The sequence below is a fragment of the Pinus tabuliformis genome, chromosome 3_2 (assembly GCF_031772625.1).
Source record: "Pinus tabuliformis cultivar Carrire ecotype Pingquan chromosome 3_2, CPIR1, whole genome shotgun sequence".
NCBI classification, from domain to species: Eukaryota; Viridiplantae; Streptophyta; class Pinopsida; order Pinales; family Pinaceae; genus Pinus; species Pinus tabuliformis.
Genome location: NC_142302.1, coordinates 337,547,935 through 337,620,023, shown reverse-complemented (window position 1 = coordinate 337,620,023; position 72,089 = coordinate 337,547,935).

Here is a 72,089-nt window from a genome sequence, read left to right as displayed (position 1 = left end):
TATACTTACTCAAAAGGTATGGTAAATAAATAAAAATATAAATAAACTAGACGCATGGTAAATAAATAAAACCTCTTTTTATATTTAGTCCATAACCCTCGTTCTATTTATGAAGGCTCAAGAAGGAGGTTTTATTTAAGTGAATCCTATGGGCAAAATACCATATTTGTAAAAGAGGTATGGTAAATTAATAAAAATATAAATAAACCAGAGGTATGGTAAACAAATAAAACATTTTTTTTATATTTACTCCATAAGTCACCTTCTATTTATGAAGGCTCAAGAAGGAGGTTTTATTTAAGTGAATCCTATGGGCAAAATACCATATTTGTAAAAGAGGTATGGTAAATTAATAAAAATATAAATAAACTAGAGGTATGGTAAACAAATAAAACATTTTTTTTTTATATTTATTCCATAAGTCACCTTATATTTACGAACACTCAAAAAATGCATTATATTTAGGTGAAACCTATGGGCAAAATACTATGGGACAAATAGCATGGACTAGATTGTTATTAATACCTTGCAAAAAAACATTATTAACCCTAATGTTAGTATTAATAAAAATAAAAATGGCACATGGTATTGACCCATGGTATTCACCAAAATGGCACATGGTATTGACCCATGGTATTCACCTGGAATGTAGCCTATTTAAAAGGGGGAATTAAACCAGCATAGATCCATCTTTACTCTGGATCTACTAACCCCCAAGAGGTATCAAATATCGTGATATGCGAACTAGCATAGAGTGAAAAAATATTTTATCCGATCAAGAGTAAAAATGGATGTTGTAATTTAATGTATGTTAAACATTTTAGCTTGGTTAAAAAAAATAAAAAATAAAAATCAACTATTAATTTTATTAATTTTTATAAATTACTAATAGTAATTTTTAAGCTCCAGGTTTATGATAACCCATGGTATTGACCCATGGTAATACCATGGTATTCATGTGAGCATAAACTATTTAAAGGGGAAATTCTATCATCTTAGATCCATCTTAATTCTGGGTCTACCAAGTGCTTAGAGGGATAAATAGATTTCATCCCCCTAAGAGTGGTAGATGTGGAGTTAAGATGGATATAGGTTGGTTTTTATGATAATGAAGATATTAAATAGACTTAGGAAATTATATTGTAAAAACATCTTAAGGTGAATGGTTAAAGCATAGACATTGGACAAGTATATTTGTATACTTCTGTTTTAAACTGAAACAAATCCAAAGCTAAAAGGAATGGATTGATTGCACTAGTCATCCTTCTATAACTTTCCAACATATGCTGGAGTAATAATTTGGGTAATTTTTCTAATTGAAAATAGGAACATACTTATGTATTGGGAGGGTGGTTACGAGGTCCCCAAAAGTGATGAATTTGAATTTTTCTTGGTTTTATATATAGTATTAGGTTTTTTCTCATGCTTTCTATGAATGGCACAGGTGAATTTTATCCTACACCCACTAGGTTATCGATATGTAATTTTGGTAATTTTGATTTCAAAAGATATTTTAAAGAAATGCAATGATTTCATTTGTGTATTCAATAAACACAAGATTTTATAATTGAGTAAAATATTTGCCATTCTTGGTGAGAGATTCGCCAAAAAATTATATATACATATCATATTATTGATAAAATCGCCTTCCATTTTTCCTATATACCATGGAGATTCGCCTATTTATTATACATGTAAATTTGGGGGGGGGGGGGTTCTTAAAATTTTCACTGATTCCAAGTATCATGGAATTATCAGGTGACCATCACTATCACGCAAAGCATAGTCAATGATAGTTCTTAATTTACTTATCATCCATTATTCATGTGTTCATATCATTTCAAAGAGGGGAATTCTTACCTAATTCCTTTTCAATATTTCTAGCACATCAAAAACATACATGTATGGATGTTAGGAACAATTGGATGCTACATGATCAATTGGTATTTCATGAAGGATTCTTTCATCTCTCTTACAAACCTCTTGATAAATGCTTTGTTTTCCATAGCCTTGTCCCCACAAGACTCTTTGCAACATCCTCATTGACTTATCTAGCCATATAATGAACATATTCCTAGTTGCATGTTAGCCATCACAAACTTATTATGATTGCAAACTACTTTGATTTCACACTTATTTTTTATGATAAAAAGGCCTCTAAGTCTCATTGTAACTTAATTCATAGGGCATGTAGTTGTCACATCTCTTATCAAAGATAAGCTACCTTCTCCTGAGCTAGTTTGTTAATTTCTGCTTCTAAAATAGTTTTCAGTCCATGTTATTAATTAACTAAAGTTTTGTTCTTTTTTGTGTATCTCTATGTTTTGTTTAAATATATATTTCTTTTCGTTCCTTCATAAATCTAGATCATATTTATTGATCCATTTAACCCAAATGTTGAACCTTTAAGTTTGATACCATCTATAACGTACCTAGCCACCCTAATTCCTTATTAGGGTTGTGGGTCGATGTCCAAACTCGACCTCGAAGGTTGATTATGGACATGCGGTTAGAAAAAATTATTCTTTCTGCATCCAACTTAAAAATTGATATTGATATTGCCACCATATTCTATTTTTCATCATCTTTCCAATGATATAAATTTCATCTTGAATTGATATCTAGGAACAAATTTATTCTCACTTAAATGTTCGACCACTCCATGTTCCACATTAGAATCTGTACAATACAACATGGCTAACACATAACATCCCACATCCATGTTCCAACACTACACTATACCATGTCCTATACTAGACAACATCATTATACCACGTTGATGTTGAATTTCATATCGAGCCTAGTCTTTATCAAAAGGAAATCATGATAATGGTTACCCTACCTCCTAATACCAGACCACCAATCTCCTCATTTTCATCACCCAGTACTCAGTGGTAGTTGATGGATACCCATCTTTGGTAGTTGACGAGATTTAGTTTTTTTATTACTAGGTGGAAATCGGAATAGCTCATTAGGATTATCCTAAAAGCTTAACGTTTGACCACTAACCTCTAGACACACCAAGACGAAACTATGTTTCTTAATTTTCTCCTACTCTAATAATGGAAGATATATCCAATTATGTTACTATCATATCTCTACACCAGTAGTGACTCCATTTATCTCCTAATATCTAACATCCATTCCACCACCATCGTAGATGCCACCTGTTGTGCACTCTAATCCAAGTTGTGCCATGTCACCCTACCATATGAACCACCATGTCATTTCCACGTTAGTATGCAATGTCATTAAGGACTACGACTCATGCCACATCACATTGACACATAATCTACCATGTGGATTTTCCACATCATTCTATGTCATCACCAAATCAAGCAAACTATCGTGCCATGTCATATCCTTCCAACCATGTATCTGGTCCAACATATGGGAAGGTAGCCAAAATTTTTCCTTTGAATCTCTTGATAGTCGAATCCCAATAGCCAAACACACTCTTATGACCGAACAAAGAAATTTCCTAACCATTTAAATGGATCAACTTCCATCATTGCTAAGGGAGTAAATCCAACCACCACCTCTGCATTTCTTGACTCCCATCTCTCACTAGACCGATACAACTTTGATGGTCCAAACTAGATAGTAACCAACAAAAACAAAAATGTCAATTGGTGGATAATTATTGGGGTTGTTTGTATTGGGATATTTTATGGGTCCTATCATTCAAAACTCCTTATACTTAGATCTTTCTATCCTTACACTTTGGTATCTCTATGGTGACAACCCAATATACTAATAAATGATCAGAAAAATCTTGTCTATCAACAAATTAGTTAGGAATGTCCATATAAGGTTCCTGTGTGTGTATTTCGATCAAGTTTTTGATACCCATGGTTCAACAGCTCAATAGCACCTTCTTCCACTTGGATCTTCATCATGGCTTTTGATGGCTATGTGACTAGGGGTGGGGGCTAAGTACTCCCATCCCCAATGTTCCAAACTATTTCCATACTATATCAAAATCCATAAAGATATCAATCCCTAAAATTTTAGGAGTGCATCCTGAAATTTTCAAAAGTCTTAATAGATCTTCCAAAATTGTTCTAAAAGTATGAGATTGAATCCAACAAGGTAGAAATTTAGCCATAAGGTTTTTGGTGATACAAAAGTCTTTGCCATCTTCTAAAAGTAATCTGAAGGTGCTTCAATTTTTTCCACTTGCCAGGCCTTTCCTGTAATACCCCTGACATGATTCGTCATCAAATTCTAGGCATCTTCCATCATTGCACCATAATTACCCATTTATTCCACCCTCCTTTTTCAGTTTCGCATCATCAGACTTAGGTTTGCCTCAGCTTCCTTTACTACTTCCATGGTTGAGACCAAGTGGGGCTGTATTAATTAGTTAAGTGATCTAATCAAAAACATCATGTCGAGTATTTCTATTTAGATTGCATGGCAACAATAAATTTCTCAAAACCAAAAGTTGAGGTGGTCAAATTTCCAAGTTTGGATTCTATATCTCACTCTATCGATTTCAAACCCAAATTCAAGGCCCCTGTGTTCTTTATTTACCAACATCACTCTACAAAAATTACGAAGACCATAATTTATGTTTGAAAAATTGAACAAGATTCCAAAGTTACAAAGAAAGAGCATCTATATGGAAAATATGATAAATTTATGCTTGTTGATAATGACCTCTCAGACTCATTCCAGTTTCTAGCAATAAAGCGAGAGGTCTACACAATCCCTATTATCAAATTCGATGGGAGTCAGTCCATGAAACTTATTGAAGATTTCATGGGAATTCAATGGTCAATGTTGTTAAATTTAATAATTCTTCCAGTCTTCAGTGCACAAGGAGAAGCAGTGAAATGCATAAAAATCTCATCATCTCGGTGCACGAAGGATTGTTATGGATAGATAAGGAATACCCCATCCATGTTGTCGATTTTCATAGTCTCATAGGGTTGTCTATTGTCGAAGCTATTGTATCAACTACTTTCTAAACTGCATCCAAGAGAGGAAAGAAAATAGGTGATGATAATTACTATAATAGGTATGGTACCCAACGAGGAGGCAAGGGTGCTCTGATAGAGCCTATTAATAAGTCTAATGTCCAGTTTTCTTGTTACACAATCACTGGGAAGCTTATGCGACACTTTTCACCAGGTGAATGCGCATTAGATACCATCTCAGTTTAGGAGGCTTATGTGTAGGGCACACAGCTGAATTGGTGTAGCTTTCTCCTACAAGAACTTTTTTATGCCTACAAGGATGTGTATAAAAGGGCTACCCACTTTATTTGTGGATATATCATCGTGACATTAGCCATGTGGAAATGGTGCCCACCCAAGGGCTGAGAGATGGAAATGGTTGCTCAAGACCAACCACTTTCTCTCTAGTATGTACCATAGAGGAATTCTGAGGACCCCAAAAACAAAGAAATTAATGAGGTCTCCTTTGTCAAATGTTACAAGAAGACGTTGGAAGTCATTAAGGCCACATAAAGGATCTCGAATTCACTACTTGATGAATACTCACATGATATTTGGTTCGACATCAACCATGGAGCCACCTAGATACAGCCGAAGTGTGTCCATCCAGACACCTTTCAGATGTAGGCACAACCGTTTGTTTTAACTGAAGAATCCTTCCTTATTGAAGTTTCTTCCTGGCTGAGATTTGTTGGAGAAATTAGGGAGGGGAGGGATATTGATTTTTTTGAAGGAATGGTGCCCCACCACTATTGGGAGAAACTCTTGCAACATCAAGGAATCAGATGGTCGAAGATACGTTGAACCCGGTCATCAAGAAGCTCAATATGAAAATGTGGTCCCTATATGAAACGATGGTGAATCTTGGCACCTCAGTAAGTCCATTCGCAAAATTTTTAGAATCTCATAGTTCAAGACTACCTATTTCTTTGATTTGTAGCCCTTTGGTTACTTCAATTCCTAAAGTTAGGTCCCACTCTCGGTCAGAACCTGCAATTCCCAATCCTTGCCCCATTTTCACTAAGCCAATAACTGGGCCCAAGAAAAATATTGGCGACACCTCCACCCAAATTTTTGATCTTGCTAATGAAGAGACCCACTCTCATGCTACCATGCCCATCACAGAAGAAAATCTACCTTCCACTTTTGTTGTCTCACCATAGTCATAGAATCCATCACATCACATAGCTTTCACTTTTTCCACCATCTCTGACATCCTACTATATGGCACTATGATCAGTACAGAAATAGAAATGGAGGTTGACTCCATTATCCAATCTAATGCTGAAAATACAAATGGGCCGCTTACAGCTCGAATTTCTACCACAAAAACCATTCAAATGTCCGTGTTGTCTTTATTGTTCGAATTTGGTCCAGTGATAGTCACTAGGTTGTTTATTGACCCACCACCCCCAACCCCACCACAATCTTGACAGTACCCTTTCCCATCAATCCCATCATCTCATCGCAACCACGCCCCCCACGGTTCACATTGATCGACAGTTGAACCCTCACAGAGAGAAACATCTCCACAGGGGCACTCTAAGAAATTAGTTGCCAATGGACAATCATTGAAGAGTCGGTTCCCTATACCTTTCTCAATGAATCTCGATGACGTCCAAGGCTAGTCCTTATCCAAAATATTTAATTTCATTCAATTGGTTGCACACCAAAAAGAGGCGTTGCACAATTTCTTAGCTACCAAGCATGAGCAACAGCAGCAGATCCTAGACCTTGCAGCAGAACATGACCATCTCCTCCATGAGAAGTATAACCTCTAGGGTCAGCTTGACCATATTACTAAAAAATTCCAGGTAATATGGCCTTCCGTAGCCAATATCGAGACAGATGCACCAGACTATTTCTCTGCTTGTACCCTTATTGAATGTTGTAATCACATCAAAGCAACTTGCACAAACCTTGTCTTGGTTAATCGATAGTTTAAAATAAGTATTGATGTCGCTGAAAGTGCACTACCAGATACTACCACCCATTATGCAAGAGAAATTGAGAAGAAACTAGCAAAAGTGACTAACCTGAAGGCCTTGATCATAAAGGTTGTGGAAGAAGCTCAAGGAATTTTGCAATAAGTTCATGACTGGTCTGGTTTTCTAACTAGAAAGAATCAACTTGTTTACCCTCTACACAGTCACGCTAATCATTTGTTTAATCAATCCATGGGTACCTGAGACAAAACCCAGTGGAAGGAACTTCTAGTAGCAATAGACAACCTCAAGACCCAAATCTAGCACATCAAAGATGAATCAGCCAAGACCAAGAAAATACTTTGGGACCTTCAACCACCCGCAAAGGCTCATGTAAAAACACTGTAGCAGATCATTAAAGAAACATACAGATAGTGGAATTATCTATTGATGACTCACTCAACCCAGCTTACTGCTAAACTTAGGAAACAATTCCTTCTCAGGAGAGCACCCTCACAGGTACATGGAAGGTGGCTTTTGATGTGTACACACAGTTCTGAAACGCAGCCATCAAATCCGTCCTTGATTTGGATTCTTCATTTGAAGGAATTAGTCAAGGGGAAGAAGCAAGCCAAGGAGAAGTAGAGAAGGGAGGAGCACCAATAACATCAACAACATCGATGTAGCACTGTCAAAAGATTGACTTGTCCCAGGACAAGTCAACTGACTATGGTTGAGGCCTATTGGGTCCTTCGTTTTGGGAAACAAGGTGACACGATAGAAGGATGACCACATTTTTCCAAAGATAAACATTGGGAAGTTGTATAGGAGATAGCTAGAGAAGAGGAAGGAATCTACTGAACACCAGTAGTTGCGGAAAATTGGCCAGATGAGTCAGGACTTAGGCAACCAAAACTGAGCGGAAAGGGATATTGAAAGCCAAGAAGAGAAGAAACTGAAAGAGGAAAAAGGTGGGGCATCCAAGGGAGAAGTGGAATTCTAGGTGAGCATAAAAAATATAAAAGAAGTCTAAAGGGAAAAAGCCATGAAGAGATAGAAGAGATATCGAAATGTTGTTGCGGAGCCATTCGAGCTCACTCTGATTCTCATGATCTTGATTATGTGTTGCTCTTTCATCTTAATTTACTATTATGTCTATGAGGCTTTAGATACAGTTGTTCTATTGTAATGTTGATGGGGTTAGTAGAAGAATAAATTATAGGGATACACTAGTACTGTGCATGCAGGTCTATGTGGCTTTTAAAAATTTTAATATGGTTGCACCTGTATTATGTTATTTCTCCTCATGTGTTTGATCTATTATGATTGAGTCCCTAAGGGACATAGTTATGGATTTACTAGCATTGACATATTTCATATGATTCTTTCTGATACTAGATTCCAACCCTTAACTAACTAAGGTCGCAGCATGCCTCGGGTGAAATGCCTTATCCATCCTCGATAAGGTGAAAATTTCAACGTTGTGCTAGACTATAGCAGAGATTTTGTTTTCCCCTGCGCCTAAATTCATGGTCTCAACCCTTTCATTATTTTTCCGCCAACACAAATATTTCAATATTCTATTACAGGTTATATCTACAAGTGCGAAGAAGCTTAAGAACGTTATATTGGTTGTAGTTTGGTTCTCCTCAAGGGTTCTTTGATACAATGACTTGGATTGCTTATATATCTATTTGTGTTGATACTCCAGCCAAGAATTGAAGAGAGATTCACTCTCCCTTTTGTGATCACTTATGAAGTTGAACAAGTACATTTTTTGGATAGTTAGTTGGTTATTACAGTGGTGACTTAAACCCTTCTATACAGTGACTTCAGGAATTCAATTCGACCCCCTTATTCAGACTATTCTTGGTGGAAAAAAGTGACATCTTGGCCAACAAATATGAAGTCGGCCAACAAATATGAAGTCATACTAGAGAGGCCTAGTCAAGACCTTGGAAGACTATATAAAGAGGAAGATTTAGACCTCCTAGAAGAACCTACCATAGAGAGTGTAATTTCCTTGGATCCACGAGGCACATCATTGGGCTGAGGAAGACCCATGGAGATATTGTCACAGCTTCTCCAGGCCCAATGAACCGATTGGCATCGTTGTGGAATGGTTAGCGAAGCAGCGTGAAGTAGCATCTAGGAGAGCACCACCACCACCACCAGTAGATGGTAACATACATGCACGTGAAAAAGGCAAGAGAAATATTGTCGATAGCGTAGAGGCAGAAAAAAGCTGCAAGTTCAGAGACCCACTTGAGGATAAAGAAGCTTTGGAAATAGAGGCAAAGAGGAGACAACATGACAAAAGGAACATGTAAATGGAGAGAGATAAACAGAGGATGGAGGAAACAGTGGAGTTGCAAGAGTTGAAGGAGTATCTCCGGAAAGAACAGGAGTTGTGCATACAAGAGAAGGAATCGCAATAAGGACAGACACAGTAGGGGGCGCAACATGCACAAATTGATGAAACTACGCCCATACAAGTAGTAGACTCATCCGAGAAGCTGGAAGGAAGACAGGGTGAGTAGTCACAGAATAAGGACTTCGCTAAAGAGATTGAACGAGTACTTGAGCATATGGATACAGAGATGAATCAGCCAGAGTTATAAAAAGACATCAACCTCATGCCTTACCACCAAGAGGTCTACCCACCGACTTCACCAGATTTGGAAGCAAAGAAAGTCCTGAGTGACCCAGGGGATACTAAGGTCCTTGGAGACAATCCAGAAGAAGAGATGCACAACATATCATTCAACTTGTTACAACATAGAGTTGTGCAATCATGCAAAGTGTTCAGATGTCCACACATTTCCTACACATTTTGAGGAATGAGTGATCATATTTGATGTGCGTAAGCATCCAGTAGCATTAGCCGATGCTACCAGAGAATATTCCAAAGCCACTAGCTTGAGTGTTCGCTTCGTGATAGCAGAGAATGAGTGAATGGCTAAGTATCATCCCTTCAGATGTTCATGCAGACATTGTATTCCAGATTTGGTACCGTTCATAAGGTAGTTTTCCATCTCAACAGTTGGCAACAGCGTTGTGCTAGGAGAGCATGTATCTTGTCAAACTTGCATACTAATGTCAACCGCATGCAAACATGGACAATGAGACACAAGGGAGCCCCATTACACATGCCCAAGATGATGAAGCCCATGGTGATTGAGTTGAAGGCACGCATCTGGAGTCAGATCCAGAACTATGAGGAACTCTCGCAACTCATCACTAGTTTGTAGGATTCTCATGCATGGGTGTTAAAAAGCATGGATGTTGTTGTGCGTGCACATGTGATCCCATCTATTGGGATACTCAGTGAGGCAAAGACAAAGAACCAATTCCGATGGGAGCTGGACTCGTACTTTGACGAGTTGTTGTGCATAGCCACCAGCACAGACTTGGTGATCAGTGTAGAAACTATGCATCAGTATGTCGTTGGTCTGGCCACACTCAAGACAATGATGTGCATTTTATCTTACGATTTGGATAGAGGAGCCAAATCAGTGTACCCAGATGCAACAGAGGCAAGAGTTTGTTTCTAGAATGATGTCACCATAGAGTACACAAACACCATCACAGACTACCAAGCTTGGCATCAACTCGCCACCGTCGACCAGCGTGAGGATGTCAAAGAGTTGGCCTTCCCATAGTTGTTCGAGTCTTAGTGATGTCTTTCATGGCTTGCTCAAGCCTATTTTGTCTCACATGCGTACATGTGCAGATTGTATGTAACATATTGTAAAGTGGAAGTCCAAGTGTCGATAGTTGAATGTAACAATCATAGAGTAGTTGAAGAGTCATGAGGGTATGTGAAGAGTCACAAAGGGGAATGTCAATGTTCACCTCACCCTTTTCTATTTATAGTACCTCATATTTCATTGTAGAGGCTTTTGGTTAGCCAGGCTTCCGATAGGATTATCTTAGAGAAATTTTGGAGAGTATTGTAATGAGCCTTGGCTTCTCCACAGTGCAGAGCTAGTACATCTCTTTGGAGGAGAAGACGAGAGTGACTGTAATGTTCCGTTATAAGGGTTAGTGGTTGGTCATGGTTGTACTATATGATTGGAACTTTCACTTATTAATATAATAGAGCCATCATGTTTCATGTGTATGTTGTTATTGTAGTTCAGCTAACTTGTTTACTCTAATAATATATGTATTTGTTTTCTTACCCATGTATGTCTATACTCTTTCTGTATATGTATGTATGAATCTTACTGAAATGTGTTGTTGGTTTAACCATCAATTTGGATTGTTGGTTCACCTTCCTTCCATTTTGTGATGCATCTTTGCTCGTGTGTTCCCTTCCAAGCTACATGTTTACACAGGTTTCCAAGGGGCACACTCATTCCACCTTCCGTGTGTTATAACCATTCATGCACCTTCCTTAGCTTGTTGCACATGTTGCACCCTTGTTACCAACAGGGACATCTTACTTACCTCTATGCACAACCACGGTCAAGGCGATACCGTACGACCCACTGCTGGGACTCCTACACCAAACATTCTAAGGTCTAGTTGGGGCTTCATACCGGGGAGGTCCCCTGACTTGTTGGTGGGTCCAACACCCTCAACATTTTTGGTTCTAGAAGGAAGGCCAGATGACAAGTTGTGTCCTCTTATCCTGTTTTGAATCTTCGGACATCTATCATGGATACTGTCAAATTCATCCCTCCACAATGTTTTGCGCATGTCGAACCTCTCGACATCACGAGGGAGTTTTCTGACCTCTTGTCCGATTTCACATATGATGGTGAAGGCGAAGTGTCTGGACTATGTACTTATAAGACTTCTATGCATTTCTTGATAATGAAGATGAATTCTCTATGAAGAGGCCAATGTGTTGCTGGAATACACACTTCGTGAATCCCCACAACGGTGGTGTTAAAGTCTGCCACCCAGCATCATGCACTCACTTGAGAAATTCTATGATCTCATTGAATCTACTTTCCATCGTTTTGATTCAAAACCTCTTGACAAAAAACTATTAAAACAATAGAAGATTCCTCAAGAATTGCCTTAGGATTTTTGGGAGCACTTCCATGTATTGCAGTTTCAAGCTCCAAAAAGTTGGATGAAATTCCAGTATCTCATGGAAAAATTTGAATATTGTCTTACCAAATCCGTCAATCCTAAAAATAAGTTCAAGCTCAATCCCCACTCATCATACTTCAGTGATGGAGCTGCGTAATCACAGATGGACATGGTCGCTATCACAAGTGATTGTCTGATGTCCCCTCATCAAAAAACTCCACCACCACAAAGTGATGTGCGGGAACATGCACACACATTTGTTCAACTATCACATCCTCCCAACGTCACTTCTCTCAATTTTCGCATAGACTTGGTTGTGAAGCCCATGGGTTGTCACATGCATGTCTTACCTCAACCTCCATTGTCATGTTCTGTTGATCCTCCGGATTGCATTGTCTTGTGTTCTTCCATTTTAGACTCTACAACTGTTGTGAACGAGGATCAAAATATTGACGAAGTTGGTGTTGCACAACCAACCTGTGTTGTCATTCATGAAGCGTATGACTGGGAACCTAAGCATAAACCCACAGTGAAGGATGATTCCCTTCTGTCCGTGCCTCCTCTGATTTTCCCTAAAATATTTGATGATTCTTCCATCCATGATTTCGCATGTGTATCTTCATCTATGGATGGACCCATTGTTGACCATTCAAAGAACACACTAGATGTCAATCCATCATCTGACAATGGAGAGGAAAAATCAATCTTTGAAAATACACTTGATTTTTCATCTACCTTTTCCAGAAACACAGAGGGTGAATTTTTTCGCTTCTCATCTACCCTTGTGTTTGATTCATCAGATCATGAGAATGCCGATGAAATCATTGATTTTTCTAATATTAGCTATTGTGATATATCTGCCCCTATATTCGATCATGATGATGATTCTATCGCTGTTGATTTTTCAAAACCAGCTGTTTATGATGATCTATCTGTAGGCAAAGTTGAAACCCCACAGACTATTGAGGCACTTCAGCCTAAGTTGATGGTTATGTAAGGCCCTCTTTGTCCTAAGAATGGTTTCACTTCTAATCAGGAAATTTTGAAACACCCGAGGCTCCTCATCACTCATCTGTATTCATTGAAGATCAATCTTACACACATATTATTCTTCCTCCACTCGAACTACACGATCCCATCGCTAATTCATTGGAGGAACTTACATAGCAAGCACAGGTGCATGACACAATTTGACTTTGTTTCTTCATTTTCTTGCATGTCACATTCAATCCATGGACTTACCATGGTGATGTGCGACACTGCGTGCAGCTATTAAACATACACATGCACTTGCGCTCACTTATGTTCCGCTGATGCATTTAAAATCGGAGTGTGTTTGTCTTCATTGTTATATATTTCATGTTTGTTGGTTCACACAGCTATATTTTTCGCAAACCATACCTTCACCAACAAGAGTCGACCAATGTGCCAGTGGCTGCATTGGAAGTATCACTTCACGTGAGCAGACCCATGCATTGTTAGCTTAGGAGTAGGAGTAATGTTTGCTTTTGGTTTATTTGCTTGCATTCATGTTTTCTTCTTACTTTGTTTGTTTGTTTGTTGGCATGCTTGTTTTCTTACTCACTTCACTTATGCATTTACTTTTGCTTTTGCTTTGTCTTGTTGTCTGTTTTCTTGTTTACATTCATAGGATAGTTTTGCATGAAACCGTGTGTGACTCTTGAAACAAGCCAGGTAAGGTACAAGAGGACTTGTGCAGTTATCAATACTTGGTTATCTATTGTACTGCCTCTGCATGAAGAACTTGTTGTCTTCGGTCCATGATACATCAATGGAAAATACATACTGTTCGAAGTAAACCCTGGTGAAAACACAAAGCTTGCATGCTAACTAGTATCACCTACTCTAGTTGGTTGCTTTTTGGTTAACCCATGTCAGTTCAGTCAAGTAGAGTAAGGTGAGGAGGAAAACCTCAACAAGCACATCAGAGGTATATATAAACTACTTCTCTGAAGGAACAAACTCTTCTACTCTCAATAAGTCGAGATCCCTCTTCTGCCTCTAGAATGAATAAGTGCTATGCATAGTTATGAAAATGAAAATGAAAAAATGAAAATGTGAAAATTTAAAAAAAAAATGAAAAATGAATAAGGCGAAAGAAGAGAAAGGCTTCCTGCATAGAGAGATGATGCAAGTAACTCTGTCAGGGTACTAACTAGGCTTGCTGGCAGCGGAGCGATACTTGTGTTCCTGCTTGACTCTGCGGGGGTACTGTCCAGGCCTGCTGGCAGTGGAGAAACACCAGAGATGAAACAAAACTATGACAACCATAAAGCTTGTGCACCAATATACCCCTCATCCCCAATCAAAACAACTGTGCTGGCTTGGCTTGGAATGTGTGCCGACTAACCAAGAGCTTGGAAGATGCTACATCTTACAACAAAGCAAGTGTGGAAACCAAGATGAACAAATAAATGAACAATACTTCTGGAGGTGTTAGAATTGCTTCTCACGAACAGGGTCCATTCAGAGATTTGGAGTTCTACCAATGTCACCAAGTGTTGTAGAGGCTGCAACCACCCTCCAAAATTTTTCCTTAGCTTCATTTTGGATCCTCCCTACCAACCATCCTAGCAGCATGTCTTTCATTGTTAAGTACATAGGCTTCATCGATTTTATAGTGGCTTACCACCCTGTGTATGATATTTTGATTCACTCCTTTCACATGCTTCCATTCCGAACTTAAGCTAGTTGCTGGTTGAGCAGCTCCCTCATAAAATTGTGCAAATATGGAGGGGAACCAACCTTCCCTCCATAAATTGTGAAAATCTATTGGGTAACCTATTGTGATTAGAAATTGCGCAATGCAGTCAGATGGGCTTCCTTGAGAAAACTAGGCAATCTGGCCCAATACTACAACTCAGCCAGGAAATTGCGCAATTCTGGGTAGCAATCACCTGCTGACCCCAGAAATTGCACAATTCCTTTAGGACAGCTAGCCCATCTCCTCCCAAAAATTGTGCAGAACCCTCTCTCAGTATTGGAGGTTGTTGCATATGGCTTCAGGTTGATTGGTTCCCTCCAAGACCCAGCAAACCTAATTTGCATGCATGGGATGCTTTTCCTGAAATAGCAAAAAACAACATGAAAAAAGCATCCCTAGATTTTAGGGATCTATTTTTAGTAGTCGAAGGTTACATGAAAAGATCATTTTAGAAAATTTCCTCCAAGTGTCACTTTTTCCTAGATTTGTGGCATGCACATCATAAGTCTCAAAATTATTTATTAGATGCTTCAGAGGTCATTCTTCACATCGATCTTGGAGCTTTGACATCCCACATCACATCTAGGAGTCTTCGGCACATCCAGTTCAGCTATTTTCGGGTAAGTCCACTTTACTTGTCTTTTGCAGCATTTATGTCACCTTTTGTTTTTTGGCTTGTGTGAGTACTGTCTACTTGATTTCTATGAACACTTGTTGTCATTTTCATGCATGTTATCCTGTACAAGCACCATTTTAGTTTTCGTTTGCATCTCACTATTGTCGCATGCATGGCATTGTTTTGCATGGACGATCACCAATTTAGCGACTCATTTCACAGACATGCATGTTTTCCCATTTTTTGAGTCTTTCGTTCACCGTTGGCATGCATGATCATTCACTGTTACCTACACTCAATTTTTCCATGCATTTAGATATTCATATGTTTTCAGTCGCCAGTTAGTGGGTCTCGGCAACCTTGGTCTAGTCCCTGCCTTTCCCAGACAACATTGCACATTTCTAAGAGGGAAGGCTCTTCCTTCCTCCCAGAAAATGCACAAATCTGATGAGACACTATCCTCCAAAATTTATTTGCACAATTATGAGAGGCAGTGTCTGCTGGCCCAGAAAATTGCGCAATGTAGTCCTTGGGCCTGCATGACTTGCTGACTGAAATTGTGCATTGCATAATCTCAACACCCAGCAGGTCATCTTGGATTGCCATTACATAATACCAGTAGTCAACTAGCCCCCCAATAGCCCAGACTGCCTTTTGCATAGGTTCGATAATCAGTCTCCTGACCTCCCAGTGAAAATTGTGCAATCCTTGCCATCAGTCTCCTGGGTATGTTCCATGTCAGTCCTCAAGTTTACTTTGGTTTCAATTGACAGATTGCTTGCCATGCATGTCGCATGTCTCTAGGTATAGTAGGTGTTCTTCTGTCACTCAATAGTTCAGGTTCAATGGCCTCCAAGAGAGTAGGGTCAAAGGACACCAACAGAAGCACAACTCGAGAAGTTGTTGAGTGAGTGTCTTTGAGTTTGCTAATTTACAAAGACACCAAGCTGATCGTAGACAAAGACATCAAGCTAAAATGGTAGGATATTAGTGATGCATTTACAAGAAAATTTGAGGAAGATCTTGAAGACCGCAGGGTCTATGTGAACATTCACAAGTCCAGCTTGTACCAGATTGCATGCAGGTATCACATGTTCCCATTAGTAGACATGATACATTGGATCATCTCACACATTGATCCTGAGACAATGGTGTTAAGCAGTGTCAGCGGAACAAAGATTGCTACCTTCAGGGCACAGGACTATCAGTAAATGTGCCACTTTCCAAAGTCAATGATCACAATGAATACACCCTTCAGCATACCCAACAGTAATGCAAACTCCTGGGATGTCTTGAAGATTTGGGTGAAGGAGCCATCTAAGCTCAGGATGACACCCAACTAGATTTACAAGACGAAGATATTACGAAAGGGATATTAGTACTTGGTCATCTTTGCATGTTGCTTGTACGAACAAGAGAGCACGAAGACCTTCCTACAGAGTTTGGTGATTGCGTTGGACCAAATGGCCATTGAAGGAAAAGCATGCAACTGGTCCAAAATGTTGGCTCACAGGATGAAGGAACAGGTAACAAGAGCTCAGCAGTTGCCCAAAGGTCAGTAAGCATAAATCTACATGTCTGCATACATATTGGATGCAATCTGTGCCTGTTAGAAGTTCATGGGATTAAAGTGGCATGGACATTAGCGAAAACCTCTCTAAACACTTATTGCATACTGTTTTCTGAATGCAGTTTCTGCGGAGTCTTCACACAGTTGTCATACCATTTTGTCACCCTGGTGTATAAGATGATATTTGAGCAGGATCCACCTTACATGTCAAAGGGAGAAATGGAGGCACTAATTGACATAGTAGATTGGTATGCCTCACCTTTTAACACCTTCATATGGATGTACAACGTGAAGAAGCCTCCACACGTTTTAACGAAGTTTTCCATGGACAAGCTAGTCATGCAAGAAGTGTCGTATCACATGTCGGTAAGATTGTCAGCTAGACTGCATCGAAAGAATAAGGCACCCTAACCCACTTTCCCATTGTCGATCCGGTTGTACGAGATACATAATATCAAGCATGATGATGCCGATACAGAAGAGTTCAAAAGATTTACTTTCAGCACCAGAAGCTTTAATCAGTACGACATGCATTGCTTTGTGAAAGATCACTGTGTGAGAGTGAAATTTCCTTGGATCCATGGGGCATGTCATTGGGTTGAGGAAGACCCGTGGAGATATTGTCACAGCTTCTCCAGAGCCAATGAACCGGTCTTCATCGATGTGGAATGGTTAGTGAAGCAGTGTGAAGCATCATCTAGGGGAGAACCAGCGCCATCAACAGCAGAGGGTAACATACCTATGCGTGACAAAGGAAAGAGAAATATTGTTGACAACGCAGAGGCAGAACAAACCTACAAGTTTAGAGCATACCCACTTGTGGAGAAATTAGCATTGGAAATAGAGGCAAAGAGGTGACAACGTGACAAGAGGAATGCACAAGGTAGAGAGATAAATAGAGGATGGAGGAAAACAATGAAGGAGTTGCAAGAGTTGAAGGAGCAACTCCAGAAAGAACAGGAGATGCATAGATAGGAGAAGGAAGAGCAACAAGGAAAAACACAGTAGGTGGTGCAACATGCATAGATTGATGAAGCTGCACCCATACAGGTAGTAGACTCATCCGAGAAGCTGGCACAAATAAGACAGGGTGAGCAGTTGCAGGAGCTGGACTACGCTCAAGAGATTGAATCAATACTTGAGCAAATGGATACAGAGGTGGAGTAGCCAGAGTTAGAACAAGACATCGACCTCATGCCTTACCACCAAGAGGTCGACCCAACATATTCACTAGATCCAGAAGCAAAGCAAGTCCTGAGCGACCAAGGGGGTACTGAGATCCTTGGAGACAATCCAGAGGAACAGATTCGCAACATATCATTCGACGAGTCACATTATAGATTTGTGCAATCACGTAGAGTGTCTACTCCGGATGTCAACACATCTCCTGTGCAGTTTGAGGAATGAGTAATTGTATCTGATGTGTGCAAGAATCCAATAGCATTAGCCGATGCTACCAGAGCATATGTTGAAGGCACTAGCTTGAGCATTTGCTTCTTGATAGCAGAGAACGAGCAAATGTCTAAGGACTTACAAACAACCAAGCAGGGAGGATAATAGGTTACAACATCCACCAGAGCAGAGCTAAAGAAGGTGATACTAGATTAAGTATCATCCCTTGAGGCAGTCATGCAAACGTTGGATTCCAGATTTGGTACCGTGCATAAGGCAGTTGTCCATCTCAATGGTTGGCAGCAACGTTGTGCTAGGAGAGCATGTATCTTTTAAAACTTGCATACTATTGTTGGCCACATGAAAACATGGAAAATAAGACACAAGGGAGCCCCTTTACACTTGCCCAAGATAATGAAGCCCATGGCAGTTGAGTTGAAGGCAGGCATCTAGAGTCAGATCTCGAACTATGAGGACTCCCACAGCTCATCACTAGCTTGCAGGCTTCCCATGCACGGGTGTCCATAAGCATGGATGTTGTTGTACACGCACATGTGATCCCATCTATTGGGACATTCACAGAGGCAAAGACAAAGAATCAAGTCCGACAGGAGCTGGACTCGTACTTTGACAAGTTGATGCGCATAGCCACTAGTGTAGACTTGGAAATTAGCGTAGACACTATGCATTAATATGTCATTGTTCTGACAGCACTCAAGACAATGATATGCATGTTATCAGACGAGTTGGAGAGAGGAGCCAAATCGTTGTACCTGGATGCAACAGAGGCAAGATTTCGTTTCCAGAAATATGTCACCACAGAGTACACAGACACCATCGTGGACTACCAAGTTTGGCATCAATTCACCATCGTCAACCATCATGAGGATGTCAAAGAGTTGATCTTCCCATAGTTGTTTGAGTCTTAGTGATGTCTTGCATGGATTTCTCAAGCCTATTTTGTCTCACGTGGGTACATGTGCATATTATATATAACATCTTGTAAAGTGAAAGCCCAAGTGTTGATAGTTGAATGTAACAGTCATAGAGTAGTTGAAAAGGGTGAACAGTCACAAAGGGGAATGTCAAGGGTCAACCCACCCTTTGCTATTTATAGTACCTCATAACTCATTGTAGAGTCTTTTGGTTAGCCAAGCTTCTGATAGGAGTATCTTAGAGAAATCTTGGAGAGTATTGTAATGAACCTTGGCTTCTCCACAGTGAAGAGCTAGTACATCTCTTTGGAGGAGCAGGCGGAAGTGACTGTAATGTTTCGTTATCGAGACTAGTGGTTATTCATGGTTGTACTATATGATTGGAGCTTTCACTTCTTAATATACCAGAGCTAACATGTTTCATGCATATGTTGTTATTGTATTTCAATTAACTTGTTTACTCTTGTCAGGCCAGGGTAACTCCACATTAAACAAAAGAGAAAACTGATTGATATTATTCATTAGGTAACTCATGTTTATATATACAAAAAATAAAAACGGATCAGTTCATCTTCTAGATGACTGTCCAGTTCACCCATCCGTTTCGGATTAGGTGTCAACATTCCCCCCCTTAATCTGAAGGGATGTTGGTGAGTCCAAGCATCGTTCTGAATCTTTCAAGCTTTTCTCTTCCAAGCGCTTTGGTGAAGATGTATGCAATTTGCTCGTTTGTGGAACAATGACGGAGATGGATTGTTTTGGCCTCAACATGATGTCGGATCAGATGATATTTAGTATTGATGTGCTTAGTACGATCATGGAACTTTGGATTCTTGGCCAACTTTATTGCAGATGTGTTATCAATCATGAGTGGAGTAGATTGTATTTGTTTTACTTGCAAATCTTCAAGAATTTTCCTGAGCCACACAATTTCTTTCGTTGCTTCAGCTGTTGCCACGTATTCTGCTTCTGTTGTGGAATCTGCTGGTACTGATTGTTTGCGTGATCTCCAGGAGACAGCTCCTGATCCAAGACTCATAGCATATCCTGAAGTAGATACCCCAGTTTCTTTGTCTCCATCGAAGTCTGAATCAGAGTATCCAATCAAGTTGAAGTCGTCCACCTGTGTATACTTGATTCCAAGGTCTTGAGTTCCCTTCAAGTACCTTAGAACTCTTTTTGCAGCAGACCAATGTCCCTCAAAAGGCTTTTGCATAAACCTGGAGAGGATTCCAACAGCAAATGAAATGTCTGGTCTGGTAGTAGTGAGGTAGATGAGACTTCCTACAAGTTGTCTATACTTTGTTGCATCCTCAAACTCCTTTCCTTCAATAGATGTGAGCTTCAAGTTTTGTTCCATTGGAGTAGAAAGGGGATTGCACTCTGTCATGCCAAATCTGTTTAACAAATCTCCAATGTATTTCTTTTGAGAAAGAAATATGGACTTTGGATGTTGGGTTACTTCAATGCCAAGATAGTAATGAACATAGCCCAAATCAGTCATTTCAAAAAATTTTCCTAATTCTTTCTTTATGGATGCAATATAGCTTTCATTGTTCCCTGTCATTAAAAGATCATCTACATATACCACAAGATATACAACTGTTTTGCCAACTTTCTTGACAAATAAAGTTGCATCATCAAGATCAAAATGTTTGAAGTTGAGTTTCAGAAGATGCTCAGTTAGTTTTTCATACCAGGCTCGTGGTGCTTGTTTGAGGCCATACAAGGACTTCACAAGTTTGCATACTTTGTGTTCATGTCCTTTCACAGCAAATACTTCAGGCTGGGACATAAAAACATTCTCTTTTAGATCTCCATTCAAGAATGCAGTTTTTACATCCATTTGATGGACTTTCCAACCGTTCTGAGCAGCTAGTGCAAAGAGTGTCCGGATGGTGGCCCATTTTGCTGTGGGAGCAAAAGTTTCCTCATAATCGACCCCTTCCTTCTGTGCAAAACCTTTTGCCACAAGCCTAGCTTTGTGCTTGTCAAGTGAGCCATCAACTTTGTACTTGTTCTTGTAGACCCACTTGCAGCCAATTGGTTTGGTTCCAAATGGAGGATCAACCAGCTTCCAAGTGCCATTCTTTATGAGGGCATCATACTCCTTCTGCATCGCTTCTTTCCATTCATCATGAGAAGCAACTTCTTTGAAGGAAGTTGGTTCAAAATCTGTAGACAAGTTCAATTCACAATCATAAGTAACATCCATATCAACAGGTGAATTAGAGTTATCTACATCACCTCCATCTTGTCGGTTTGTATTTCTGGTTCGTGTTTTTCCAATTTCATCAGGATGAACACTTTCAAGTGTCTTTGTCAGCCACTTTGGGGGACCTTTCTGAGATGGTCCAGGCTGTTCTGTTGATTGAGTTGGGTCTGAATCAAGATTGAGTCTCCCAATTCTATCAATTACATCACTTAAAGCATCATCCGTTGTTGGAGTGTCATGCAGGGGAGATTGTTCTTCAGAAGAAGATTCCACATGTTGATCTAGTATAGGAATCCCCCCTTCAAGATGTGGAATCTGATTATCAAACTCTTGGAATGATTTCGGTTTTGTGAATCTATCCAAGCGATCAAGTTGCCGCTCAACAACACTGTCAGATTTGGATGATTCAAGAAAAATGACATCTCTAGATAAAACAAACTTTTTATTTACTTCATCATAAAGGCAGTATGCTTTAGATGTGTTTGAATACCCCAGGAAGATACACTTACGACTTCTAGCACCAAGTTTGTTTCTATGTACCTTTGGTATTAAAGCATAACAGGTGGAACCAAATATCCTGAGATGTTTTACCGAAGGAACATGTCCATACCACAATTCATAAGGAGTCTTGTTTCTTATAGCACTAGATGGACATCTATTCTTTATATATGCAGCACATAGAACAGCATCAGCCCAAAACATTGTCTTTACATTTTTGAAGAAAAGCATGGATCGTACCATATTCAAAATTGTTCTGTTCATTCTTTCAGCTACACCATTATGTTGAGGATTATAAGGCACAGTTGTTTGATGTTTAATCCCATGTTGGCGAAGATAGTGTTCAAATTCATTTGATGTATATTCTTTTCCATTATCAGCGCGAATAGACCCAATATGAGATTGTGCATCATTTTCAATCCATTTATGAAAATTCTTGAATGTTTGAAAAGCATCATATTTGTTCTTCAATAAGTAAACCCAACACATTCTGGTGTAATCATCAATAAATGTCATGATATATTTATTTCCATTTGCAGAAGGAACAGGCATTGGACCACATAAATCTGAATGAATAAGTTCAAGCTTCCTATGTGCTCTTGAATGTGAATCATGAAAAGACTGTTTGCTATGCTTTCCTAGAATGCAAGCATCACATTGTTTATGTTTTCTAGGAATTGTAGGCAAACTAGCAACACCATTTTTCTTCAACAAGCGGAGACTATCATAGTTTAAATGTCCAAATCTAGCATGCCATAATAAACTTGATGGAAGTGTACCTTCATCATGATGAGAAATATATGAAAAATGTTGTGCATGAGTAGAGGTTCCTTGCAGTTTAAGAAGTCTTTCTTCTTCTATACCCCTCATGACAAGTGAATGGTCAGATGCCTTTCTTACCTCAAGCTTTCCATCAAACATATGAATGGAGTGACCTTGCTGGCGGATGTGGACCAGGGACAGCAAGTTTCTCTTGAGCTGTGGGAGATATAGAACATGATCCAGAAGAAAGTCTGGAAGACCAGGCAGTTTAAGCCTGACTGTGCCAAGCCCTGATGGCTTGATTTTTGACTGATCTGCAAAGTATACTGCTCCATCAACATTATCAGTGAAATCTTCAAAAAAATCTTTCCTATGAGTCATATGACAGGTTGCTCCTGAATCAAGCAACCAGTCATTTTTCGAAGAAGTAAGTGAAGCATTAAACAGATCTTCATTTACTCCAATGTTACATTGTGCCTCAATATAGTGAGCGGATTCAGGTTCTTTACCTTTGTCTGTGTCATCAGTTTTACCTTTCTGCTGATTTCTTCTTTGCTCAATCTTTTCCCATGGTAGCTTGCATGTAGAAGCATCATGAGATCCATTTCGTTTGCAGCGAATGCAATGTAAGTCTGCCTTTTCTTCTTGAGGGTGTCTGCCCCCCCTGCCTCTGAAATATCTTCTTCTTTCTCTTGAATGCATACTGTAACAAAATATCTCTCCTGATAAAAAACTTTTGTTGATAAAAGACTTCTGCTGGAAAACAAATTCTTATGCCACAGCCTTATGCACTTTATTTTCTTATGGAAACACAACAATGCTTTGAATAATATAAACTGCGTATATCAATTCAACAAACTGCTTTGATTTCAACGAACTGATCAGCCACTATACAAAAAAAAACGCATCTCAAACTGCTTTGAATTCAACAAACTGCTTTGAATTCAACAAAACTGCTCAACCATTATACAGAAAAACGCATCTCCACCTTATAAAAAACGCTATACAAAGTCAAAAAATCAACTGCATAATACTGAAGTCCTAGCAGTCTTCGCGACTTTTAAGGCTCTTGCATTCTGCGAGTCTTTGATTGTCAGTAATGGAAAATGGCTCGAATAGGAGCAGTTCTAAAAACGCAGTCATTCTTACAATAGAAGGAACGCAGTCATTCTTACAATAGAAGGAACGCAGTCATTCTTATACCAAAAATGCAGTCACCATTCGCTGTCATTCTTTACGCATTCTTACAATAAAACGCAGTCACCATACCATTCAAACACAAGCAGTTTAAATGCACCAGGTCATGACCTTAAAAAGACATTCAACGCATAATTCATAACACAACACAATCTCCCGGCAGACGCACCAGATGAGATGGCGACCTTCAATGTAGAATAGGAAAGAGGCAATGCGTTAATCAATCTTTACAGGAACTTCAATGGATATTTGATGGCATATTTGAATGAGATGGCAGCATTAAAATGGTGTAAAATATAAATTTCAATATCGCTTGTCATATCCTCCTTAAAACATTCAAATAGTTTCGTGTTCAACGAATGTATGAAAACGACCCTCGGGATGGCACTTGGGAAAGGGTACCCCCATTTGAAACACAATTTCTAGACTTTTGTGAGCTCGTTTCTGTAAAAAAAGAAACCCGTTCTGTTTGAACAATGTACTGACCAAATGGACGTGAGGCCGAGACCCTTCAAGGCTATCTTCATTTACAATTTGTTGTCCAAAGAATGGCGCCGCGGAGCCGACGTACCCACTAGTCGTATCAGGTTCGCTTGTTCGGTTTCTTCTTCGACTAGACTTATCTACGTTGCTGGTGTCCTAGATGAGCATCAAAACACTCTGGCCATTGCGGAAGCTTACGATGTGGAGGAAGACAGATAGCAAATATGACCTAAAACGGCGAAAACCCTGTGGGTGTTTACCTAGAGCGGAAATTCATGGTAATAAGTGGAAACAATCATAATTTCTTGAAGCGCAGAGGGTTTTAATGAGGAGACGGGCATTTGGAACATGCTGAGAACAACAATTATGATGCACCGGCTCTTTCAAAGGAAACCGACGCTCAGGTGTGGATAGAGGCAATCAGTGCGCAGAGAATCAATGTCAGGCAGAGGCAGAGCAGCGCAGGACAGAGTAGCGCAGTTCTCAGGGCAGAGGCAGGAGTTACAACTAATTTGGGACCTGTGCTCTGATACCATGTCAGGCCAGGGTAACTCCACATTGAACAAGAGAGAAAACTGATTGATATTATTCATTAGGTAACTCATGTTTATATATACAAAAAATAAAAACGGATCAGTTCATCTTCTAGATGACTGTCCAGTTCACCCATCTGTTTCGGATTAGGTGTCAACACTCTAATAATATATGTATATGTTTGCTTACGCATGTATGCATAGACTCTTTTTGTATATGTATGTATGAATCTTATTGAAATGTGATGTTGGTTTAACCATCACTTTGGATTGTTGGTTCACCTTCCTTCTAGTTTGTGATGCATCTTTTCTTGTGTGTTCCCTTCCAAGTTGCGTGTTTACATAGGTTTCCAAAAGGCCCACTCATTCCACCTTCTCTGTGTTAGAACAATTCATGTACCTTCCTTAGCTTGATGCGCATGTCATACCCTTGCTACCAATAGGGACATCTTACTATACGAACTGTTAGTGTCAGTCTTTCCAGCCTTCCTCCAGTGATCAAATATGCTCTTACAAAGTGGTCTCAGAGTGTCAAGGTCAAATTTTGTCATTTCAGTGAGTCTTCAAGCAAAATTTGGTCACTAGGAATTAGGTCTAGGGTTTGCTCTCACTCTTTTCAAAGTTGCCCAAATTTCGATCTATGTCACTATTCAGCTGAGTCTATCATCATTCATAGGGTTTTCATTATCATGTCAAGTTCCATTGGGTCATTTTACACCTTGTTCATGCTTCAGTTGCGCCTAGGTAAGGTCATTTCCCTCTCCTAGGGTTTTGAAGGCAATTTCTCTTGGATGGTAAAATCATTAGCAAAACTTGTATCCAGATGTTCATACACCTTCCCCTATCCTTAAAGTACCTTATTAAATGCTTCCCATCCCTTAGATCCACCAAATTCCTCATTTTCGCACAAACCCTAGTTTCTTGCTACAATCTGGCAATTTTCTAGGTTGGGCCTGTGTTTTTCCCTTTTGGACCCCTTCCCCTCGCTCAATATCTGAGATTCTACTTTACCCTACTTCCTAACATCCCTCCCCACTCCCAAAAATTTCCCCAAGAATTTAGAAGCCCACTATCCCCTTCATTTCGCTCCATTTCGACAAAATTCATTGTTTCACACATCGGGACAAGTCGCACTCAAATGATGTTCCAGAGCAATACAAGATGAATTTTGGAAAACTGAGAGAGGTTTTTGTCCATAACATGCCAAAGAAGAAAAACCTCCTTCACTTTTTGCACAGGTGTCATGGTTTTAGAGAAATGTCAAAATTGCAATCGCCAGATCCAAGGAGGTTGGCCAAGGCACTAAAACGACGGAAAAGGCCCGATCCACTCCAAATTTTGGCCAAAGCCTCTTTGAATGAGCATGGTACTTTATTGGGGACTCCCAGCCCAAATTTCAAGAAATTTGGAGAAAATTTTGTCAATTGTGAATTTTTTGTGCCAAACACAGGTTTTCTCCACCAACGGGTCGCGCGCCGCGCGCGACCTTTTCGTTGGGCAACTCCTTTTTGGGAAAACTCAGCATTTTTGGATTTTTCATGCAAATATACACTTTATCAGCCATTTCCAAGAAATTTCACCAAGTTTTGGGCCTCCAGAAAGTCAAAAACAAGCAAAAAATGACTTTCTGCCACCTTTTTGACACACAGGAAGCAGTCTTGGGAGATTGCAATTTTGTAGGGGCAAATGACCACCAAATTCAGAAATTCCACTTGGGTTAGAAATTAGACATCCAGACCTTTCCAACAAGCCCACGTTTGCCTCATTTGGACACCTGGAAGTACCTCAAAATCAGCTCCAAAGTAGCGCGACCCGTTTAGAAAGAGGGCGCGACCCGTTGGGCAGTTTTCACAGGAATTCATCTACAGCTCAGGAATTCGCCCAGCTTTGACCAGTTTTGACTTGTGATGGGATTTTTCACCCTTTTTGATGTAATTAATGTATTTTCATGATGGCATGACACTTATTTACCTATTCTAGAAGATTCATTCATGTGATAGGTAAAAATTTAATGAATGAATTGGTTTCCTAGTTTGTAGAGGCAAGTTGTCTTGCGAGCCTAGTTTTTAGTACTCAGTTTAGAATTGGTTGAAACAGCTCCTAGGATAGTGATCTCGACCCCTAGAGGCAAGGAAAGATGTTAGATTGCCTATATTATGTACTTTCTTGGTCATTTTCATGGTTGGACTCTTGAAGGATAAGCTCTATTGTATTACTCATTGTATCTCTGCAGTTTTGGCAAAGGAAGAAAGACCAGGGTTTTGCAGTCCTTTTTGGGATTCCTGTGGTTACATGTATTGATGGTGTGTTTCCCTTTGTACTTTTAAGTTTGTTATGTGATTCATCTTCTCACTTTTCCTTCTGCAAATTAGGCAAATGAAGTGTTAAAGTAGAATTCATGATTGCCATGCTCTGCTTTTAAGTTTGCTTAATATTTATGTTTTCATCTGTCTAAAGAGAACTCTAGAAGGTTTCTTGCTCTCTTTAGCTCCTCACCGGTCATTCCCATCCATTCACTTAATTCAAAGGCATCAGTACAGTCTCCTACCTTGCCCCAAAGAACCCCCTGCAAAAACTGTGTCCAATCCCCGCACCCAGAATTGTCTTTCCCCAATTTTCCACCAAAATATTAAAACTTCCCAATTCAAACCTTTTTATCAGTTTACTAGCCTAAAATCAGTGTTTCCTCATTGGTTGTCTCGCCCATTGAAGATATTTACCGAGATAGACCAGAGAGAGCCCTCTCCTTCCCCGTAGGGCTAGCTACGAGGCTAAGTGGTTTGATGTTGCCTTGGAGTTTACCTTTTTCAGCCTGAGGTGAAATTTCAAGCGCTAACACGAACCACTGTTGGGACTCCTACAGCAAATGGTCTGAGGTCTAGTCAGGACTTCTTACCGTGGAGATCCCTTGACATGTTGGCGGGTCCAGCACCGTCAACACCTTCATTACAATCCTAAAAGTCAGGTTCAAGTCAAATTGTTCATGTCGGCACAAATGCACAACAACCAACAAGTGTAAATAGCCTACGATTTCATCATTTGAAGGAGAGAAGTGAAGCATTCTTTCAAGAAGTAAAAGAAACTATTACAGGACTGAGAAATGGAGAGGAAGCCGAGAATCTTAGAAGACTATTATATAGAGGAAGTCAAAAATGTGAATTGCATAAATAATTATAGGGAGGTCGAAGTTCCTTCTGGCAGAGATGATTACAGAAAGGGCTGAGACTATTGTAGAAGGGAGGCCGAGATTTCAGAAGCAGGAAGGCTGAGATTTTTGAAGTAGGAGGACTGAGACTATTGTGGAAGGAAGGTTGAAATTTTTAAGTTGAAATAGAAGGAGCCAAGAACCATGATTGCAAATACAATTGTTTGAGGAACTCGTTTGGTGGTTGGGGTAAGTTTATTTATTTAGTCAAAGTGTCAAGTGTGTCTCAACCTGATTTAGTATATTAGAGAAAGATTTGAATGAGTTTTCTCCTTTATACGGGTTTTGTCTTGGCTCTATGCCCACATATTGTGTACTTGCATTTGTGATCTTAATTTTGGAATTTATTTGATGAAAGGAACACTAACATAATCAACATATAAAATCACAAGTAAATGTCAAGATAAGAGTAATCAAATTGAATAATCCAACTCACATAATTCCCTAGATTTCTTAACAAAGGAGAGGTATTGGACCTCATTTTAGTCACACAAGTAATTTTGTCTCTTCAAGAAGTCTGAGGAAAATTCAGAGTGAGAAAGATATGAAGGATAGCAGGGAAAGAAAAAAGGTTTATTTGTTTGTCTTGTGCATCAATTCTTTGTTTGGAAAGATCGCACGTATGGGAAGAAATGTATCTTTGTTCAGATTCCAAGCTAGAGAAGAGAAGTAGACTGAGTTATAGAGAGAAGCATTGTTTTTTGGGTTGTTGTCCTATCACTTGGTGAGTTGCCTTGATCAAAGGTCTTGGAAGTCTTCCTTAAATTTCTATAAGAAGATAATTTTTTGGGTTTTCGCCTATGGAGGGCTTTTCCCTGGCCTAGAGCCTATTTCTGGTGTTCTTGTTTGCGTTGTGATCTTATTTATTATAATTTTCTTGATGATGAACACAAAATAACAATGATGATGATGAACTAACATTACATCACAAGAATTGTCAATATAACAAGAGAAAACATTATAAAAGAAGCAGGAGTAGCTAGCACCTAAATTAGGAGTGCGGTAGTGTATGGTGGACTGTGATAGGTATGAAAATTAGTAAATTATTGAATAATCATGGGCATGGATTATGTAAGGGCTTAGTTTAACACAAGAATATGATTATAGGCCCTTGGTGTTTGTAATGGAGTTAATTGGCTTATACCATAGACTTATCAAATATTTGGTATTCTACACCCTCCTTATATCACAAAAAATATGTTTACACAATATGAAACAAAATCATTCTAATTTTTTGCAATGGAAAAATCACAACTTTTTATTAAGATATTCTAAAGTTACATGTGCACATGCCATGAGTCATTCAACCTCTTAGTAAAAAATGTGGTACTAAAAAAAGGGCTCTAAATAAACGAGTTTAGTCATTTTTTTATCATCTTTCTTTCTATTTTTTAATATGTAATTAGCCATGATGTCTTTGATCTTGGCCTCCTTCAGTTGTTGTGGTCTCTAGTGTAATATTTCTTACTACTGACCTAGTCCTACAATTATGCTGCTACAAGTGGGGCTGAGCATAAACTGCAATAAGAGAGAATGTTAAATTCATATTTATAGTTATTATAATAAAAAAGTGTTATATTAATAAAAATATTAGTATACTTTTATTTACCTACTTCGGTAGTGGAGGGAAGCATAATATTTTTAGATGTGGCCATATATTCCTCCTCTTCTCTAGCCACATCTTGTACATGCTATGGTGTAGAAACAAGAAAGGTTATAATTAATACACCATTTGAATTTAAATATTTTTAATTGTATTCCATACTATGATTTTTTTATAACACATGAAATACCTCCAGTACTGAGCTGAACATCAGTCTCAAGATCAAGCACTCCACTATCAGTAGGCTCATGTGTTATATCTACATTGCTTGCGTGCTTTTTACAATCAAGCACATTACTTTATGACAAAAAATAATAACCAATAGATTGCAAAAGTGATGTTTTATATATGTTATTGTTTTCTTTTATTTGCATGAGTGTTATGTTGGATGGTGGAAGATTATGAAGACATCAAGCTTGTCCTTCGTTCAACCATGACTTGATAGTTGTACTTGAAATCAAGCTTTAGTTCTTACTCCGTGGGAGCCTCTTTGAATTGTGTCCTGTGCGATTTTTCTATGGAACATGAATTTTTCTTCTTCTGTGATATTAAATTAAAATTATTTACAATTTATAATTTGGATTCAAATTATTTTTTTTTATATACTTACAAGTTTTGTGGCTAGTTTTGACTAACCACCCGGGCCAAGATGATTCTTCCCATGTTTGGCTATTCTATCATGTGTGGCTTTGGAAGTATCTGGGAGTCTATATTTAAAACATTCAAAAATTTAATTAGATGTCAAAATGAAGATAAAGCATCACATTATTAAAAGTGCCCCATACCTTCCTGGTTTGGGTGGAGTCTTCCCAGCTTTTCAAAGTGCCTTCTCATGTACATATGCTATGATAATTCTCCACTCCATCTCTAAAATCAATGGATGGCACTCATGCAACTTGGCCCTTTCCAATTGAGGCCTATATTGGTCCTGCAAATATTTTAAATGTAGTCTTGCCTTTGAGGTAACTCTAGATATATTGAAGGTACCGTCACCGAACAGGAGAACCATTCAGTTAATAAGTTCCCCTTTTAACATGGAACTTTGGGATTTCCAGTTTGTATGAATGATCGTCTAAAATATTTCCAAGATGATGTCATAAAACACCTATAAAATACATCATTTCCTACAAAATGATATTATCATTAGTTTAAAATAATCACATACTATACATTAATTTCATTTAGGTTGTACTTAATATTTAAAACACTTCTAAAATGCCTGGAATTTCTCTATTTTCATAGGGTCATTGGCATCATCTACAAAAAACGTGATCGATAGTGATCTCGTGCTAGTAACATGTGAAGATATAGGAAAGGTCATTTCAAATTGTGCAATTGTATCATGCTCTGCATCCCCAACATCATGTGTAGATCCTAATGTATGTTGTTCAGGGGGTGCAGATCCTATTGTGGATGGTTGAGCAGTTGTACTAGTCTTAATGATTAGTGACTCACTCACAGGTGGAGCATCGACATTGCTACCAACACCCGCCCTATCCATATTCGTAGCATGAGGATCATACTCCACCAGAAACTCCTATAAAACAGAGTTTTTTTATAAAGGATGAGATAAATAAATCATAAACAAATAATTTGGACAATTAAATGAGTTTTTCACTCCATATCGACGAAATTGTTGCAGCAAGGTTCTAATTTTACCTTTTATCTCATCTTCCTGAGGCTCAATAAGAACTAAAGAATTAAGTTTCTTGTTTTCTTTGAATTTAAGCTTCCTTATTGCTTGGATTGGATCACTGGAAATAAAAATTGCATCATCAGTAACCTCTTCCTCATGAACATCTGTTGACTGCTCTGTCGTTGGTGCCTTCCCCTTATCGCCTTGTTTATCAAACAAGTGTAATTAGAAATTCATCAATAATTAATCATCATTGTATTAATAAGAAAACCACTATTGACAGTGTCAAAGTTTATATAGAAACTTTGCGTAGTAAATGACAGTCATAACATACAATAGACATTGCTTACAAGTTGGGTAAAATTGAATATATTTTGTCCCCATAATAGCAATATTTTCATTTATTCTATTTGAATTGAAATCAATGAGAAACTCTTCCCTTGAAATTATTGATTTAATTGCACATACGAATACATGGTTTCCTTCACGTCCCTCGAATATGAAATTGGGTTACTTATTTGTGGTCACAACCCATGTACTATTTATAAACCCTACAATATTCCCTGCTACTTTTGGCCTTCCATCAATATACATATTTGTGCCATTATTTTCATCATTGTCTTTTAGTCGTATATAATTTGCAGCCACTCCATATATTTTCATACTTTTGTTATATTTGACTAGTCGTACCCAATCATTGTAGTTGTAACAGGGTTCGATATACTCCATCAATTAAATTAATCCTCCATTACATACCTTTATGCCATCCATGGAAAATAGCCCCAAACCATGTAATGACGATGGGCTAATGTGGTATATCCTTTCATGGAAAGAAAAATCAGTGTTTATTTGAGGAAGATCCTTGGGTGCCCATTGTTTTAATAGATGTTTGTGCCTCAAGGGAACCTCGATTTCATCTATGCTCTCATTATCATAAGAAAATGACCCCCCTTTAGCGAGAAACATTCCCATGCATCTCTAGAATTTTCTCCTAATATTTTCACCTCTATTTGATCTTCACCTACTAGATGACGTAGCAGATGTTTGGTCAATTTCTTTTATCCTACATGAACTTTTGTCACTCGATGAAAATAGATCTGAAAAATGCTTGTTTGGATGAATGTCCTATAACACTCCATCAAATTAGAGAAATTGTTAGCGAGTGTCATAAGGGATGTTGAGAAACGTCTTGATAAAACCAAAAGAACATTATATTAGTACAAGTGAGTTATAAGGAAGTTATTTGTATTTAAAATATTCAAGTAATATTTAAAAACTTGAGAACTTGAGAACCTATTCATCCTAACCAATTAACTGACTCGCTAACTTGAGAACTCAACATAATCTAATAACATTTAATTTTCCATTACAAAAAATTACCCACATACTTTGATATGTTGAATAATGTAACTAGTTTTGGTCTTCATAATTTTCATTTGACTCATGTCATGATGTAATTCTTATGTATATATCAAAATAAGAAAGAAAATTATTTTTTTAAATCAGCATGGGCTTCATGCTCAAGTCACTTTGTCATTAGGTCAATAATCCATTGAATGCTCCTAGGGTTTTTCATGAGTCAAGGGTCCTTTTCATATTGTAAAATACCCTTTCAAGAATTTGTATCAAGGAAAGAAAAACTGTTTTGAAATTAGAAATGTATAGAAGGTTCCCAAGACCAAGTTGGATAGCCAAGGAAAAGTCGGCCTAGAGAGGGCTAATGGAGCCTCTTGGAAAGGCTACATAAATATGGATCTTCGAACTATTGAGAGACACATCAAGATTTTGAAAGTTTGTGATTTTTTTCTAATGTTCACACATATGAATACCCTAAGGTTTTTATGGTTTCTTCAGGTCCAAAATTGCAAGAAGTGTTGCAGGTTGCTTTGGTGAGCATGAAAGGATAGAAGAGCCATCATCTTGAAGAGATCTTATTTCATTGCATTTGGAGGACATGAAAATCTCATCATGAAACATATATCATGAACCATAGTTCTCTTGATGTCATTGTGTATCAAATCACGATTTATCCCAAACTGAGCAGGAAACTCAAAATGAAAACATAATTGGTGTTTCTCCTATAGCTTAGTTGAATCAACATGCTCCTATTTGTTGGGGAAGGTAACTAGTTTCAGTATTCATAATTGTCATTTTTTATATGTCATGATGTAATTATTATATATTAATCAAAACAAAAATAAAAATGTAAAAAGAAAATTTTATAAAGCATGGGTTTCATGCTTGAGTCTTTGGTTAATATGTCAGGCATCCATTACATGCCTATAGAATTGTCTTGAGTCAAAAGGTCATTGTCATTATGTAAAGAACCATTTTTACACTTTTATCAAAGAAATAAAATCATTTTGTATTGTGGAAAAAAACTTATAGTGCTCCCAAGAACAGGTCTGCTAGCTAGCTAAAGTTGGCCTCTCATAGGGCTTAAAGAGCCCTTGGAAGGCTATATAAAGTAGACATTTGACCTCCTTTGAGAGACATCACACATGCACTTAATTTCATAGCAAGTCTGTAGATAAGAAGAAATGTGAAGTACAAAAGAAGGAGAGATGAGTTTAGTTGAGGAGCAATCTTCCCTAGAAGACATTGAAGGTCTATAACATGTGAAGTTCCTATTGAAATTTGTAACCATATCATAGCATGTAACTTCTACCTCAAACAAAAATGTTTAGATTGAAACTCTAGAATATGAATTGGTCAAAGACATGAAGAGAACTCTAGCAAATATTCCTCTGCATGAACCATAAAAACTTACTTAACAGAAAGGGAAAAAAATAATTTAAAGCCTTAGAAGCTAACACAACTAATATTAATATAGGAAATACTAAAAAAAATTCATCCAAAAAAGTAGGTTACGTTGACGTAGCATTGATAAAATACAAGTTCGCTTCACATACTCCTCCCTTTAACCTCTCCACGTGCTTTATTAAAGAACATTGTTGTCATTCTAAATTGTTTTGTAATTTGGTTGAATTAAAATTTTGAGGATTTTTTCAAGCTTATGGAAAAATAACATTATTAGGGTTTGAAGTAATCTTTGTTGAAGAAGTAACTAGTGTCGGTATTCATAATTATAATGATGTCATGACTATATGTAATTATTATGCTGTCAAAAGAAAGAAAAGAAAATATTTATTTCTAAAAAGAAAATTATTTTATTATGAAATGGATTTCTTTCCCATTGGTTATTTGTCCTAGGTCAAAGCACCCATTGAGTGCTCTAGGATTGTGAAGAAGAGTCAAAGTCAAGGTCATGATGTAAAGTCCCTTGAAGGGATCATGTATCAAAGAAAGGAAATATATTTTATGTAAAAAGATTGGTCTAGAAGCTACCAAAAGGACAAGTCAGCCTAGAAGAGGCCTAATTTAGCCCTCAAGAAGCCTATTTATTTCAATGGCTCTCAAAACACACTGTAACTAACAATTTTTAAACTCCACGCAAATTTTCATCAGCTGGAACTTTATTTCAATGGCTCTCAAAACACATTGTAACTAACAATTTCTAAACTCCACATAAATTTTCATTATAAAGAGAAACAAGTCTCTCAGGACAAACAAATAAGTAGTGAGCAAGTTAAAAATCAAGAACCAATTCTTAGCATTTGTGCTGATCAAAATTATCATATTTACATGAACTGAATTATGTCAAAATTCAATCTAATGTGGAACCAAATTTAGCATCATACCATGATTAAAAACATAATATTGTTAGATCAAGATGTTTCCTTCATGAAATCCTCTATAAAGGCTTAAAATATCCCTTTCACTACAAATAAATCCCTAGACCAATGTAGTACTAACACTCGTAATAGTGTACACTATAACTATCAATATCCATTAGAAGTGTGATGTGTTTTCTCGCTGAATGTTACAGAACTCTACAAATATACAATAGAAACTACCAAATTTCCCCCCCTGCCTTATGATACAAGTGATTCCTATGTATAATCAGTTGTTCAAGTAAGCATGACATGATAGTCCTAGTACAAACCCCTACCAAGTTCTGTGAGGGTTTCAAATGACAGTGGTACAACACATACGAGGGTTTCAAATGACATCGATATAGTACATACCTACATTAGGGAAGTTGTACCACTAGAAGCATCCACGACAAGCGAATCTTCAACGTTTCAAAGACCTTGGAACAAAATACAATGTCTGACAAGAGTTGGCATCTATGGGTGGGACTCTACCACACTTTTTTTCCAGAAAACACTGGGCCTCTTCGTGGTATAATCTATTATAGAATAGTATAGATCGAAGTTATTTTGCCGAGGTGAAAGAGGTTTTTTCCATAGGTTTTAGTTATGGTTAGGTAAGGGAAAAGGATGATGTTATATGATATATCATATTATAACTTGAGTGCAAACATATGAAATAGCTCACAGGTGGGGTCAGAGTATGTTATGAAACCAGCTCGCAAAAAGATATAAAAGATAGTTGAACACCTTGGAATTTAGCCTCTTCGAGGGGGCAACCTCCTTTACATTACATAAATGAATAATTCTTCAATGATACAAATGAGAAGACCTCCTTTCTATATATAGGAGTCTAAGGAGTCATAATATAATCAGAGCCGACATAACAATAATAATGCAAGGGCACAATAATAACAATAGTGGGCTTCTATGGGGCACAATAGTAACAATATGGGGACTACATGGACACAACAATATAATAAGGGGGTTGTACTAATAAAAATATGGGGTTACACTAGTAGTATAGGGGCCTAACATGCCCCTCTGCTTCAAAAAGTGTTGTCCTCAATGCTTGAGTAGTTATTGATGCTTCTGTAGAATATTCTTGTCCTCCCATGTGGAATCTTCAGCGGGTAAGTTCTTCCACTTGATGAGATACTCTGAAATTGATCGATTTTGTAGCTATCAAGTTCTTGTTTCTGTGACTACTCCAAGTTCCAACATGATTTTTCCTTCCTCTTCAAGTTCTGGCAATATTGTTTGAATTGGGATCTTCTGCAACTTTTGAATGAGTGGCCACACTTCTTCGTCCTTCTTCCCTTCATCCCTTGCTTCATTTATCCAATCTGGTTGGATAATAGAAATAACACAAAACAATGATTCCACATCCTCATCCTTTCTTGAGAGTGCAACTACAACAAAATTTTGCTTCGCTTTTCTATAGATGATGTCAAACTCATAACCCAATATATTTGTGACCCATTTTTTCTGTTATTCTATAGAAAATATTTGTTCTAAAAAGTATTTAAGACTATCATGATCCATTTTTACCTTGAAGTGTCCTCCCATTCGGTAAGGTCACCATTTCTTAAGTGCATGTAGTATTTCCAACATTTCCTTCTCAAAAATAGCTTGCTTGAGATGTAGCAGTAAAAATACCCAATCACCTACATCAAAACATTTTTCACTACAATGTTGATCTCCTTGTTGTTTCATTCGATTTTGCACCAAAGTGGCGTTATCCTTTAAGAGTTGGAGAACTTGTTGTTGATGCTCGATGTGTTTTTTCACTGCTTGAACCTTTTTCTTCTTGATATGTCCTTCTGTCTTGAGAGTTTGAGGAGTGGTAATTTCTTCCAATGCTTTACAAGATATGGTCGGATTCATTTCTTGATGCTCGATATGATCTTTCACTTCTTGAACATTTTTCTTCTTGATATGTCCTTTTATCTTAATAATTTGAGGAGTGGTAATTTTAGTCAATGCATTACAAGATATGGTTGGATTCATTTCTTCTTTCTCGATGTGATCTTTCACTTCTTGAACCTTTTTCTTCTTGATATGTCCTTCTATCTTGAGGGTTTGAGGAGTCGTAATTCTTTCTAATTCTTTACAAGATATGGTCAGATTCATTTCTTCTTTCTCTGGGGTTGGTTCCTGGTGTATATACTCTCCTTTTGATGTTTCTTGATCCTTTTCTTCCTCCTCTTCATAATCTATGCAAAATAATTTCTTCTCAGCACACTTATGACCTTTAGTGCATTTTCTATCATAATTGTAACAAAGCCCTTTTTCTCTTTTCTCTTCCAATTCTTGTGGTGTAACCCTTGTAGGTTGTGGAAGGCTAGGAGAAACAACACTTCCATTATGATAGTTGTGAGGGGTAGACTTCCTTGTTGCCATAATTTTACTTTCCACTATGTAACAAAGCTCTTTTACTCTTTCCAATTGTTGTGGTGTTGCTCTAAAGAATGTGTTTCTCTTTGTATCCTCATAATGTGCTATCATTTCCTCCATGAAAATTGACCACGTAACAGGTTGTTTACGAGAAAAAAGCCCTTTATACCATAAAAATTGATCCAGTTCTAAATATGAAGATGCAATACATACCTTTTGTAATAGTGGTACACCATGTAGATCAAAATATTGCTCCATCTGAAGTATCCAATTTACCGAACCCTTGCTATCAAACTTCCTCATATCGCCTTTTCTTGATTTTAGGAGCTTGATCTTGAAATGACTATAACTCTATAATTTCGGTTCTTCCAGTTCTGAAATTGCAATTTGCAGTAGCCCTCTGTGTCCTCTTTCCAATTCCACCAGTCTGATACAAATTGGATTCTCCAAGGAATAGTTATGCCAAATCTCCCATGATGACCTGATTATAGACCTTTCTAGAAGAGCGAACTTATAGGAAGTGCCACGTGTCATTGTTTCGACCTTAGGATCTAAAAAATATACACTGGAAACTATAGTCTATCCTCTTTCTTGTTAGAAAATTATACATTACAGAGAAATGGAACACATAAAATATTGCAGAAATATAAACACAGAAAACACATAAAACAAGAGAGACACAGATATACGTGGTTCACCCAGTTTGGGCTACATCCATAGAGAAACAGCCAGTCCTTCTTTATTATATTATCCAACAAACTAAAGAGATACAACCTACAGCAGATCCGTTGTAACACCCTCTTTGCTCTCAATCTCCTCTCTCTTCCTCCCTTAGAATACAGATATGCATAGATGCAATACAATTTCCTCATATATAGTGAGGAGTTGTCTTCTAGGGAAAAAAACCCTAAATTAAACATAATTTCTACCGTCAGATCATCCACCTAATGAACGACCCAGATTGACTAGAAATTACTAGACTTTTACAAGGCAATTTTACATCTATTTTTAGCTTCGGGGGCACTGCCCCCGAACCCCCGCTGGGGGACCACTGGCCCCTGGACCCCCACAGAGGGGACAAGTCCCCCCCCCCCCCCCGCGTGGAGGGTTGTACAGTCTTCTTGGGGTATACATCTAGCTGAAACCTTTGAATATAGAAGATAATCAGGGTCCACACCCAACATTTCTGTAACTTCTTACGAAATTTCAATCTGATGCTCAAAACAAAAGTTATGACTATTTTCCCCAAGTCACCTGTTTGGAATGTAATTTGGGAGTCTACGAAAATTCCAACTTCCTCAGATCATATCTCCACAAATATAGTGCAAAAAGCTCTGAAATTTGGACCTGCGGTTCAGAATGATTTCGGCCCAAATGGGTTTTTTTTTAGCATCTGAAATGTCGCAGAAAAAAAGTTATAGCGCAAATGCCACGATGATCTGTTTGGAGTAGCGAAACCCTAGAATTCAAAGCTCTGATACCAAATGTTATGAAACCAGCTCACAAAAAGATAGAAAAGATAGTTGAATGCCTTAGAATGCGACATTGCAAAAAAATAGCAAAAATTCCACGATGACCTATTTGGAGCAGTGAAACCCTAGAATCCAAAGCTCTGATACCAAATGTTATGAAACCAACTCACAAAAGATAGAAAAGATAGTTGAGCGCCTTAGAATTCAGCCTCTTCGAGGGGGCAACCTTCTTTACATTACACAAATGAATAATTCTTCGATGATACAAATGACAAGACCTCCTTTCTATATATAGGAGTCTAAGGAGTCATAATATAATCAGAGCCGACATAACAATAATAATGTAAGGGCACAATAATAACAATAGTGGGCTTCTATGGGACACAATAGTAACAATATAGGGACTACATGGGTACAACAATATAATAATGGGGCTGTAATAATAACAATAAGGGGTTACACTAGTAGTCTAGGGGCTTAACAGAGTAGCTTACACTTACTGAAGACAATTTTTCCTGTTTCTTTGTTCTTCCTCAGGCCCTCGAGTTGGCTTTCCCTCAAATCATGTCATGATTTCAAGGGACCTTCCTCTTGCAACTCTGAGGTGTTCTGAGAAAGGCGAGGGGTGATGGTAGAGGTCATCTACCTCTTGCAACTCGAAGCAGGGTGAGGTATTTGTCAGGATGGCAGAGGCTTTCCTCTTGCAGCTCGAAGGTGGGCAGAGACAGGCTTGATCTAGGGAAATGGTAGAGGGTTTCCTCCTACAGCTTAGAGGTGGGCGGAGGCAGGCTTGGGATAGGGAAAGGGATTGTACAGAAAATTATTAGGGAGTTTTGGATTTTTTTAATTTTTATGTTATATATGGTTGTGTTTCATTGTTTTTTATTTTGTTTTTGTTCATATATTTTTTTATTTTTATTTTTATATACAATATTAAATTTAATATAATATTAATTTTGTCATATTATAATATATATTAATATATCATGATACATTAAACTCTAGATATGTATGGAGGGAATAACAAAGACATAGAGGTGGAGAGATAGAGGGAGTGACAAGGGAGAGATGGAGATAGAGTGAAGGAGAGGAGAGAAGGAATTGAGAGAGAGAGGAGAGGAGTGAGAGAGGGAGAGAAGGGTAAGAGAGAGAGGGAGGGAGACATAAAGATGGATGGGGGGAGAGGGGGATACATAGAAGGAGAGAGGGAGGGAGATAGTGATAGGGTTGGAGGGTACAAAGAGAGAGAGAGAGAGTGATGGGGGAAGAGATAAGGAGGAAGGAGAGAAAGGGAGAGAGAGGAAGGATAAGAGAGAGAGGAGGATAGAGGGACGGATAGAGAGGCGAGATGGAAGGAAAGACATATGTATTTGGAGGGGGGGAGAGGGAGGGAATAACAAATACATATAGAGAGAAAAGTGGAGAAAGAGAGAGAGGGAGTGACAAGGGAGAGATGGAGATCAAAGAGTGTGTCTGTTTGAGGGTCATATATATAGAGAGACAAAGGATAAATGGAGAGAAGGAGAGAGGGAGGGAGATAGTGATGGATTTGGAGGGTGTATAGAGAGAGAGAGAGAGAGAGAGAGAGAGAGAGAGAGAGAGGGAGGTGGGAGAGAAAGGGAGAGAGGGAAAGGAGGAGAGAGAATGTGAGAGGGAGGGACAAAAAGAGATGGAGTTGGAGGGGGGAGAGAGGGTTGAGGTAAATACAAAGACATAGAGAGAGAAAGGTGGAAACACAATTTAAGTAATTGGTAGCAAGAAACACATGTAAATCAATTATATTTATGTATGTCTATAAATCAAGTATTAAGATACAAATCCAATAATACAAAACGTGTTTATGCGTTTATCCATCATATTTGGATAAGGAAATTTTAGTATAAAGTTTGAAGTTAGGGTGGAACTCCAAAGTTGTCAATGTAGAGCTTAAAAAATGTGTTGAATAATAACTAATTGATAGTAAAGAGGCTACATTCTTCCTCATTTGGCAAGTCATCATTGCATAAAAGCATGAAGAAATAAAAAATCAGGATATTTTCATAGATATATGAAAATTAAATTTTAGGTGGGGAAATGAATAGGGTAAATGTTGAAAATCAAAACTTAGGTGGATAAATGGCTAGGGTAAATGTTAAATATCATTTGAAACCCAAATATATAATTGTTGATATTAGAGGGTGAAGTGTATAGGAGGTATAGAAGGTGACGTGACATAAGAGAGTTGGGAGGGAGAGTTCAAAATCATAAAGTGCATGTGTGTTTGGGCGGGCATTAATCCTATGGAACTCAATCTATAAAAATGTATGAGGAATATAAGTTTTCGAGGTTTACCCAATGACTAAGAGAACCAAGAGAGGATAAAAGTGATAAGGGTGGAGGATAGACCTCAAGAAACCTTTTGAGTCAAACAAATGTCCAAGTGGGCATGAAACCAAAAGAAGTAGAAATAAAGAATAAGATATATGGGGTTTAAGAGAATATTAAAAAATAATTAACACCATGATGAATGGAATAAAACATGTTTGGACTAGTTGTTTAAAATATAAAAAGAAAATAATAATAACCCAAAACATATTGTTCATTTTATGCACTTGGTGAAAACTCATTTTAGAAAATGATAATAATTCAAAACATGTTACTAACTTATACACTTTTCCAAACTCTCCCATATTTGTATATGAGCCTTCAAACCCTCCCATAATGTCAACACATGTATCTATTATAACCATGTCAAATTTCAATGCATACAAGCACAAACTGAAAAAATTTCAACGTTGTCCCCTTTCACAGGTCACTCTATGTTGGATCAATTAATTAAAGCATAATTTTAACTAATTGGTAAATGTTAAATGGTGGATTGGTACTTAGGGGTACGCCTGCAAAAAGTAAGAATAAGATTGACACTAAGAGCATAAGAGGGATATATAATAAATTATGTGTGATTCATTGGGGCATCATTCCTTTTCATATAAATGATTTTGATGATGATGATGATGATGACGATGATGTCAATGACGACAAGTATGATTTTGATCATGATGATGACGACGATCATGATGATGTTGATGAAGACGATGATGATGATATTAAAGATGATGTGGAGGAAAAATATGATGATGATAACGATGATGATGTTGATGAAGATGAAAAAGATGATTTTGATGATGAAAATGCAGTTCATGACGACGATAATGACAAAGATGATGATGAAGGGTAAGAATTTTTCTCAAATGGAAGAGTAAGGGGTTTTCTAAACCTCTATACTATGGAGTACATTATAATCCCGCAACTCATAAATAGTAATAGCCAATTTCATCTCCTTGAAATTTATATATGTTATAATTTTATCGTTTGATTTTTGAATTCTTTATGTGAGTCGTATTTGAGTCTCAAAACTCTCCCATATCGTCAATGCATATATCTACCATAACCATGTCAAATTTTAGTGCATAAAAGCACAAAATGAAAAAATTTCAATGTTGGCCCTATTATCAAGTCATAGGCAGTCATGGGCCCATAAATCAATTATAAACTAACTTTTAACACTCAAAGATTAATTTAGTCAATTTTATGAAAATCATTATGAGAACCCCTTGTGGGAAACTTGTTCATGGGAAGTCATGTGCCAACATTACTTCTTTTTTGTGGGTGGCCCTTTGCCAAGTTGGTTCGACTGACCAACTCATTGTATGGGCACCTCTGCCAGGTGGGTGCCATGGCGTGCCCAACACATGACGCCCCCATTAGTGTTGGGCACCCTTCAGTGCCCAATAGAATATACCCCCATGGGCGAGAAGGTGCCCTGCCTTCACGCAGGCACGCCCATGGCACAAATGTTCACCCTGCTATGAAAATCAGTGAACAAAAATCATTAGTTCATCAATGACAACAAAATAATATCATTTTTCATTTCCATGTTGCGTGATCAATCAATTATAGATTGACTTTTGACACTGAAATGTTAATTTAGTTAATTTTTTAAAAATCATTATGAGACCCCCTTGTGGGAACTCTGTTCATGGGCAGTCATGGGACGACATTACTTCTTTTGTATGGTTTTCCCTTGCCAAGTCGGGCTGACCCACCAACTCATTGCATGGGCACCCCTGTCGGGCAAGCATCTTGGCATGCTCTGCACGCAACGCCCCCATGGGCACTTGGGCATCCCACCTTCATACAAGCGCACCTAGGGCACAAACATTCGCCTTGTTGTGCAAATCAGTGAACAAAAATAATTAGCTCATCAATGACAACAAAATATCATCACTTTTATTTCCATGCTTCATGAACAATCAATTATAAATTTACTTTTAACACCCAAACATTAATTTAGTCAATTTTCTAAAAATCATTATGAGACCCCCTTGTGGGAACTCTATTCATGGGTAGTCGGGGGCCGAAATTACTTTTTTTTGTATGGGATCCCTTTTCCAAGTCGGGCCAACCAACAAACTTGTGCCACGGGTGCCTTGGTGTCACGCCCATGAGTTGTGCATGCGATGTGCCACGAGATGGGGTGATGTGCCTTCGGTTAAACACGATGAGATGACGTGCAATGAGTCGATGGGAGAAGATTCGATGTGACGAGTTGGAGAGCGGCGAGTCAGTTGTGATGAAAGTTGCGATGTTCGGACAAGTTGGCATGTCATGAGCCAACGGAGATGAAAAATTGGCTAAGTGTCAAGACTCGTGGAGAGGTGACCTTATATGAAGTGCGGTTGGGTGAGTGGACCCGGCGGGGTGACGATATGGGAGAGCTAACCTTGAGTGGGGGCATGGACGACTGAATTGGGAGGTCAGCCTGGGTAGGGTGACCCACATTGTAGCCATGGTGAATGGTATAGGTAGAGGAGGATGCATGGTGGAGGAGAAAACAACTCACAACATGAAAACAAGTGATACACTTGGAAGTGCAAAGTGGGAGGCCATACGGAGGACACGAGGTGCAGGCAGTGTGAGGCCAAAGTACTAAGGTGAGGGCGAAGGAGAACAGAACCGCAAAATCGGGTGAGCCGCAGTTTAGGTAGCTAGGTGAACCGTAGGTAGTTCTTCCCGCGAATGGTTGTAGGCAGGTGAACTGGGCGAAAGTGACTTATGGGTGGGCGGTCGGTTTGGCGAGTTGGCGGATGGGTAGACCGGGTGAGTGGGTAGGCAATATGGGTGAGTGGGTGAGTCGATGAGTAAGAGTTTGGGTGAATAGTCAAAGGGTGACCAGACAAGCTAGGCACACTGCACGATGGTGCAACAAGTTGGGCAGGCAACCCGAGCTCGGGGCAAAACCACATGACCACGAGTTGGAAAAAATGGTGAATGAGTGGAGAGGGTGACTGTGATGAGTTGGGCATGGGTGCCAGGTGACATGACCCATGACCAGGTAGACAAGAGTGTCTGGTGACACGAACTCCTAAACGGTGGGGCTACACGATAGTGTAGACAGGCTGAATAGTAGTTCAAGGTGAATTTTCTGAAATAACAATTTGGCATTGTTTTAGCGAATGATATTTTGGGTTTGCCTTAGACAAGCTTATTGTATATAAACTTGTAAAAATATATTGTTATATATTTTGGGCAAGCTCTTATCAGGGATTTGCCCCTCCCTTTAAAAATACTAAGTGTACTTGTATACTTGTATATGAATGAAGTTAAAATGAATGTTTCCACTGTGTATTATAACTGATGAATGCTTAGTGAAGTGAAAATATTATAATTATTAGATGTTAGGCATAGTCCACACTTGAAAGTATTGGTGAAAAGAAATCGAGTGGTGATGTCGCACCTGCCTATGAGCAGTTGAAAGACTACCGCTAGGATAGGGGCGTGACACTTGCCATGCCCATCACGTGACACCCCCATGGGTGTCGAGCACCTTAGCATGTCCAACATGTGACACCCCCATGGGTGTCCGGGTGCCTTGCTTTCATCATGCGGGCGTGGGTGTTCACCCTACTATGCAAATCAGTGAATACAAATCATTAGCTCATCAATGACAACAAAATATCATTATTTTTTATTTCCATGATTCATGATCAATCAATTATAAACCAAATTTTAACACCCAAACATTAATCTAGTGAATTTTCTAAAAATCGTTATGATACCCCTGTTAGCGCTTGAAATTTCACCTCAGGCTGAGAAAGGTAAACTCCAAGGCAACATCAAACCACTTAGCCTCGTAGCTAGCCCTACAGGGGAGGAGAGGGCTCTCTCCGGTCTATCTCGGTAAAGATCTTCAACGGGAGAGATAACCAATAAGGAAACACTGATTTTAGGCTAGTAAACTGATAAAAAGGTTTGAATTGGGAAGCTTAGGATTTTGGTGGAAAATCGAGGACAGGCAATTTTGGGTGTGGGGATTGGACACAGTTTTTGCAAGGGGTTCTTTGGGGCAAGGTAGGAGATTGTATTGATGTCTTTGATTTAAGTGAATGGATAGGAATGACCGGTGAGGAGCTAAAGAGAGCAAGAAACCTTCAAGAGTTCTCTTTAGACAGATGAAAACATTAATATTAAGCAAACTTAAAAGCAGAGCATGGAAATCATGAATTCTACTTTAACACTTCATTTGCCTACTTTGCAGAAGGAAAAGTAAGGAGATGATTCACATAACAAACTTACAAGTACAAAGAGAAACACACCATCAATACATGTAACCACAGGAATCCCAAAAAGGACTGCAAAACCCTGGTCTTTCTTCCTTTGCCAAAAATGCAGAGATACAATGAGTAATACAATAGAAGCTTTCTCCCTCAAGAGTCCAGCCATGAAAATGACCAAGAAAGTACATAATATAGGCAATCTAACATCTTTCCTTGCCTCTATGGGTCGAGCTCACTATCCTAGGAGCTGTTTCAACCAATTCTAAACTGAGCACTAAAAACTAGGCAGTCAAAACAACTTGCCTCTATAAGCTAGGAAACCAATTCATTCATTAAATTTTTGCCTATCTCATGAATGAATCTTCTAAAAGAGATAAATAAGTGTCAAAATATCATAAAATTACATCATTTACAACAAGGAGGATCAAAATCTACTCCAAAAAGTCAAATCCAGTCAAAACTGCGTTTTGCTGAGCTGTAGGTGAATTTCTGTGAAAACTGCCCAACACGTCACGCCCTGATCCGGAACGCATCGAGCGCCTTTGGATCTGCCTTTTAGGCACTTCAAGGTGTCCAAATGAAGCAAAAGTGGGCTTGTTGGAAAGATCTGGATGTCTACTTTCCAACCCAAGTGGAATTTCTGAATTTGGTGGTCATTTGCCCCTACAAAATTGCAATCTCCCAAGACTGCTTCCTGTGTATCAAAAAGGTGGCAGAAAGTCAATTTTTGCTTGTTTTTTGACCTTCTAGAGGCTCAAAACTTGATGAAATCTCTTGGTAATTGTTGAGCAGGTGTATCTTTGCATGAAAAATCCAAAAATGCTTAGTTTTCCCGAAATGGAGTTGCCCATCGAAAGGGTCGCGTGTGGCGCGCGACATGTTGGTGGAGAAAACCTGTTTTTTGCCCAAAAATTCACAAGTGACACAAAAATGCTCAAAATTTTTGAAATTTGTGCTGGAGTTAAGTCATTTAGCATCATGCTCCTTCAAGGAAGCCTCAGCAAAGATGTGGAGGGGATCGGGCCTTTTCCTTCGTTTTAGTGCTTTGGCCAATCGTCTTTGGAGCACCTTCATTCTTGCTTTGCATACGTGCATTCGGGCCCAATAGTGGTTCTTCATGTTCCGGAGCAGGTCCTTATCTTTGTTGGCCTTGGCCAGCAACCTCTCCAAATGAGCATTGACCTGGAGAAGCATAGCCTTTCGCTCAACGGGTACCAAATCACCGGGTCTCTTACGAGCCAAGTTGCGGTCTTCATGGATCCTCCGCAACTCATCAAGAGTGTGCTCATCTTCAAGTTGCTTGTTGTGCTACTCTAAGTAGGTGATTGTCCAATTTTCCATTTCCAATCTTTGCTGCAACGAGTCATTTTCAGCCCTTAGGTGCTGGATGATCTCCTTTGGCTCTAGGCTAGGAGAACTGATATCAAGGTCAACAACATCTATGCCTGGATCACTTGATGGCCCCTCATCAATATTGGGCTTCTTGCCTCTCTCCTGTGCCTGTGCTGCTGTCGGAAGCGAGGCCCCTTCCACCTGGTGTGGAGATAACACTCGTAGTGCTGATGAAGAAGGCGAGACCCGTTCCACCTGGTGTGGAGAAAATACTCGCCTAGCTGATGCAAATAAGGCCCTGTGGCCTTTCTGATATGTGACCCATGGAGGGGAGCTGACATGTCTGGTCTTAGGAATATCATGCTGCTGTGATGGTCCTCCCTCCTCATGAACAACCTCAGGGGGTGATGATGCTGGTGTTGTGAAAAAATCTCTAGAGATAAAATCCTCCCATGGGACACCCTGCTGAGCCAACTGATGTATGACCACAAGCTGAATCAAACCATAATGATAGATGCTCCTGTGTTGCTGTGCTCGGCTCTTTCTCTGCACCAAGGGCACCATCTTCTCGATATTTCGGCACATGAAAAATGGTATGTTCATCATCCGTACCCGTGTGAAATGCATCAACAAGCGAATATGGTACGAATACAAACATGAAAATCTGCCCTCACAGGTGAAATAGCGCATGATGAGCCTCATCAAGGGAGCATACTCATCCCTCAAAAATCTGAAAGGAAATACACCAGTCATGTACCTCATGTAGGCAGGTTTAATGTAGGGCTCATACTGAAATTTGTTCAATGATTTGCGCTTGTTCCACTCTTCTCCCACATTGGGTATCCCTGTTGCTTGAGCAATAATTTCAGATGACAATATAAAATCCACCCCTGCAAGATTTACATGCCCATCATGTAGATGCAAAACAAACAAGTGGACCAATTCCCTGTGGTGCTGAATTTGAGAAATCCTCTCACAAAATTCATAACATGACAGGTGGCGAAAACATGTGACTGCAAGTGGACAAGCCTGCAAATAAGTCAAAGAGGTGGCTCCTCTCTCACATGGTGACCACTCTTACCACCCCTATGAGGCCTCCTTTGTACCTCAACCTCTGGTGTTGACTCACGGTCATCACTTCGCTCATAGTCGGTTTCGGTTTCTGACATGGTTTCAAGAGCAAAGTGGCTGAAATGTACTACTGCTTCTGCTAAAAAATCTACTGTTTTAATTGTTGAAATGTTGTTTCAAGGGGACAAATAACACAAGGGAGATGTTAGGGAAGGGAGACTTTTAAGGGAAATTAGGGAAAATATATGAAATAGGGAATCAAGGGAAGGAATCATGACATATACACCATCACACAATTATAATTTGCAAGGGTTTTATGGGAGATAAGGTTTAGGGTAATATTATTGATTTTTAGGAATAGGGGTAGGGTTTTAGGGATTTTGCCATTTTTGGTAGGGGGATTAGGTAGAAATGATATGGGAGGTGGTAAAGGGATGTGGGGAAAAAGTGGGGGTGAAAAGGATGACCTTGAAAACAGCAAAACAAAACCCTATCTCTACTTGCACTTTGACATTCTTAAGCAAATACACATGGACTCCTCATTTGAAATAATGGCTTTTAAATACATTCTCATGCTCTTTCAAGCTTTAGCAAACAATACATTTTTATGATCAGAGGCCTACCTGCAACCTTGAAGAAATTTGGGGTCGTTTTGTAGTTTATAGGCAATTTTTTGTGGATGAATTCCCAACACGTCGTGCGCAGGTCTGGACGGGTCGTGCGTGCCCAACACGTCGCGCCAGTGCTTTTTTCCAACTACTATGACCCCCTTGACACGTCGCGCCTGCCCAACACATCGCGTGCAGGTCTTGACGGGTCGCGTGCGGGCTCTGTTTGCAATTTCGCCCAATTTCTCTCCAAATCGCTTTTCACTATTGCTTTGAGGCAAATAATGATCAAATGGAGGGAGGGAGGGGCTTTATAGGCTTGATTTAAATTAATTTCCCCTCAAACCCTCTTTCTAATGTTTAGAATTTGACACTTTGTCAAAATTTAAATGCTGCTGACTTTATGGTTTCCTTTTGTCCTGAAATTGGTTGAACTGATGCTTTTCTTGAAAATTTTTGCAGGGATAGCTTCTGAGGAATCTTGGCAAAGGGGACCAGGGCTGCATGCTGACTTTCGAAGAATTTTGAATTTTTACAATTTTTGACAAAAATGAGAAAATGACCTTGTCTTTAAAAATAGGGTTTTTAATTCCAAGGTAAAAATTAGCTGTACAAGATGAAATCTTTTGAAGAAATACTTTGATAGTCATCCCTCTGGCCTGCTGGGCATTTATTGACTTTTAAAGACATGACCTCAAAGACAAATTGGACCTAAACCCTAGACCTAGGACTTTTGACCTCAAGACAAAACAAGAAATCTTGAAAGAGTTTATTGACTGAAACAACTTGATCCAGCAGTGCCAAGAGGGGAATAAAGACACTAGCTCCTCCATCAGGGTTATGGCATGCCGAATGGAATGCAATGAGATGACACTGATGAGACACCTACTTATGCAAATGCAAAGAGCTTTGATCGCTGATGGAGGGCTACTAGACTGACTCTAATATTGGCTCCAATGGGGATGGTAGCTCCTTGGAGGTACCAAGAACCTTAGACCTCTGGGAGAGCAGACCAGTGCTTTTCAATCATTGGGCAATGGAGTCATTATTTGACAAACGATACAAGACTTTGACTCGTTTATTGACTGAAACCTGACTCAAGCCGACACAATTATGAAACCTACATGACTGAAAACTGACTCACAAATGACTCATGACTGACTTAACTAAACAAGAACTTACAAAGCTTATTGAAGGGCAGCAGTCCATCAAGATTTGAAATCATGATGACAACCACCTGTGTTTCTTACAAGACAATATACCATCAAACTATATCAAAATGCCAATGCAACCAATCAAGAAGATGGCTTCTTGATTGATTCTCCTGATCAGATCTTCTGGTCAACAATGAATACTGGCAACTGGGCATCCAAAAACATAGTTCACCATGGCTGCAACAAAACACTGTAATAAACATTTTCACTGCTGGCTACAACAAACTTGCTAGAGGATCATGAAAAACATGAAGATTTGCCACTGCCACCTCCTGCTGAAAGAACAAGGTGTCCTTTGTTTCAAATTCTGATTTGCCTTCATCATGTGCTTCAGTAAAAGTATGCTCATAAGCTTCAAAAAAATCCGAACAAATGGATGAGCAGATCTCTTCTTGGAAAATCATTTCAGCACATGAAACATATGAAGAATCTGAAAGGTAATCCTGTATGCTCTGATCTTCTGTAGTTTGACAATATGGTAGGTCATCTTCAAATGATATGACAGCCGGATTATCATCTTTGTGAAGGAAAACATTATCTATTTGTTGATCTACAAGATAGTCATCTTTTTCAACAGAGGAAGAAGTTTTCCCAACACTTTCCTGACTATGTGTGCACTGCAAATCTGTTGTAGCTTGGGCTGCAACAAGGCCTTTCAAGAGCTGATCTATCTCCTCTTCAGACAAAGGAGACAATGCCTTTTGTTTTCTTCTGCTTAAACAGTAATTATCTCCATATGACAGGGCACTCAGACTATCATTTGTTACTGAGTTATTGAAAGGAGATTCATCACTTACTTGCACAAAAATCTCACCTTGCTGTTCATGAACATCTGAATCCAAAACTCTATCTATGATCTCAACATTAGAGCTCTCTTTGATGGGCTTCAGCACAAGATATTCCTGGTCATCATAATCTAAATGTTGTTCTGAAGTAGTTGTCCTAACATTATCACATTCTGCAATCTGGTCTTCTTCTGTGGGCAGATCTGAAACAAGCTCTTCTCTTTCATCATCTTCCACTATATGACCATCTTCAGCCTGCTGATCTTGATTCTGCTGCAAAATGTCCTGATCATCTTGATGAGAATTCTCTAAGTTTTCTTTATGCTGCTGAAATGGATTTTCGTACAGGGCCTCCATGATTTCAACATCCATAAAATTATCATCTTCATAATATTTCTCAAGGCTTTCAATAAAAGTAGAAGCATGTTTGCAACAGTCATGAACCAAATTTAATGATGGATAAGATGCTTGATATCTTTCAATAAACAAGGCATGAAAATCCTTTAAACAGTAAATACAGGCTTGCGGCAAACTTTCATACCAAGATTGAGCTACACCTTCCAGAGTGGCCAAGAATATCTTCATCAAGCAATCTTCAGGAAAATCCACCTTCAACTTGCGAATATGCATATGAAATCTAACTAGATGTAAAGCAACATCCTTCTTACCATCATCATTAAATGTAGGAAAATTCCTTGACAAATCTACCTTCGGAATTTTATTTGGAAAACCAGGGATGTGATCTCGGCTCAGGGGAGCGTATCTTCTTGCAATCCGATCCATCTTGAAAAGCTCAAAGCTACTGATCTCTCTGCAGTGAAGTCACCATGAAGCACAGGTGGCTGGATTCTTCAGTGAAAAGAGTCGCCAGGTGAATGATTTCAGCCTTGTCAGTGTCTGATCGTTGTCCACTATCAACAATCAGATCTGAACTTGATACATGTACTGGGGTAAAATGCAAATGAAGTGCTGTATTCACAAGCTCACGGAGATGGACTGAAGCAGCGTTTATCTACTTCCACTTATGCAAAGCAAAAGCATTTCGAAGGCTACCTGGCATAACTTCAGGCTCCTTCTGTAGCTTATAAAACAAACACATCAACCCACAAACAAGTTTGTTCTCCCCAGTATGGTCGCCAATATGTTAGCGCTTGAAATTTCACCTCAGGCTGAGAAAGGTAAACTCCAAGGCAACATCAAACCACTTATCATCGTAGCTAGCCCTACGGGGCAGGAGAGGGCTCTCTCCAGTCTATCTCGGTAAATATCTTCAACAGGCGAGATAACCAATAAGGAAACACTGATTTTAGGCTAGTAAACTGATAAAAAGGTTTGAATTGGGAAGCTTAAGATTTTGGTGGAAAATCGGGGACAGGCAATTTTGGGTGCGGGGATTGGACACAGTTTTTGCAGGGGGTTCTTTGGGGCAAGGTAGGAGACTGTATTGATGCCTTTGATTTAAGTGAATGGATAGGAATGACCGGTGAGGAGCTAAAGAGAGCAAGAAACCTTCAAGAGTTCTCTTTAGACAGATGAAAACATTAATATTAAGCAAACTTAAAAGCAGAGCATGGAAATCATGAATTCTACTTTAACACTTCATTTGCCTAATTTGCAGAAGGAAAAGTAAGGAGATGATTCACATAAAAAACTTACAAGTACAAAGAGAAACACACCATCAATACATGTAACCACAGGAATCCCAAAAAGGACTGCAAAACCCTAGTCTTTCTTCCTTTGCCAAAAATGCAGAGATACAATGAGTAATACAATAGAAGCTTTCTCCCTCAAGAGTCCAGCCATGAAAATGACCAGGAAAGTACATAATATAGGCAATATAACATCTTTCCTTGCCTCTAGGGGTCGAGATCCCTATCCTAGGAGCTGTTTCAACCAATTCTAAACTGAGCACTAAAAACTAGGCAGTCAAAACAACTTGCCTCTATAAGCTAGGAAACCAATTCATTCATTAAATTTTTGCCTATCTCATGAATGAATCTTCTAGAAGAGATAAATAAGTGTCAAAATATCATAAAATTACATCATTTACAACAAGGAGGATCAAAATCTACTCCAAAAAGTCAAATCCAGTCAAAACTGCGTTTTGATGAGTTGTAGGTGAATTTCTGTGAAAACTGCCCAACACGTCGCGCCCTGATCCGGAACGCGTCACGCGCCTTTGGAGCTGCTTTTGAGGCACTTCCAGGTGTCCAAATGAAGCAAACGTGGGCTTGGTGGAAAGGTCTGGATGTCTACTTTCCAACCCAAGTGGAATTTCTGAATTTGGTGGTCATTTGCCCCTCCAAAATGGCAATCTCCCAAGACTGCTTCCTGTGTGTCAAAAAGGTGGCAAAAAGTCATTTTTTGCTTGTTTTTTGACCTTCTGGAGGCTCAAAACTTGATGAAATCTCTTGGTAATTGCTGAGCAGGTGTATCTTTTCATGAAAAATCCAAAAATGCTGAGTTTTCCTGAAATGGAGTTGCCCATCGAAAGGGTCGCGCGCAGCGCGCGACGTGTTGGTGGAGAAAACCTGTTTTTTGCCCAAAAATTCACAAGTGACCCAAAAATGCTAAAAATTTTTGAAATTTATGCTGGAGTTAAGTCATTTAGCATCATGCTCCTTCAAGGAAGCCTCAGCCAAGATGTGGAGGGGATCGGGCCTTTTCCTTCGTTTTAGTGCTTTGGCCAATCGTCTTTGGAGCACCTTCATTCTTGCTTTGCATACGTGCATTCGGGCCCAATAGTGGTTCTTCATGTTCCGGAGCAGGTCCTTATCTTTGTTGGCCTTGGCCAGCAACCTCTCCAAATGAGCATTGACCTGGAGAAGCATAGCCTCTCGCTCAACGGGTACCAAATCACCGGGTCTCTTACGAGCCAAGTTGCGGTCTTCATGGATCCTCCGCAACTCATCAAGAGTGTGCTCATCTTCAAGTTGCTTGTTGCGCTGCTCTAAGTAGGTGATTGTCCAATTTTCCATTTCCAATATTTGCTGCAACGAGTCATTTTCAGCCCTTAGGTGCTGGATTATCTCCTTTGGCTCTAGGCTAGGAGAACTGATATCAAGGTCAACAACATCTATGCCTGGATCACCTGATGGCCCCTCATCAATATTGGGCTTCTTACCTCTCTCCTGTGCCTGTGCTGCTGTCGGAAGTGAGGCCGCTTCCACCTGGTGTGGAGATAACACTCGCGGTGCTGATGAAGAAGGCGAGACCCGTTCCACATGGTGTGGAGAAAATACTCACCTAGCTGATGCAAATAAGGCCCTGTGGCCTTTCTGATATGTGACCCATGGAGGGGAGCTGACATGTCTAGTCTCAGGAATATCATGCTGCTGTGATGGTCCTCCCTCCTCATGAACAACCTTAGGGGGTGATGATGCTGGTGCTGTGAAAAAATCTCTAGAGATAAAATCCTCCCATGGGACACCCTGCTGAGCCAACTGATGTATGACCACAAGCTAAATCAAACCATAATGATAGATGCTCCTATGTTGTTGTGCTGGGCTCTTTCTCTGCACCAAGGGCACCATCTTCTCGATATTCCGGCACATGACAAATGGTATGTTCATCATCCGTACCTGTGTGAAATGCATCAACAAGCGAATATGGTACGAATACAAACATGAAAATCTGCCCTCACAGGTCAAATAGTGCATGATGAGCCTCATCAAGGGAGCATACTCATCCCTCAAAAATCTGAAAGGAAATACACCAGTCATGTACCTCATGTAGGCAGGTTTAATGTAGGGCTCATACTGAAATCTATCCAATGATTTGCGCTTGTTCCACTCTTCTCCCACATTGGGTATCCCTGTTGCTTGAGCAATAATTTCAGATGACAATATAAAATCCACCCCTACAAGATTTACATGCCCATCATGCAGATGCAAAACAAACAAGCAGACCAATTCCCTGTGGTGCTGAATTTGAGAAATCCTCTCACAAAATTCATAACATGACAGGTGGCGAAAACATGTGACTGCAAGTGGACAAGCCTGCAAATAAGTCAAAGAGGTGGGCTCCTCTCTCACATGGTGACCACTCTTACCACCCCTGTGAGGCCTCCTTTGTACCTCAACCTCTGGTGTTGACTCACGGTCATCACTTTGCTCATAGTCGGTTTCAGTTTCTGACATGGTTTCAAGAGCAAAGTGGTTGAAATGTACTGCTGCTTCTGCTCAAAAATCTATTGTTTTAATTGTTGAAATGCTATTTCAAGGGGACAAATAACACAAGGGAGATGTTAGGGAGGGGAGACTTTTAAGGGAAATTAGGGAAAATATATGAAATAGGGAATCAAGGGAAGGAATCATGACATATACACCATCACACAATTATAATTTGCAAGGGTTTTATGGGAGATAAGGTTTAGGGTAATATTATTGATATTTAGGAATAGGGGTAGGGTTTTAGGGATTTTGGCATTTTTGGTAGGGGGATTAGGTAGAAATGATATGGGAGGTGGTAAAGGGATATGGGGAAAAAGTGGGGGTGAAAAGGATGACCTTGAAAACAGCAAAACAAAACCCTATCTCTACTTGCACTTTGACATTCTTAAGAAAATACACATGGACTCCTCATTTGAAATAATGGCTTTTAAATACATTCTCATGCTCTTTCAAGCTTTAGCAAACAATACATTTTTATGATCGGAGGCCTACCTGCAACCTTGAAGAAATTTGGGGTCATTTTGCAGTTTACAGGCAATTTTTTGTGGATGAATTCCCAACACGTCGCGCGCAGGACTGGACGGGTCGCGCGTGCCCAACACGTCGCGCCAGTGCTTTTTTCCAACTGCTATGACCCCCTTGACACGTCGCGCGCAGGTCTTGACGGGTCGCGCACGGGCTCTGTTTGCAATTTCGCCCAATTTCTCTCCAAATCGCTTTTCACTATTGCTTTGAGGCAAATAATGATCAAATGGAGGGAGGGAGGGGCTTTATAGGCTTGATTTAAATTAATTTCCCCTCAAACCCTCTTTCTAATGTTTAGAACTTGACACTTTGCCAAAATTTAAATGTTGCTGACTTTATGGTTTCCTTTTGTCCTGAAATTGGTTGAACTGATGCTTTTCTTGAAAATTTTTGCAGGGATAGCTTCTGAGAAATCTTGGCAAAGGGGACCAGGGCTGCATGCTGACTTTCGAAGAATTTTGAATTTTTACAATTTTTTACAAAAATGAGAAAATGACCTTGTCTTTGAAAACAGGGTTTTTAAATCCAAGGTAAAAATTAGCTGTACAAGATGAAACCTTTTGAAGAAATACTTTGATAGTCATCCCTCTGGCCTGCTGGGCATTTATTGACTTTTAAAGACATGACCTCAAAGACAAATTGGACCTAAACCCTAGACCTAGGACTTTTGACCTCAAGACAAAACAAGAAATCTTGAAAGAGTTTATTGACTGAAACAACTTGATCTAGCAGTGCCAAGAGGGGAATAAAGACACCACCTCCTCCATCAGGGTTATGGCATGCCTAATGGAATGCAATGAGATGACACTGATGAGACACCTACTTATGCAAATGCAAAGAGCTTTGATCGCTGATGGAGGGCTACTAGACCGACTCTAACAACCCCTTTGTGGGAACTCTATTCATGGGTAGTCATGGGCCAACATTACTTATTTTATGTGGGTGCCCCTTTCCAAGTTGGTCTGACCCACCAACTAGTGAAAGAGGTGCCCTAGCGTGCCGACCAACACCCGCCGACACCCCCATGGGTGCCTTGCCTTCGTGCAGGCGCGCCTATGGCACATGCGTTCACATTGTTGTGAAAATTAGTGAACACAAATCAGGTGTGTGTGTGTATATATATATATATATATATATAGATATATATTCATTATCTCATAAATGGCAACAAAATATTATAAATTTTTAATACTATGTTGAATAATCAATTAATTATAACCCAAATTTTAACACCCAAATCATGGGCTGACCTTACTTATTTTATCCAGATGCCCCTTTCCAAGTCAGGTCGACCCACCAACTTGTCACATGGGCACCTTTACCGGGCAGATGTCCTGGCGTTCACAGCTCGCGACGCCCGAGTGTTCCACCTTCGTCTGAGTACGTCCAGGGCACAAGTGTTCACCCCATTGTGCAGATAAGTCAACACAAATCATTAGGTCATCAATGAAAATAGAATATTATCATTTTTTAGTACGTCCATGCTGCATAATCAATCGATTATAAACCAGATTTTAACACCTAAACATTAATTTAGTCAATTTTATAAAATGCATTATGAGACACCCTAGTGGGAACTTAATTCATGTCCAGTCATGGGCTGACCTTACTTCGCATGCCTATCTAACCATCGTGTCGCCTAGTTCACCCATCACCCAACTTGCCTAGTACGTCTGCTTAATGAACCATTAAAGTCAAAATTGGAAATTATGGTATAAACGTAAATGAGATTCTCTTTGTTTCAAGAATAATATATTCTCTACTTAACAACTCCAACAAAGTTAAGGTGGAAGCTCATATATTCTCTAAAAATTGTTATGATACCCCTTTGTGGGAACTCTGTTCATGGGCAGTCATGGGCCAACATTACTTATTTTATGTGGGTGCCCCTTTCCAAGTTGGTCTGACCCACCAACTAGTCAAAGAGGTTCCCTGGCATGCCGACCAGCGCCTGCCGACACCCCCATGGGTGCCTTGCCCTCATGCAGGCGTGCCTATGGCACATGCGTTCACACTTTTGTGAAAATTAGTGAACACAAATCAGGGATATATATATATATATTCATTATCTCATCAATGACAACAAAATATTATAAATTTTTAATACTATGTTGAATAATCAATTAATTATAACCCAAATTTTAACACCCAAATCATGGGCTGACCTTACTTATTTTATGCAGATGCCGCTTTCCAAGTCGGGTTGACCCACCAACTTGTCACATGGGCACCTCTATCGGGCAGATGTCCTAGCGTGCCTAGCTCGCGACGCCCGAGTGTTCCACCTTTGTTCGAGTACGTCCAGGCACAAGTGTTCACCCCATTGTGCAAATAAGTCAACAAAAATCATTAGGTCATCAATGAAAATATAATATTATCATTTTTTAGTACATCCATGCTGCATAATCAATCGATTATAAACCAGATTTTAACACCTAAACATTAATTTAGTCAATTTTATAAAATGCATTATGAGACGCCCTAGTGGGAACTTAATTCATGTCCAGTCATGGGCCAACCTTACTTTGCATGTCTGTCGAACCATTGTGTCACCTAGTTCACCCATCACCCAACTCGCCTAGTACGTCTGCTTAATGAATCATTAAAGTCAAAATTGGAAATAATGGTATAAACATAAATGAGATTCTCTTCGTTTCAAGAATAATATATTCTCTACTTAACAACTCCAACAAAGTTAAGGTGGAAGCTCATATGGCCCTACCCCCCAACCCACCCCCCCCCCCCCCCCACATCACTCTTAATTCCTCAATACCCAATCTATCTACTATAATATATTTGAAAGAAACACAGTAGCATTCAAACATAAAAACTAGGAAAATAAAAATCTAAGGTGAACGAAAGAAAACGAACCAACTAAAAACATATAAATACATAACTCGTATTTTTCAAAATTTTGATATCATTAATATTCTTTCCTTATCCATCTCATTATATGTATCATCTAGTTTAGAATTCATGTACAAAGGATTCGCCATATCATCATCATCATCATTGTCATCATCTAGTATATCATCATCTGGAACATACTCTTCTACATTTGGTTATACTTCTTCACTGGTTCTTCTTCCGACATAATGGAAATATCATATAGCTCATCCAAATTAGCATTGTCTCAATCAACATATATTCCTTTCACTTCTTTGACATCTTCATCTGACACTCTATGAATCCCTTCCGCTACATTATACCTTATGGGCCTTCCTCTAGGATCATATATAAAAACATATGACCAACCTGCTTTCCCTGGAACGTCTACGTAAAATAAATATTTACATTGGCTTGGAAGAACATATCACCATGATCTTGGCTCAAGATTCCTTGTATCAACCATGGTAAATCTATTAGCATGCTCAATAACAGTTCTATCATGGTCACGTTCATGGATTTGTACCCTAAACCATTTGACATCGAACACAACTATTTTGAAGGATTCAAATTCACACTAAAGTATATCATGAAAATACCCATAGTATCGATTCTTAGAGAATGTTGGATGTTTGTTACCTCTAGAGGAAACATTGATGACTTGAAATAATGAAGTTATTCCACTATCAAAAGTTTTCATCTTTTCATCCAACCCTTTGATGCAAAATTTACATCCATTACACCACATTTTGTTGCGGTGTTTCAACTGCAATATATCAAACACATAAAAAAATGCATTGTCAATAGATAAGCATGCATATTTATACGTAGCAAAATTTTAAAATTAAGAAAAAGACATGCCATATGCATCAATATAATTGTAAAAATACTAAGTCGTATGGGTGAATATGCTTGCTTGATAATCTTTTAAATTGTATGCTAAATAAATTTACCTCTGTGTATGATTGGTATCTCCACTATGTTGAGCTTCTTTGACCAATGTAGACACACCATACCATGATAACTTACCATTATTAGCTTGTTTTAATTGTTCAATCCATATGTTCATCCAATCTTAAGTGTTTGCAATGTATAAATGTATTGCATCCCACTCTTGATCGACTGTATTAAAATAAAACAATTCACATATATATAAATAGTTTCCATGTTATACCTTCATAATAAGGGATTATGCAAGAAGAATAAAAATCAAATAAGTAAGGGATATATATAAAAGAAAAAAGTAAAATGTGTTATAAATCTCCACTATATATCTACTTACATCTCACTTTGCTCATTCTACCTTCCCCCAATAGGTGCTCCCCTTCAAAATTGTCCACGGAGTTGACATCCAAAATGTGATCCAATACATTAATACTGTTTCCTATTTCATCACTCTATTGACGAATATAAACCATGGTTTGATATACCATATATCCCTCAGGACGTGCTCTTTGTCTAACCAAAGCTTTCAGTGATTTCAAGTTCCTCTCAACCATCCACATTGATATTGTGTGTACAGGTCCACATTTTTCAATCTCCTTGACTTGGTGTATGAGGTAGTGTTCTTATACATTGAAAAATGTCAAAGGTAGATACTTTTACATTTCACACATTAGACGAGGAATTTATTTTCTCCAATAATTTATATATTCTTTATCGATTTATTTCGATGAGAACCATATAAAAATGAATCAAGCAAATCACAGTTTTCAACAAAAAAATTATAATATAGTACATGATGACAAGAAAAATGCATGCAACCAAAAATATGCAACACAATAACTTATTGAACAAATTACACTTTTCCCATAAATCTCCACTTACCTCATGTATTTGCAAAGATCATATATAAATTTTTTGACATTATTGTCAAAGTTATATGGGAGAGGTAAAGGTAGAACATAATGTAACAAAAATAATGATCGATCATTATTTTTCCCAAATTAGTAAAAAAAACACTAATTAACAATATGTTTCACCAATAACAATGTAAACTTTGAAACAAGAGCTGATATGATTACCTTTTTTAACCAATTTAGAAAAATGTTGATTCAGAATATATATATATATATATATATATATATATATATATATATATATATATATATATATATATATATATATATATATATATATATATTCTTACCATAGTTTTTGACCCTTTAAATTTTTTTATGTACATTATTTTTAAAATGTTAGTAATTTTCATGCTGATTTTAAAAAGTGTTGATGCAACGTTAAGCCCTTTTTTCAGAAGACTTATTTTTTGACATTAAATTTTCTAATGTGTTAAATGTGAATAATTGTTTTCTAAATTTAACAATTTTTCAAGTAGTCGTCTTCTTCATTTTTTTTTATTTTTCTTTTAATTTTTTTTATAGTGAGATCTTTATTTTTTGCATAGTTAAAACAAACAATTTCGATATTTTAAAATTTCGGTCTTCTATATATTTATATATCGTTAACTAATATTTCAATGCACATCAAATAATTGTCTCTAAAAAACAATAATTTTTAATAATTGACATAAAAATACACATTTTGAATATAAATATAACAAAAAAATTACACATTTTGAGACCTTTTTGCTAAAAATGACATGTCAAACAACAATTTTTATAGGAAAAATTTAACAAAAATGGTTAATTAATAGTTTTTTTTATGGATTTCATGTCAAATAATAATAATAATCACAGTTGTTTTCAAAAAATAATGATTCACATAAAAATTAAAGTGAAAATCGCATAATACAAATATTGAACATATAACAACATTAACTTAATACTTATTCTTCTCATAAAATGTCAAAGTCAAAACATTACAAGTATAACTAATGAATAGTTACAAAAAAAGTTCTTGATTTCCAAGAATAAATTAAATTTAATCAATAATATCACGTAATCCACTTCATCTTCTAGATTTTCATCATTTTCTTCTTCCACAATATTTTTTGCTTTAGTTTTCTCATTTTCCTCTTTTGATGGATCTTTGATGTCTGTGAATCTCCCAATGTATGCCTTTCCAATCATTCCATATAATGGTGGTTGAGGTTCCTTTGCCTTTTCTGCCACATGTGATTCATTAAAATTCCCTTTCCTCAAACCAACTTCTTGCATTGCATATGGAAGAAATTGAAGAGAATTAATTCTTTGTTGAACAAATTTTCACTAAATTGGGTCTTTCTCAATGGCAATGCAATTTATTCATTTTTGTAGGCAACATGCTAGTGTTGTACCTTAATTATCAAGCATAAAATAAATAATGAAGTAAATCAGTATAATCACATATAAATTAAAAAAGAAGATATTGAATTTCAATTTTATATAATAAAACTTACTTGAGCCTGAGAATAAATCCAGAACCTAATCTCGTTCATTTGAACATACGTTTATAACATAGCTAATCAATGAATGTGGTTTTTTATAAATGTTAACTATCTATCCTTTTGCTTATTTATCTTCATATGCTAGTTTTTTTACAACAACATCATAAACTAGTACTTGGCTATAAGTCTTTCCATGTACCCAATTAAGAAGCAGAGGTTTATAGCTATCATCTTTTGTCCAACTTTCAACATGGATGAACTCACATTCACTTAAATAATTTGTTGATCTCCACGGTTAATAAGATTAGACCTTTTCCTACGGTTAATAAGATTTAACTTGTGCTTGTAGGTGGGTGTGCCCAGCTGTGGGCGTGCCCGCTCATGGTACAGTGGGAGTGATGCCTACACACCTTCTATACTACGGGAGGGCACACCCATGGCTAGGCACACCCACCTACAAGCACAAATAGCGTGTGCATGTAGGTGTGTCTACCTGGGTCAAAGCATCCCCCTAGTAGGTAGGGGCGTTGATTCCTAGAATTGGCCCCTGACAGGCCAAGGGGTTGATTCTAGGAATCAACCTCCAGTAGGACAGGGGGTTGATTACCAGCCTTGGCCTGTCGGGGGTAGATTCCCTGAATTATCCCCCTTGCAGGCCCGGGGGCCACTCTGCCCAGGGCGGGCATGCACATGATCGGGCACCCCTCCCACAAGCGCGTGCATGCTTTTCCCCCTAAGCAAGCATGTCAGGGGCCGATTCAGTCCCTCAGCCTGTCAACTGTCGATTCCCAGAATTGCCCCGAGTGAGCATGCACACAGTCGAGCGTGCCCTCCCACAGGCACAGGCACTCTACCTATACTTGTCGATGGACGTGCCCGACCATGTGCATGCCCACCTAGGGAAAAATACCCCCGTGGATGTCTAAGGGGGAGATTCCGGGAATCGGCCCCTAGCAGGACAAGGGATTGATTATGGGAATCGGCCCTCGACAGGCCATGGGGTTGACTATGGGAATTGACTCGTCATAGGCCAAGGTGTTGGAATCGGTTGCTGACAAGCGAAGGGTAGATTTCGATCTGGGAATTGACCCCGGTAGGCCAAGGAATCGATTCCTAGAATTGGCCCCTTGTCCTACCATGGGTCAATTCCCAGAATCGGCCCCATGGCATGCGGGGGTCGATTCCCCTTGGTAGGACAAGGGTCAATTATGGGAATTAGACCCTTGTCCTGCGAGGTGCCAATTCCCGGAATCGGCCCCCGATAGGCCAAGGCATCCCCTAGCAGGCAAGGGGGTAGGCCAAGGGGCTGATTCTGGTCTAAGAATTGACCCCCAGTAGGCCAAGGAGCTGATTCCCAGAATCACCCCCCAGTAGGTGAGGGGGTCGATCCCAGAAATGACCCCCTAGCATGATGGGGACAAATTCTAGAATTAGCCCCCTGGCTTGCCAGTGGGCCAATTCCGAGATTAACCCCCTGCATACCGAGGGCCGATTATGGGAGTTGGCCCCCAGTAGACCAAGGGGTTGATCCTAGGAATCGACCGCTAGTAGGCCAGGTGGAAGATTGTTGGAATCGACCCTTGGCTTTCTGGGGGCCAATTATGAGAATCAGACTCCCGAGATACTCAGAATCGGCACTCGATTGTCAAAGTGGTTGATTCTGGGAATCGACCCATTGGCTTGTCCCGCGCTGATTCCCGGAATCGGTCCCCAATAGGCCATGGGGCTAGCCAAGGGTTCGGTTGATTCTTGGAACCGCCCCTTTGGTCTACCAAGGGCCTATTTCAGGAGTCGAACCCCTGGCCTGCTAAGGACTGGTTCCCAGAAGCGGCCCCTTGGCTTACCGGGGGCCGATTCTGGAAATCGACCCACAACAAGCCACGACATTGATTCTACAAATCGGCCCCCACCAAGCCAGGCGGTCGATTCCTAGAATTGTCTCCCTGGACTACCGGGGGACCTCGTTTGTTGAGGGCCACTTTGACCTGGGCGGGCACGCCGTTGGTCAGGCGCGCCCACCCACCTGCCTGTGCTAGTGGGCTGGCGCTCTGGACCATGGGTGTGCCCGCTCTAGGCAAAGTGGCCCTCTGGATGGCTAGGGGGGTGATTCTAGCAGAAGAGGGGGCTACTTTGCCCATGGAGAGAAGGCCCGCAACTAGTCGGGCATGCCAAATGTGCCTATGCTTTTGGGTGGGTGCGCCCGACTATGGGCATGTTTGCTTGGGGAAAAGCAACCCCCTGGAAGTCCAAGGGGCCAATTTCCCCTAGCAGGCCATGTGGCCAATGTCCCCAGTAGGCCATGGGGTTGATTCCCAAAATTGGCCCCTGACAAGCCAAGGGGTTGATTCCTAGACCAGAATCAGCCCCTTCATCTACTAGAGATTAGGGCCGATTCCAAGAATTGGCCCCCTAGCATGTTGAGGGCCTATTCTAAGAAGTGGCCCCTTAGAAGGCCAAGGGGATGATTCTAGGAATCATTCTCCTACAGGCCAGGTGGTAGATTCCTAGAATTAGCCCCCAGAAGGCCGAGGGGTCGATTTCAGTATGGAATTGACCCCCGACAAGCCAGGGGGTCGATACCCATATTCATCACCTTGTATGTCAGGGGGTTGATTCTTGGAATCAACCCCCTAGCCTATTGGGGGCTGATTCTGAGAATCGACCCCCTAACTTTCCATGAGGCTGATTCTTAGAATTGACCCCCTAGCCTACCAGGGGGGAGATTCTAAGGATCAGCCCCCTAGCCCCAGGCTAGGGGGAAAATTCTAGGAATTGAGGGCCAGGGAGGCGAATATGGGAGTCATCCCTCAGGAGGCTAAGGGGACGATTATGGGAATCGGCCCCTTGCAAGCCAAGGGGTTTATTCTAGTCTTGGAATTGACCCCCAGCGGGCTAGGGGCTGATTCCTAGAATTGGACCTTAGTAGGCCAAGGGGTCGATTGCGGGAATTGGTCCCCTGGCCTGCTAAGGGTCGATTCTCGGAATTGGCCCCTAGCAGGCCAAGGGGCTGATTCTAGGAATTGGTACCTGCAAGCTAGGGGCCGATTCTAGGAATCGGTCCCCGGCTCTAGGAATCTACCCTTAATAGACCATGGGGCTAATTCCTGAAATCGACCCTCTAACCCCGTGGCATGTCGGGGTCTGATTGTTTACTACCAGGGGTTGATTCCTAGAATTGACCCTCAGCAAGCCAAGGGTTCGATTCACAGAATCAGCCCCAGCAGGAAAAGGGGCTAAGTCTTGGAATCAACCCCCGGCAGGCCAGGGGGCCGATTCCCAGAATCGGTCCCTAGCAGGCCAAGGTGTTGATTCCGGTCTGGGAATTGACCCTTAGCACATTAAGGGGTCGAATAAGGGAATCATCCCCTTGTCTTGTCGGGGGCCAATTCCCAGAATCAACCCCCAGGAGTCCAAGGGGCCAATTCATGGAATAGACCCCCAGCAAGCGATGACATTGATTCCCAAAATCAACCCCCTGCAAGCCAAGGGGTTGATTCCTAGAATTTCCCTCCTAGCTTAACTGGGGTCAATTTTGATAATTGGTTTGATAGGAGGCCGCATTGACCCATGCGGCCACACCCACTATCAAGTGTGTCTGCCCACACGCATAGGCAATGCCTGTGCCTATTGGCGGGCATGCCCTGCTTGTGCTTGTGGGCTGGTGTGCCCGTCGTTTACAAAGCGGCCCCCTAGCAAGCCAAGGGCAGCCCCCGGCGGGCCAGGGGGTTGATTATGTGAATCATCCCCAGGCAGGCCAAGGGGTCGATTCTGAAGTGGGAATTGACCCCCAACAGGCGAGGGGGTTGATTCTGTCTAGGGGGCCAATTCTAGCTAGGGGGGTGATTCCCGAAATCAGCCCTACGCAGGCCAAGGGTTCAATTATGGGAATTGGCCCCCAGTAGGCCAAGGGGTTGATTCCTAGAATCTGCTCCTGCTAGGCTAGGGAGTTGATTCACAGAATCATCCCTCGGTAGGCCAAAGTGTTGATTCCAGGAATCTGCCCCCTGCTATGTTGGGGTTCCATTCGCAGAATCAACCCCTCGGCTTACTAGGAGCCAATTCTAGGAATCGGCCCCTTGCAGGCCAAGGTGTCAATTTTGGGAATCAACCCCCAACAGGCCAAGAGGTTGATTCTAGGAATCAACCCATTGGCAGGCGAGTGGATTGATTCCCGGGATTGGCCCCCTGGCTTGCCAGGGGGTCGCTTTGACCCGGGCAGGCAGGCGCACCACCAGCCATGCCTGTGCATGTGGGTAGGCACACCCAATTGTGGGTGTGTCCGCCCTGGGAAAAGAAGCTCCCTAACAGGTCAGCAGGTCGATTTTGGGAATCAACCCCTGTCAAGCCATCGGACCAATTACCGAAATCAACCCTCGGAAGGCTATGGGGCTGATTCCCCGAATCGGCCCCTGACAAGCTCGGGGGCTACTTTTCCCTGGGTGGGTGTGCTTGCCCACAGGAATAGGAAATGCATGTGGGTGGGCATCCTTGTTGGCGGGCATGCCCAGACAAGGGTGTGCCTGCCCGCGACAATGGAGTCATGCTCCATGCCCACTATGCTGCAGGTGGGCGCGACCATGAGTGATTTTGAATAATTGTCTAAGACAATTTAAATAACTTATGTTTGCATGGTATCTTGAAATAAAAAAATTAATTTCCATATGATGTTACATGAAGTTATGAGTCATTTTTATGTTTGTTGGATATGTTTTAATTGTGATGAATTTATTTGTTTAGAATATCCACAATGCAACAATAACTTGGAGATATAATTTATGTTCCATTAAATCTACAAGTATTGATATTTTGATTAATTTAGTCAGGTAATTTATTCATAATGCCATGGTTTAAATGTGTTGAAAACTTAGAGTTTTTTAATTGTATGGTTGAAAAAATTTCAATTTTTTTTAATCTTTAATGTTATGGTTGAAAACAATTAGAATTTTAGTGATCTTTAGTGTCATGTTATTATATGTTTAATGATATGGATGAAAATTGTTGGAATTTTAATGTGTTTCAGATACCATTATTTTATCTTTAACGCCGTTACTAAAGAAATTTAAAATTATACTTGGGAAAGAAAAATGTTATTCTAGCGAAAACAAATATTGTGCTTTTTACATTTCTTTTTCCCAGAAAATATTGGTTTTATTGCCAATTTTTAAAAATGTTGAAAATTAACCCTAATAAAAATAAAACATCATTCCATAATACACATTTTTCATTTTTGTACTGTTTTTCATGTTTTTTGGGGTTTTTTTTGCTAGAGTTCCTTTTTTGAGTTTAAAATTTTCATTTCAAAGTTTACATTGTTCAATGTATAAAATATATATATACCAAAATAATTACCTTAATGAACGTATTCCAATCATGAGTTTTTACCCCACCTAATTCACCGTTCGTTGTTAGGATATTCTTTATGTTTGAAGAAAACCAGTTGGAAATTTATTTTTTTCAATAACCTCTTTAACATGATTTCTTTGTTGCTCGGTCAATAACCATGGAAGGGTGTTTATATTTTGGTCATCTCCATCACTATTTGAATTAATTGCACTTTTCAATGCATGGTCGGCCTCCTTAATGTCATTATAAATATTGACAATTCTTTGTTTATCTCTCCTTCCATCTAAGATTCACCACAAGGTCTCTCTTATATTCTTCTCAATGTGCATTGTATGAAACAAATGAACAATTTCTAGGTGTTCATAGCAGAGGAGTCTATTCAATTTCTCGGGATAAATTTTCATTCCTCATGGAAGTGCCTTGTTATTAATGCCTTCATGAACTACAACGTGAATCATATTTAAAGATATTATAACAATAGTATAACCTATCGATTGGTACAGTGAAGAAAATGCCATAAAAAAGATAAAATAATCCAAACATATCATTTATATTGATACATAGATGGTTCGATCCATACCTTGAGAAACTCTATTATATTGCAACTTCCATGCACAAGGTGTCATTCTTCGTGGTCTTAATCCAACCTCTTCTTTCCCATTAAAAATATGTTTTTTCAGTACTTCGATACCTATGGTTCTTAGAAAGGAAGTGCCTATACTCATCAAACACCTCCTTTCCTAAGCTTCTTGAATGACAAGATTTCATCTTAGGACCACAAATTGGACAAGAAAATTTATCCTTTGTTTGAAGACCTGCAAGAAATGGAATAATTTTTATATCAATTATTTTAAGTATGTACAATGAAGGCCGAACTATTTCAAAAACATATTTGAAATGAACTTCATAAAATTAAACACTATTAAAGTGTAGGTAACTTCATAACATACCACAAAAAATGTGTTAGTCCTGGGGCATCGTGAATTGTCCATACAAGCATTGCATGGAATTCAAATTCCCTTTGTGCAACTACTGGTCTAGAGATATCATGATACATAGTGACACCATTCCATAATTCCACTAACTCATTGATAAGAGCCTCGATATGTACATTCATGTCTTTGACCTGGTACTTACCTAATTGATTGAACATATAATACATAAATACTACATATATGAGTAAACAAAGAAATTTATAAAACATAATTATAAGGCATAATTGAACATATATGAGTAAATAAACAAAAAATATAGGACATAATTATGAAACAAACAAGACAAATGAGATGGTATTGTGCTAAAAAAATGTATTCTAAACAAATTAATACCCAGAACAATCATTGTCAACATTATGTGCTCCATCTTTATTGAATTTCGTGGAGGAATTATATTGTTAATAAAAAAAATGGGCCACACTGAGTAAGTAGATTTGGCCTCTCCAAATGGATTGACATCATCCACTGCTGATGAAAGACTAAGATTACAAGGTTATCTTTTAAACTCTAGCCACTTTTCCTCTAGATTCCTAAATGTATATCCATCTACAGGCATTCGAAGAACATCATCCTCACTTCTATTCCTTGCATGCTAATCCATAAGTTTTACTACGCTTTTACACCTGAAAATTTGTCGCAGACATGAAATTATGGGAATATAATGAAGAACCTTGTGAGACACCTTTTTTGTTACTTTATTAGTTTGATATCTACTCTCATCACATTTTGGGCATTTTTATTTCAATGCATGTTATTTATAATAGAGAATATCATCACTAGGGCATGCATGAATAGCTTGATACTCCATTCCAATATATTTCATAACGCCATGTAAATATCGGTGCGTACGAGGTTAAACATTTGATGGTGGTAATAGAAATTCACCTAATAATCTACAACATAAAAAGTAATAATAATAAATAAATAAATAAATTGTATTGGTTAATGTCCTAAACAATATTCATCGTACATATTGCATCCAAATGTTACAAATGAACAAAATGATGCAAATGAACGTACTAACATTAAAAAAAATCGAAAAAATAATTTCTTTATCATGTATATAGTACTAAATGTCACAAAATATATTACATACCGTTGGTGTTGTGTCACACGTGTTTGGCAAACCATTTACCACCTTTAAGTTGACCAACAATAATACAACAAAGGGAAAAGATGTTTGTTAGCCTTCATAAACACCTTTAGTTTCCATCTCAAGTATAGGTAAATCAAAATCATGGTCATCATACTAGTTGTCATCATCATCCATTCCAATATTATTAAATGTGTCCTGGATCAATCTATTTTTCCCATCTTCTTCAACTATGTTATCAACATCATTATCTTCTTCCATAACATCATTAGCTTGATCCTTAGTATTAATTTGTCCATGTCCTTAAACAAGTTCTTATACTACAACAACCTATTCCTCGTCGATCGATTCCCTAGGGTGGTGATACTATACAATTACATTCAATAAAGTAATATTAGTATATATAGAAAATATTGAAATGCCGATATAACAATAGTTTACAAATATAATATATAAGGAAAATGAAGGAAATGAAGACAAAAAGAAAGAAACTAATTAGGTGAGACCAAGAAACAAATACAACAAATCAATGATGATATTTGTGCAATTTATCAAGATAGTTAAGAATATGTTGAAAAGATCTAAGAAAGATGTTACTTTTCATAAAATGTAGGTTGAAGTGAGACACTTTCTGAGATATATAGTCACGACCATAATAAAAAGCATATTGATCTTGTTTTTCATTCATCATTATAATGTCATATTTTGCATAATATACTTTAAAAAATTATTAATAATGCTCCATAAAGACCCATGATTAACCTCTAAATCCTTTAGGTATAAATTAACCCCCTAAACATACATTAACCCCCTAACACCTTAACCCCATTTCCCTAAGCCATTAAACTCATAACCCTTAAGCCCTTAACCCCTAACCCCTAAGCCCTTAAACATTAACAACCCCTTTTCCATTATCCCATAAAGTAATTAACCCCTACTCGACCTAACCCCTTAATTAACTCGAACGAAAATAATCAAATAATATTTCTAGTCCACATCAAGAAGACAACATAGTTCAAACACCTCCCAAATAATATTATAAAATACATTTACAATAGAAAGATAACACAATTTACAATACAAAGACATACAATCTAAAATACAATATACATATGAACATTTACAAAAACAATCTACAATAAAAAGACATATAATAAATAACTTGCAAATGGATGATATTCATATCTACCTTCAGTGTGACCATAGTCTCTGCAATGATTTTTAGCTAATTTTATTAGAATTCTCCTTGGCCTCAATCCCTTGCAATTTATCCAAGGGAAGTAACATTTTCCATCCTCACTAGAATCCCTCGATGTCGATCCCCGCACATATCATTGGTCTCCTTGAGGAATGTTATGTGACATTTTTTGTCACCAAACTTTCAGTGATGATTTTGTTAAGAAATTAACCTCAAAATAAGCCTACAACCTTTCAAGACAATCATAACTAAGACATATATATATATATATATATATATATATATATATATATATATTGAATGTAGCTTTAACGAACTCCATGTATATATGTTTAAAACTATATTCACAAAACAAATTTGGTTCATATGTGTTATATACACGTTTCTCACTAATTATTATTATATGTTTCTCAAACCTTCAACCTAATTTGATGACTCCACGTGTTGAATGATTATGGAGATAACATTGTTTATGGAAAGCCTATCATCGACAATAGTAAATTATTTGGTTACGATCAATGTTTTAGAACAACTAGGGTTTTTCAACTACCTTAATCACTATGTGGCTCAATCATTTCTATCTTTCATTCCTCTGGTTCACTTTAGGGTCGACGGAGCTCTACTCGTTTGTGCTTCTATCTTTGTTCTAGTGTTTTGGTCACTTAATTATTGTGTTACATTGCACACTACTACTGTCATAGGTTATTGATAACTTCCAGAGTTAAGTTCTTCTCATTTTCATTTATTTTATGTGTTCTTTCTCCAAGATTTTAGAATTTTTCGATTACGAGGTCAGTGTTTCTTTAATGGAGCAAGGTCTATATATCACCTTAACTATTTAGAGTGCTATATGTAAATTTTATTTTACATTTTCGTTACTATACCCTACTTCTTATTGTATCCTTTTCTTTGTATCCTTTTCTCTTTAAATTGGAGGAAATTTTATCTAAATGGAATTGGTTTACTATTATGGCTCAGTTATTTCCCTAATGTTTGGCCTTCTAGACATTTTCTCATGATATATAAAAGATATGTAGTCTGGATACCTCATATTTGGTAAGATTCGAAACCCTAAACAATATTTCTAGTGGAAAATAAGTTTGTTTGGGTTTTGTTGATCGTAAATTTCTAGTGTTTTGGTTTTCTTCGTTACTGTCCATATAGTTACAACTTGACTCATCAAAATTCATAGGGTTTTATTCTATTAAAATTCTTCAGTTTTATGTTTTCATTTTTATTTAGTTCCTAGAATTCTTATAAAGGATTCTAGGTGTTGTTTATTTCCTAGGGTTAAGTTTCGTTTTGGAAACCCTAACCCTTATGGAAGTCTAAAGGAATGTATTTTTTAATAAGTTTTATAATGAAACCCTACTTGGTGTTAGCCAACAAAGTTTAATCTCATAGTTAAACTCCTCGCACACACATTTATTTCCTTTTTTTATTCCTTGCAAGGTTATAGACATATAGTTCTTTTTCACATGTTTTCTCCACTATAAATGAGGTTTTTAATTCCCTCTATATACTTTGATTCTTATACCTTCTCAAGTTATAATGATATTGTAATAATTTATTTTATAATATTTCTCACAGTCGAATATTTTCTTCAATTTTAGTATATTGATGCATCTTCTTATTGGTGTTGAAATATAATATTTTTCCTTACCTTCACTGAACTTCTTTTTAATTTCCATAGCTATAACTAGAGAATTTATGGGTCGAAATTTAATCAGGTAACGAGTTACTTTTAATTCTCTTTTGACACCAACATAACTCTTAATTTATACTCTTATTATTTACACCATTGTTATTCTTGGTTGTTAATATTAATATCTATATGTTTTTCTATCATTGTAGGTACTTCTTCATTTATATGCAATTGGTTTTTTTTTTTTTTTGATGCCATTTCCTTTACCAGGTCGGATGCTCTTGTACCTGATTCTTGTGTCTGTGAATTCACTGTTAGAGTTCTATTGCACAAATTTCTATAAATTTTCTAAGTGTATTAATGGTCTTACACTTCCAGTTCTTTGGAATAATTATGAATATCATGCTCAAATTC